Below are 60,948 nucleotides of genomic sequence, written 5' to 3'. Positions count from 1 at the left end.
TAAAATAGTTTAAATGTGCCTTATCCATCACATTCCGTGGCTGTTATTGGTTCATCGTTACCATCATCAGTAGGGGGGTAGTCTATCCACGGAGCGCTCTAAAGTCGGACAGAAGCTGGTCACTTGTCCGGAGCAGGGCGTGAGCTCAGGGCCTTGCTGAGCTTGGTTCATCTGCGCGTGCGTAAAAACATCGGTTCTGAGAAGTGCCAGCCGTGCGCGTCATGTGCATTCCGTAACAGTTCCAGCAAACTCTGTCCCTCAAAAAGGAAAGACGCCGTCGCCCTGGTCACATTACGCTGGTTACTCTTCGAGTTTGATCAAATGATAATAGTTTTCCGAAACGGCCCAACTCCCTGTGCAACACGGCGAAATGTGCGCTCTTTGGTCCATCAGTGCTTAATTGAGTCACTGATCACATTAAAATAAAATATCTCATAATAAAATACAAAATTGACTGATTTATGAATATACACTCACCTAAAGGATTATTAGGAACACCATACTACATCGCCTTCAGAACTGCCTTAATTCTACGTGGCATTGATTCAACAAGGTGCTGAAAGCATTCTTTAGAAATGTTGGCCCGTATTGATAGGATAGCATCTTGCAGTTGATGGAGATTTGTGGGATGCACATCCAGGGCACGAAGCTCCCGTTCCACCACATCCCAAAGATGCTCAATGGGCTTTATGCACAGCTGCACTACTTCCTGAACTTCAGGCAGGTCCTTTGTTTCCTGTCTGCCATTATTGGACAAACTGATTAATTCAGGTGGTCAGGCACACCTGGATTAATCAGTTTGTCCAATCATGGCAGACAGGAAACAAAGGACCTGCCTGAAGTTCAGGAAGTAGTGCAGCTGTGCATAAAGCCCATTGGGTTGAGATCTGGTGACTGTGGGGGCCATTTTAGTACAGTGAACTCATTGTCATGTTCAAGAAACCAATCTGAAATGATTCGAGCTTTGTGACATGGTGCATTATCCTGCTGGAAGTAGCCATCAGAGGATGGGTACATGGTGGTCAGGACATGGTCAGAAACAATGCTAAGGTAGGCCGTGGCATTTAAACGATGCCCAATTGGCACTAAGGGGCCTAAAGTGTGCCAAGAAAACATCCCCCACACCATTACACCACCACCACCAGCCTGCACAGTGGTAACAAGGCATGATGGATCCATGTTCTCATTCTGTTTATGCCAAATTCTGACTCTACCATCTGAATGTCTCAACAGAAATCGAGACTCATCAGACCAGGCAACATTTTTCCAGTCTTCAACTGTCCAATTTTGGTGAGCTCGTGCAAATTGTAGCCTCTTTTTCCTATTCGTAGTGGAGATGAGTGGTACCCAGTGGGGTCTTCTGCTGTTGTAGCCCATCCGCCTCAAGGTTGTGCGTGTTATGGCTTCACAAATGCTTTGCTGCATACCTCGGTTGTAACGAGTGGTTATTTCAGTCAAAGTTGCTCTTCTATCAGCTTGAATCAGTCGGCCCATTCTCCTCTGACCTCTAGCATCAACAAGGCATTTTCGCCCACAGGACTGCCGCATACTGGATGTTTTTCCCTTTTCACACCATTCTTTGTAAACCCTAGAAATGGTTGTGCGTGAAAATCCCAGTAATTGAGCAGATTGTGAAATACTCAGACCGGCCCGTCTGGCACCAACAACCATGCCACGCTCAAAATTGCTTAAATCACCTTTCTTTCCCATTCTGACATTTAGTTTGGAGTTCAGGAGATTGTCTTGACCAGGACCACACCCCTAAATGCATTGAAGCAACTGCCATGTGATTGGTTGATTAGATAATTGCATTAATGAGAAATTGAACAGGTGTTCCTAATAATCCTTTAGGTGAGTGTATATGCATAGTTCTAATCAGTCGGAAATACAGATAAACGGTTTCATTTGTTGTATTTTTGATCCTGAAAGAAAACAGAACAACAAAAGAGCGAATCATAGGCCTACACGGAGTCTGTACGTGTTATGCTTTATGCTTAAATTATGTCTCCGCTGCGGCCGTGCATACAACATATATTAAAAACAATACATTTTATGACACAAAATTTTGAAATGTAGGCTTAAATCAAACACATTTTAATTAGGATTCTGTATTTATATATAAAAAAAACAACGGAGAAAAAAAACAACGAAAAAACAAACAGGTGGCTGACCCCTAGAGGGATGGGGATAACGTCTATGCCTCACAAGTAATGCATTTCAAAAGGTTGCATATGACAACATCATAATAATAAATAAAATATATTTATTTTCTCAAATAGAGTTTCAGTATTTGGCACAAACGACAGTGTTTGGCATTGATACAGTGTTACAGTCACTACAGTAAAATAAAGCACTTGGGAAATGATTCTGTAAACTGAACCAAAATGTTCACAGAAGGTTAAAAACAAATTCAATGAATTCTTTTGTTTTAATTTTTCTGAAATTGAGGGGCTGAGATGAGATTAGCAGAATCTACTAGCACTTTGCAACCCCTTTTTGAGAAATAAAGTATGAAGTTTAACCATACTTTACAGTATAGATGTGGATATTTGATCTAAATAACATTCCAAATCAAATCCCATGATTTAATTAAGTGGCAGTAAAGCTACACGAACCAGTCCAGAAATAATAATAATAATAAAAAAAAACCAACACCTGGAGAATGTCTAAACAAATATACAACATAAATCAACCACTAATCTAAATATGAATACGATAACATCTAAATAGTTATTCTGTTTGTCTGACACATCTACAAGACTAGAGATAACATAGTAACACATTTAAAAGTGTTCTACAAATTTGAAGGACGTGCGATTCATCATCCGTCCACTAGAGGGGGACAACCAGCACGAGTTATTAAAGGAACAGTTCACCAATAAATGACAATTCTGTCACAATTAATTCACCCTCATCGTTTCAAGTTCATATCATGTTTTCCGTATTTCTCTTGTTGTTGTTGTTGTTGTTGTTGTTGTTGTTGTTGTTTTTAAGTCAAATGGGTTTCAAATGACGGGGTGAAATAATAATGACAATAATTGTGTAAAGTATATATTTTTGAATGTATTTATATAATTTTGTGTGATGAGGTTTGTTGAAAGTTGAAAAGTTGAAAAGCATTTGGTTTTAGATAGTAAAACATATCCACAACCTTTATCAAGTTCATGGATTATAGTGCTTGCACGTGGTTTGATACTATATTCATCCCATAATAACTGATCATATCCAATTCCCCCCAGGTCATGTGTATTGCTACTGTTTTGTATATTGCTTGTTGTGTTATAGGCTATACTGTTTTATGCATGCTTTATGATAGAAATACTAATGTAACCCCCATCCTCCTTTTTCCTACACCCAATGGCGCTTTGTACGAATTATGAGTGTAACTTCCGTTAAACTGTAAACAATCAGTGAAATGTTCACTCTATGAACACAATAATAATAAAAAATAATAATAATAAAAAAGTCACAATGAGATGACAGTATTCTACTCACCATTCTACCATCAATCATTAAAAGGAAATTTAAAAGTGTAAAAGCATTTTAAAAAAAGTATAGCTACATTCAACAGACCACAAATAACCCCAAAAGTGTGATTCTTTCCGCAGCAATATTACAGACAGGTTTAATATACAGCACACTGTGGTAATATCTGTATTATGTAACATACATTGCCTTAATCAAAACAATATTAGTTTGTTGCAGTCTAGGTCAGAAGATACATTAAAGGGGTCATGAACTGCATTGTTTTATTGTTTTATAATATTTCTCTTGGTACACTTATAATGTAGGCTAAGTATGATTTTTACATCAAAAATGGTCATAATTTAGAAATAAAAGGCATTTGATTGATCTGATTTCAGCCCTCTGATTTGAATTCTCTGTTTGAAGGCGCGTGTCTGCTGTGAGACTTCAGTGTAAACGCCCACTGCTGTGACTGGCTAACATTTTTGCATATAAAATAGTAGGTTATTACAGTGAAACTCTCTCACTTTTAGCACATTTTTACTATTACAGCTCTCAAGGTTAACTAATCGTGAAAAGTGTTGATTATAGCTTTATATTATTATATTTAGATATTGGCATGAAAGGTTGCACTTGCAGTGATGAGCATTGTAGCCGATCACAGACATATGTTGAGTGAATTTAGTGCTCAATGCTCGACTCAGAGATTCACATTGTTGAAAATAAATAACCACATTCGGAGCATCAGGATCCTTTGGAAGTATAATGTCAAAAAAAAAGTGTCCAGTGATCCTGTATAGCTGTCCTCCCCTCGTCATCTCACTAACACACGCCAGTGGGCAGGGCCAAAGTTGCAGTGATAAAGTGGGCGTTGATCTTTCACCTTGTTTTTGGTCTAACATGGAAGTTTTCAGTTCTGAAACTAAGAGGATATAATGACCTCTTTTTCATGGAAGTATTCAGTTCTGAAACTTAAGAATATTTAATGAATAATAAAAGTCATGAAGACAATAACTTGTATATGGTTTAATATTTAATAATCTTTCAATATGGTTTGATAAAATATAACCTAAAACCTTTTATTTGTATGTGCATGTCTAAGTTATGTGTTATTAATTCAATCTTGGTCTGTAATGAAATTTCATGGATATGCTTGCCATATCTCACTGGTTAGAAGAACACGAACACTCTGCAGCGTGTTGAAAAACGTGTCATGTGACTTTTTGCACCAATCACGACCATTGTAGGAAGTATGACCCTGACTTTCTGGTTTCTGTTCCTTACACGAATTTTATGGATTAATAAATTGCATGGCTTCAATTTACAGGAATCTGTCGAAAACATAATTAGGCCTACCTTTTAACTTAAAGTTACTGCAATATTGCGCCACAATGACAAACATTTGTCCTATAAAAAATGTCGCAGATTTAGTTTCTGAGGCTTGTCGTGCGTACCGGGAAACATTTGACGGGGAAAATGCCAATGTTGCAGTTTGCGCCCCAGGACGTGTGAATTTAATCGGAGAACACACAGATTACAATGAAGGATTTGTCCTCCCAATGGTAATCACTTTCATGATTAAATCCTATTTAACAGCAAGTGTTGGTAAAAAAAGTTGTTGTTTAAAAAAATAATAATTAATATGTTGCAAAGTAATTGTGTGTTAATATTTATGACATTCTTTTGACGCAAAGTGATGTGAAACGAATATTGTGAATGATTCAGTTCAAACGATTCACAGAACCGGTCTGGGCTGCGTTTCCCTAAAACAATCCTAGATCCATTAAGTAGATCCATCGCTACGATCAGTCAATTCGTTCAGTCAAAGAGTTTTATGCTTTTGGGAAATGCAATCGGACTAAATTGTTTAATTCACTGACACATTATTGAAGCAAAGGCTATGTATTTGACCGATGAGCCAACAAGAATGATGTTATAACTAAAATGTACAGAAAAAATATGTTTAGACTACGACTTGGTCGTGCAGTAATTCTATTATTCATTTATAACACATTCAAAAAGGAGCTGGTTAACTCTTTTCAGTCAAGACAGTAGCCTAAATTGAGTAAATACACTTTAGTGTTGTATAGCCTAGTGTAGAGAAAAATTATAACTATGTTATACATTTATTTTATGAGCTTAATCATGGAAACAACATTCTGAAGTGGGGCTCATGAAATTGCAACATCCTTATTAATAAAAAAGTAAAGGAGAAATTAAGCTTGATGGAGCTTGTGATGACGTTATTATTATACTGTCTTGATTTGATCTGAACATTTGAATCAAATTATTTGAAAGAACCGATTCCCCGGAATGAATCAGACTTCCCAGCTCTAATGCAAAGAGACTTATGTAAAATTTATGACGTGCATAAATTGCAGGGATACAGGGTACCTTATCCTGCAGAACTGATATCTGAACAATGGAAATTATGGATTGTCCTTTCACATCATTGAAGATAGGCCTACTTCTATTGTAGATAACAGATTGACAAGTGTGATCAATTTACACACTTCCAACTCTCCTCATTAATAGGAACTAGTTATAAGAACAAACATATGTTCTTCTCAGATCAAACCCAGCAATTACGCACTGACAATCTGAGTTATAAAGTTTGTTTGAATGGTTGCAGGCCTTGCCGATGGTGACCGTTATGGTGGGCAGCAAAACTTCAGGCCAGAAGTGCTGTGTTGTAACTCTGACTGAAGCTGCTGATGAGCCAAAGATGGTGGACTTTGATCTCCCTAATGAACTGACCCCACTTTTAAGAGGGCAGCCAAACTGGGCCAATTATGTAAAGGGGGTTGTACAGCACTACAGAGGTAATCTTTTGCGATTATTTTTTTTGTCTATCTGGCAAAAAGGGAAGTAATGAGGATGTGTACATTTAGTCTGTCTCCAGGATGAAATGTGACCCTAGGGGCCCATGCTGAGAACTCGTCTTTCGACTAACTTTTTTTAATGCAGTGTTTCCAATACTTGCAACACTTGCAGAATAGTTGCTAAGCACACTGTTGTCTTACTTGAAAGTAACAATAGATTGAACATATGCTTATTGCAGAATAGAGTGCATATTTATCTCATGCATGTATTTCTTAACTGAACCTGATCAAGCCTAATAGTATTGCTTTCATCATGTCCTCTCTTTACACAGCAAGGCCCATCCCTGGCTTTAGAGCTGTAATAGCCAGTAGTGTGCCACTAGGAGGCGGACTCTCCAGCTCAGCCTCACTTGAAGTGGCTGTGTACACCTTCCTGCAGCAGTTATGTCCAGGTAATCACTTCAGAGTCACACACTTTTTATTTGGCCTGATAAGATACAAAGCATTTAAGACAGACCTGTTCTGAGGTTGTAATTGATAGTTTATGATTATGTTTCCACAAGCTTTGCACCTTCCAAAAATAATGGGAAAAGTCATTTCAGAACTCATTTTGATCAAATAAATTCAGCCTTGGTGAACATAATTTCTGCCCCTCCACAGATGATGGGAATCAGGTAGCAAAGGCAGTGGCCTGTCAGCAGGCTGAACACACTCATGCTGCTGTGCCCTGCGGCATCATGGACCAGTTTGTGTCTGTTCTGGGTAAAGAGGGCCATGCATTGCTCATTGACTGCAGGTAAGTAGATTTGCCGATCAATATTCTTCTGTCAGATTAGAATGGATCAGTTCAATTTAGTTGCTCATTTACACACACAAAAAAAATTAAATGCAATCTTTTCAGATCTTTGGAAGCCACCGCTGTCCCTTTAGCTGACCCTGGACTTGTAATCCTGATCACTAATTCCAACATTAGACATTCGCTCACAGGGAGCGAGTATCCCACCAGACGAAAACAATGTGAGAACGCAGCAGTCGTTTTGGGCAAGAAAAGTCTAAGAGAGGCTACTTTGCAAGATTTGGAGGGTAAGATAAAGAAAGATTTTGGCACCATAATGTATGTCTTTAATCTAGGTCATTTCATAATAAAATATACGTATTTCGTGAAAATCTGAATTTATTCATAGCTGCCAAGGATCGACTTGACAGTGTGACATACCGACGGGCACGTCATGTGATTGAGGAGATCGAACGCACAGCGCAAGCTGCCGAGGCGCTCAAGAGAGGCGATTACAAAGAGTTTGGGAGGCTGATGGTGGAGAGCCACAATTCTCTTAGGTAAACATCTACAATCGAAGCTAGATTATCATGTTGGAAGACTAACAGAAGTCAAATCCTTGAAAACATCCCAAGATTAGAAGTACTTTTCAGTGACTGAAATGTTGTTTGCTTTACCCATTTGTTCGATAGGTGGGGGTAACTGCCAGTTAAATGGCTTTTAATGATGCATTCTTTGATTGGGGTTGATATTGTTTGTTTCAGGGATAATTACGAGGTCAGTTGTCCAGAATTGGACGAGCTGGTGTCGGCGGCACTGGAGGTGGATGGGGTGTTCGGGAGCCGGATGACAGGGGGAGGGTTCGGTGGATGCACAGTTACATTGCTTCAGGCTTATGCCAAGGAGAGAGCAGTGAAACACATTCAGGTTTTTACAAGTTTAAGATCATCTGTGAATCTTTCTATGACAATTTCATCCCAAGAAATGGCTGAACTGCGTATTCTGAATATTTTAGGAAATATGATTATTTGTATGATAACTTAGCACTATACGTTTTTCTGTGTATTTACAGGAGAAATATCATGGATCTCCAACTTTCTTCATCACTACCCCATCAGAAGGAGCTCATGTTTTCAGTCTATGATTTTTAACCAGTGCTAAGCCAGTCATTGGATTTCCATGTAATTTTTTTTAATCATTAATAAGCTCATACTTATTTAGAATCAGATAAAGGGCATTTATGTAATAAAGCAATTATGTAATAAAAGGAATTGTGTTTGCCTTTATTTAACCAAATTTTTTTTTTTTTTTTTTTTGAGATTCAATTAAACAATATATTAAATAATTTGTTAAAATGAATTTTATTATACTTAAAAAGTATAGCATATATAGCAAGTACATACTTATGTCATATGTATGATTTGTACTATTATACTTTTCAGTAGCATTGCGGTAATGAGAATGGAGTGGGGGTGTGGGCTGGAAATGGGGGGAAATGGGAGTGGATTCCGAGGAGGGACGGCGTTCCAGTTCATATTATTTAAAAAATATTTTAGGGAAATTAAGGGATTTCTGTGATGAAACGAGGGGAAAACTTCCTACTGCAAGCTTTTTAAACTTCTCATGACCACCTTTACTATAATTTATCAAGTTCTATTGTATTTATTGTGGTAGGCTAAATTTTAACTAACTCGTTGTAGAATTTATAATAAATAATCTGTTAAGGGAATAGACTTTTAAAAAAAGAAAGAAAAGTTCAAATGTGAGCCATGGTCTACCTGTAATTATATCCTTATTGTATAACACATGCTCTGTTAAACAATTACAAGAACTACTTCATAAGGCCAAGTACAAGTTAGAATCAAGAGCTTTAAAGTATGGACCTTCTTGAATTATTGACTAAACAACTGGTTTTCCTTGTGTGTAAAATGTGTTCTGCATGACAGATATGCCTATTGGGAAAATAAAAGATAATCCAAGTAATGACTGGAAACTAACATGTTCAGTATAAGAACATTTTAAGCAATGATAGTTTGACTTCCCATGGCACTTTGTAAACAAGTGATTATTATCAACCAACTTTGCATGTGTGGGCCATTTCCCATTTTGCAAAAATAAAGCAAAAAACACAAATAAACCTCACAAGGGGGCATTTCCTGGGACCCCGTTAAACGGTTCACACTTTAACCCCCCAATGTATAAACCCTAACTACAGGCTTGCAACCAAGGGAGACAACCAGTTCCCCCATCTCAAATAGAAGTGAACAAAATAGAGTAAATCACCTTTTGAAAGTAACTTGATGCTTCAAATAAAGATTGTATCGATTACAATGTGACACCAGTAGGTGGAGACAAGTGACTGTTAAAAAATGTACTTGTCATTGAATCATTCATTCAAAAGATTTGTTCTAAAACGCTGATTCATCTAGTAATGAAACAAGTGACATCTTTATAATTGATTCAAACTGATATATATATATATATATATAAAAATCATTCAAATCAATTAAAAATGGTTTTGTAAATAGCTTGCAGCAACTAACATTATGCCAGATCCTCTAGTAGGCTAAATTTTTTGTGTTTTTTTGTCTATTCAGAATTGTGGGAGAATTGTAATCACTATTTTTTTCATTTTTTTTATTGTGATTTTACAGTTTCCAGAATTCCAATGTCATTTTATTAATTTAGGAAAGAAAAAGAAGGCTAGCTGAAACTGATCTTTGATTCTCATACTAATTGCTCCTATGCCTCTGGACACAGAAGGATTGCATTGGCATTTGATTGAAATGTAACATCTATGCAAAATAATCCTTGAATTATTTTACCTAAGGCCATTTCCGTGTTGAATATGTGATTGTGTATTGTCAAGAATAAGCATAAAAATATTCTGCATTTCCATTTTGTAGTGTGGATCATTCATTGCGACATTTAAACTGATTCTCATGTTTAAGAATCTGTTATCTGCTTGACAAAATCATTTATGCTACTCCCCACTGACATGCTTTTAAAGCTACTTTTTTGGGCCTTCAAACACCTTAAAATGCACATGTCGAGATCATGAAAATCCAAAAAAATATTCGGGGGAGCATGCCACCGAACCCCCCTAGCAAGATCACTTTTGGGACCTTGGTATTTAGAAAACCCTGCGTACGGCCCTGATGGTAACATCCTCAAAATATCCTCACGTTTCAACCATTGTTTAAGAAAAACTATGTTTTATCAAAAAAGGTTTATCCAAATGATTTTGCATTTTAGAATGCACATCGGCTTTCATTCCCTTAAAACTGGTTTCATCTTTAAATGTTTAATAATTATTTATTTTAAGTACTAAACTGAGAGGCTGCCATCCAAAATATTCCTCAGTTTTCTTTAACCCGAGGACAAATGTATTTAAAAGGTTTGTGTGACCAGTTCAATTCTCACAATTAATAAATGTTGGTCATTTCACCTTTCATGTCTTGATAATTAACAAAATATTGTTTGGAGGAAACATGGAATTGGCGTGTTTAATGCTATTATAGATTATATAATATTTAAGAGTACATACTTTTATGGCGTAGTATAAGTAGGCGAATTGAGACGCAGCATTGGTTTGAAATCGCTGGTGTTTCTAACGTCAAAAACTACCATGTAACCAGAGCCATATGTAACCAATCATGTCAAAGTGTGGTCGTCAAGGAGTATGGCAAGCCGTTTTAACTTTTATTCATTTCCAGGATATGAATTCTTGATATCAACAATTAAATTTTCACTAGTTAAAATGATAATTATTGATATCTGGAATTGGATTTCTACTAGTAACAATGGCAATTTTTTATATCAGGAATTACATCACAGACGGTGGTGTCCGTGCCGGAGACGTTGGTGTCCGTTCCGGAGACATTGGTGTCCGTTCCGGAGACGGCGGTGTCCGTGCACTTGTCCGTGCCAGAGACGGTGGTATCCGTGCTGGAGTCGTTGGTCTCCTTGCCGGAGACGGTGGTGTCCGTGTCGGAGACATTGGTGTTTGTGCCTGAGACATTGATGTTTGTGCCTGAGACGTTGGTGTCCGTGCTGGAGACAGTGGTGTCCATGCCGGTGTCCTTACCGGAGACGGTGGTGTCCATGCCGGAGACTTTGGTGTCCGTGCCGGAGACTTTGGTGTCCGTGCCGGAGATGATGGTGTCCGTTCCGGAGATGGTGGTGTCCGTTCAGGTGATGCTGGTGTCCATTCCGGAGACGTCGGTGTCCGTGCCAGAGACGGTGGTGTCCTTCCTGGAGACGGTGGTGTCCGTGCCGGAGACGTTGGTGTCCGTGCCGAAAACGTTGGTGTCTGTGCCAGAGACGTTGGTGTCCGTGTCGGAGACGTTGGTGTCCGTGTTGGAGACGTTGGTGTCCTTACCGAAGACGGTGGTGTCAGTGTAGGAGACATTGGTGTTTGTGCCTGAGACATTGGTGTTTGTGCCGGAGACGTTGGTGTCCGTGCCAGACATTGGTGTCCGTGTCGGAGACGGTGGTGTCCATTCCGTAGGCGGTGGTGTCTGTGCCGAAGACGGTGGTGTCTGTGCGGGAGACGGTGGTGTCCGTTCCGGAGACGTTGGTGTCCGTTCCAGAGACGGTGGTGTCCGTGTCGGTGTCCGTAACAGAGACGGTGGAGTTTGTGCCGCAGACATTGGTGTTTGTGCCGGAGACGGTGGTGTCCGTGCCGGAGTCATTTTTTACCATCATTGCATATTTCTCTATTGAACTTTTTTTCTTTCTTTTTTTTACGCATTATTTATTTATTTATTTATAAAGGAATTTGTAAAGGTAAAAAATGCACTGGAAAAATCGATTTAAGGGGGCAAATATGCCCCCTTACTGAAAGAGGTGTGACTGCAGAGAGGGGGTACACAGAAGGATGTTAAAAGCCTTAGGGGGTACGATACTCTAAAAAGTTTGAGAACTTAACTGTACAAATGGTAGCTAATTCAGATATTTATTTATTTATTGACTAATTATGTGCACCCCATTTAATTATCTTTTTTTATCTCCTGCTAATCAATTCTAATTTAAATTCTTTTATTTCTGGTTCTTACTTTTTTAATACCTTGTATTTTCTTTCTCGTTTTTATGTAAAGCACTTAATTACCATTGTGTTTATTGTGTATTTACTTAATAAAAAAGTAAATAAGCTCAAGTGTTTAAAATAAACAGAAACAGCATTTTATATGATATATTGTTTTTGTTATCAATTTTAGTGGGTCATTAGAGAGTGTGCTCTGAGTTTTATAGTGTGTGCGCCCCCTGCTGGCCGCATACTGAGCTGTCCCGGAAAGCGTTTTGTTCAGGGAGGAGCCAGAGCGCAAATCAGCAGTAAGAGCAGCAGGAAACACTTCTGATAATCCTCCGCCACTGTGTCCATACACAGACCTCGAAGCCGAGGTAAACATAAATCGAGCCTGCTCTCCTTCACCGCCCGGCGTAGTTTTCCTCTTCACCTCAGGATAATCGAGTTAACCCGCTTGAATCGTGGACAGTGCCGGGACATCAGGCCGCGGTGAATCAGGTGAGTCCTGCCCGGGCCCGTCGACTGCTGTTCGGCCACAGGTGTTTCCACTAACCCGACTGTATGGATGTTTCTCTCAAAACGTAGCCTACTGGGCTGGCTAGATTGCGAACGTACAAATGTTCATATGAGACCCATAAATGCTGTCTAGATAAGAATCTCACTAGGTTTTTTAAGACACAAGCAGTGAATTCTAACTTCCAGCTCTGCATGAACTTAACATATGTTATTATAATAATGGAATACTTGCACACTGTCTGTTTACAGACTTATCTTTAATATGTAGTTGACTCTCTTCTTTTGCATTTCGAGTGTTATTAACCTAACTAATGAATAACCTTCAGTCTAAAACGAAACCAACACCACCTAGCCCTGACCGTGTTCTGTGCTGTTGCCCTTATTATCACGAAACTGCATCCTTCTGAAAGACAGAACAGAATGCATTGTTAGGTCTCTGGTTACTATCTGTCCCGTACTGTTACTGTATTTTCAATGGGTTACAAGTGTTTCAATGGCACTGACCATTTATTTTGTTAGTGAGAACTGTTTTTCTTTGTTTTATATATACACAGATTTCTCACTTTTTATAAAAAAAAAAGTTAAGTAACAGTGCATTAAGTTACTTGACCTGCAAACACAGATTGAGAGACCCACTAAATGGTGCTATTATTGGGTAGGCTGGATAATAAAGAACACATTAAAGTAAAAGGTGTGGATGTGGCCAGCATGATTATTTTCTATTGCAGTTTGAGTGTAAGGTTAAAGTTCTTTGGAAAGGACTGGGGAATTGGTTGTCCTTGACATAGATTACTGGATGGCTGTCCCACCGGTCTGACAGGTTGAGAATCGAGAGTGATTAAGCCTCCGCCTCTCATGTTGCTTCACACACAGCCATGTTCCTGATGTCATGTTTCATTTGCAGAGCGTCATTTACCTTAATGGTTAATTTATGGATTAAACATATTGATGCAAACCACAACTAACTATTGTGCCATAGTGTGATTAGGACTGTTGGCATCACATGCAATTAATCTTGGGCCATTTCTTTCAAAAGCCGCTTGTAACGTATGGCTTAGGAGAGCCAATGCAAAGTGCTTGTTCAGTGTGACCTCAGATAACACATACAAAATTTTGTTAATGTACCTGGAAAAACTAGACTTCGTTTCAAACCCGCCATGCTTGTGTTGACACAAGGATTGATCTGAAATGCGCGCGTCAGAGACGGATACTGTGCGAATGAAGCACAAAGCACATTCAGAGAAAAGTATCAATCGCACTACCATCCAAAAGTATGATTTTTTTTTTTTTTTTATGAAAAATGTAAAGTTCTATAAAGCAAGGATGCATTAAATTGATCAAAAGTGACAGAAAAGTATTTCTATTTCAAATAAATGCTGTTCTTCTGAACTTTATATTCAAGAATCCAAACAAAATGAATAAGAAATGTTTCTTGAGCACCAAATCCGCATATTGGAATGATTTCTGAAGGATCATGTGACAGTGAAGATGCTGAAAATTCAGCTTTGCCATCACAGAAATGACATTTTACAATATCTTAAAAGAAAAAGTCTTAAAAAATCTTAAAAGTCATTATAAATTAAAATTACGTTTTACAATGCTACTGTTTTTACTGTATTTTTGATCAAATAAATGGTGAGCATAAGAGACATCCTCAACATTATTTTGGAATAATACCAAGTTACCAGCCCCAAACTTTTTAATGGAAATTGACTTAATTGACACCTGTTTGTTTTGAAGCTGATGCCCTAATGAGGCCACAATTTTATAAGAGCGCTCATGTTCTTGCTCATTCGCATGTCCATAAATTCATATTTTAAGTATTTGTGCTCCCGAGAACTTGAACTTGTTGCAGTTGGTCAATTGAAGAGCTACACATATGTTGTAGATGTGGTGGCACTACATCTCTGTATTTACCTTTTACTTGCTTTATCAGTCTGATGTCAGTTGGAGACGTTTGGGTGTAAATGTGTGTTTTACGTTTCTCAGAGAAGACAGGAAAGGCTTGAGTCTGGGGACTGACATCCTGTGTTGGGACACACCCTGTAGCCATAGACAAGATCTTTTTTTTGCATTTATACCAAGAGGAAGAGAAGGTAAACAAAGGCTTCTCACTTCCACTGCAACGGACGGTTGGCGTGGGTGATAGCATGCAGGGAGAGATCAGCTTTACAATGACCAGTAAGAAAGAGAGGAAGTTCATCCAACACTTCCTCATCCTCTTCAGCTGTTCTTCTTTTAAGCACTATGAACTTTTGTCTCCTGGATGTCTGACTAGGATGGACATTTTTGACCAGATAAAAATGCACTGTCTATGATCTAACCGCTGGTCATAAGTTACTTATTATGGACTTTGCTATATTGGGTAGCTGCGATATTTTTTTTTTTATGACAGTATGGACTGCCTCAGAATACACACAGGCCCAGGGCCTGTACTGTTGTCACTATGCATGACATTTGTAGATAGGGTTGTCATGGTACCAACCTTTTTAGTAGTCGGTACTAATACCATTAAAATAATTTGGTTCTCTGTACTAATTTTGGTACCAGAGCGAAAACTGTCGAATTAAGTTCTTTAAAAAATGTTGTTTCGTCTCGTCTATGGGTTATCACTGTCCATCATTGCATCACTGAGGCTGTCAGTCTCTAAAGGCCTCATTATACTTCTGCGTCGGACCTACGCCGGAGCCTCTACACTGTAGGCAACGCGTTGGTTTTCATTTATACTTCTGCGTCGTTGTCCGCGTTGACGCGCAATTACACGTGCAGAGGGAGCACGTGAAACCCAAGGGAGCGGTCCTAGCAGACCAATCACAGTGCTTGCGTCTGCGTAGAGTTGACGCGTTGTTACATTTTTGGAGAGTCAGGGTACGCGTGCTACATACAGCCTACGGCGTGAGTTCGACGCAGAAGTATAAATAGGCCTTAAAGGAGAACTCCGGTCAATTTTAACATTGAGCTAATTTTTTTGTACATTTGGAGTGCTGTCAATACAGAGAAGAACGACAAAAATCGGTGTTGCCTACACCGTGTTATCCTCTTTTTAAAATTTGCACCCTGTTGACTTCAATGGGGCAATGTGTAAACCTGCTTTAGCCTCTTAATATCCTTGATGTGTCATTACAAGTGCACAGCCAATGTGAGTGATTCCTTCGGAGTGAACACGAGTGAATCTGACTGCAGTAGATGTGAAAGATAAGAATAAAAATGATGTTATTTAAGCCAGCGCAAATACCTGTATTTACATCCTGTTTTCGGTCGAAGTCCAAAGAAGTCGATTGCCGAGTTCACGCCCATAGGTTTAGTTACCTATGATTACGCGCGTGAACTTGACAATCGACTACTTTGGACTTCGACCGAAAACAGGATGTAAATACAGGTATTTTTGTCATTGTTCTCTGTATTGACAGCACTCCAAATGTACAAAAAAATGAGCTCAATGTTAAAATTGGCCGGAGTTCTCCTTTAAGCGCAAGCTCACTGAAGTCTGCACTCCCGCGAAAACCCCTGTTAAAAAGCTTTCTATTTTGGTCAATGAATCTCGTTATTTACATCGTTTACACTTTGTTGGTTATAATGAAAGGATTCGAGAGTGTGTGGTTGAACAAAACAAAGCCTCGTGCGTTTTCAGCGGTGTTCAGCCAATTCTGATTAATACTGACTAGCAACTCTGATAGGCCATTGCGTTCACACGCTCAAAAGGTATGATTGTGATTGGCTACAATACCCAATGCTTGTAAATAGAAAGCTTTGATGTTCAGAGAGCGCTCAAAACAAACATGAACGAGAGCGTTTGAAAGCAGCGTCTATCAGTGGGTACTGATTATACCAAGTATTCGGTACTGCAGAACAATTTTTTAATTATTTAATTATTTATTTTAAGTACCGGTAGTACCAGTATGTTTGACAACCCTCTTTTTTTGTCTGTCATGTATTGGGTTTTATTGTTGTGATTTTAGTACAGGTATACCGCTGCATAATTTCCTATAATTCCATAATAAAATACTTTGTTTTGATATGTATGTATGTATATAAATAAAACTTAAATGTTAATAATAAAATGTTTTGTAAAGAACTGTTAAAGGGGTCATATAATGGTACATGCACTTTTACAAGTTGATTGTACTGAAATGTGTGTTGGCAGTGCCGGTACACAACCATCATAAAATGATAAAAATCCATCCAGTGTTTTTTTTTTATCTTCTTATATGTTTTCCCCCGTCTCAAATCATGCCGTTCGATTTTGTGACGTCACAAAATCGACGCCACTCCCACGATTGTTGATTGACAGCAGCGTTTCAACACAGACCCGAACTGTCAATCATAGTCCGCGCAGACCGGCTCAGTCATTGTTGATACGCTGGAGCACTGTCTATGAACAGAATGGCGTCTAAGCGATTGTGGGGTTCTGTTCTTGGGTGTAATAAGGAACACGGCAGTCATTTTGATGTTCCTAAATCCGAACCGCTGAAGACGCAGTGGCTGAGTTTGTTTTCGAAGAGTATATATTCCCCACGATCAACGTCAATGCTTTCATGTTTGCGCGAATCATTTCACAGACCAGACTGCTTTATAAACGAGGTCAATATAAAGCTGGTTTTGCTAAGAAGCTGCTCCTGAAAAAAGGATCGGTACCAACTATTCGTGTTCCTGCTGCACCTCCAGAAGAAGAAGTGAGTGTAACGTTTTATTAACCTTTATATTAATCTTTGCAAATCGCTTGCTGCACGCTTCACGATGAATGCGGCTGTTTACACTCAGGGTACATTACGGCATGTTTTCTATGTACGACGTTCTCAATATAATTCATAATCCCACGTTTATAATGAACAACGCATTATGGTTATTGTGTTACGGTGTACGCACAGAACAGAGGGGCGGGGTGAGCAAAGCTCATTATCATTTAAAGACACATGCACTTAAACGGCGTGCTGAAAACACAGCTGTTTTTGACCAGGTAAAATGAGTTTTCTTACAATACTAATGAGAATTTTAATTAAAGTATATTACAAACTTTTAATTTAGACCCTAAAGAATCATATCAGCTTGTACAAAAATGGCATTATATGACCCCTTTAACATTTAATTAAAACATAAATGTTTTTTTTATTTTATTTTTTATAAGTAAAAACGACTTTCCAAGGACCATTCAAAGGTTCTATTAATCAAAGGATCCTGAATTTTTTATCACAGTTTTCAAAAATATTAAGCAGCACAACTGTTTTATTGCGAAATGATGCTGAAAATTCAGCTCTGCATCACAGGAATAAATGATTAGGCCAGCGAAAATATGTGCATGTCTAAACTACTGCAGAAAAACAATTCTGATTGTTGCGCCCTGAATCATTAGTGTCAGTGTTTATTTAAAAACGAAGACGCTGACTCGTAGTGTCCTAAAACAAAGATTTTTTTTCCCAATAGTATATTATTTCCATCCATATCATGTGGCAGTTGAACTGGTTTTCATTGTGTTTGCATACTGTTTTCACCCTCAATCAGGGTGCAGCTGATGCTTATTGCAGAGCTTGACCTATTTGTACTTGACTGACTTTCTCTTGACCTCAAATATCCTTTAGTTAGTTCGTTATTGCCCTTTTCCCCATATTGAGTCTAAAAATGGGATATGCAATTCCTCGATTTCCCAAAATGACAGGCATGACATATTTAACGTGCTGTGTGGAACCAGGTTATGCAGCAGAGGGAGAACGTCTATGGTGAGAGTTCACTGACAGTTCCACGCTCGAGTCAGGACAGGTTTCTCCTATCTGGCCTTCTCCTCTGATCTTTGTTTCCTGTGGGATGCTATGCGGAGAATGTAGTGATGTCACTATAGTAATGTTTGGCTGAAACTCCTTATCTGATGCAATGAGAAGTATTTCAGGTAGATAAAGTAGGTTTAAATCTAACTTGCTTTATTCATTAGTCGTACTTGCTGAGGCTGCACTATGATTGCTCATTGGGTACTTTTTTTTTTTCCTTTTTTTTTTTTTTTTTTTTAAGCAGTCAGACTTAATTTTTACCTGGAAGATGATAATATGGGCGATTCAAAAATACCATAGATTTAATTTAATTATTATTTAGTTCTATTTTATTTGTATTATTTATGTGTATACTGTATGTACCATTCAAAAAGTTATAGGGTTGGTAAGATTTTTTTTTAGTTTTTAATGAAAAATTTATTTGATTAAAAAATACAGTAATAGTATTGGGAAATATTATTACAATTTCTTTGTGAAATATTATTACAATTTCTTTATATCTCTTTTCTCTTTTTAATCCATTTTAAAATAGCATAGCTGAATTTTCAGCATCATTACTCCAGTCTCCAGTGTCACATGATCCTTCAGAAATCGTTCTAATAACGAACATTTCTTCTTATTATTATCAGGATTCTTTGAATAGTATTTAAAAAGAACAGCATTTATTCAAACAAGAACAATGTTAAAGTCTTTACTGTCAGTTTTGATCAATTCAATGCATCCATGCTGATTAAAAGTATTCTTTCAAAAAGAAATGCAACCTTACTGACCCCAAATTTTTTAATGGTTGTATAAGTGAATGAGTTAATAAGTAGTGCTTTTTTGTCCTCTCACACATTCATATTTTTCATTTTAATTTCAATGTCTTTGTTTTGCTGAAGCCTGATTTGATTTTAGGTGCAGGTCTGTTGTTGTGAGCTCTTGTCTTCTGAGACTATTGTTCTTTAACACCTCTGTAACTTCATGAAGTCATGAGGAAGTGGAACCTTGCTCTACTGAAACTGGCCATCAGAATCTGAAGCTTCAACATCTGAATTGTTGCTTGTCTTTTTAACGATTGTTTTGTGCAACTAGTAATAGAAGTCATTTATAGGAGTAGTATACGTAGCCTACTGTAATAACAACCGTAAAGAAGGGCGGGACGTTTTGGATCTGGCAGCTCGGCTCAGTTTGTGTTGTGCTGTGTCATGAAATGAGTGTTGTCGGTCTCGAATTTACTGTGGGCGTGCGCAGGCTGTTTTTAAACTAAAAAGCAGTCGACCTCTTCTGACCATAGGGTGCTGTTTTATGGCTGCTATCCTGAGGCTGTGAGTCCTAGGCTAGTAACTCTTCAACGAGGTAGTCGTCAAACATGATGACGTGCTTGTGTAATATCACGTCTCCCCTCACCATGACCTTTAACAGAGGAATCTCTAAGCGTATCGATTCTTCAATAGTATCACTGTTTACCGCAGGGCTTTCAAAATGGGCTCTCTAAAAAAGGCATTGAGGGTTTATACCTACTTTAGTAATTCAGCTTCCCAACCAGACTTAAGTTTAGTTTAAAATGCTTTTTTTGTTTTCTCTTAGTGGATATTTAAACAAGCCCCGTAACTCTGGGCATAACTTTGTTCCACACTTTTTGTGATACTGACATGAATGATGCCTCAAATCATGTGACTTGTTAAGGAGATGTGTGCTTTCACTTTTCTAAGCAATTCGAATTATTTTATTTTCAACTCACAGTTGATAAAGCAGTTCCTTAAAATCCTCATTACACTGTCATTGTAGAAGGGACCAGGGTATAGGGTTGCACCAGCCATTGGTGAGATCTGTTTTAAATTTGGGATGTTAGTTTATACTTATTAAGGGGCTTATTTCATTTATTTAACATGGTTAAAGTTAGTTTGTAACTAACTTTCTGTGGCGTGAAGTAATGTTATACTTAAAGTTTTATTCTTTTTATATATATATGTATATTTATATATATATATTTATATATATATATATATATATATATATATATGATTTTAAATGGATTTCTCCAAATAGCATGCCAAACTTTACCTGTCGAGTAGAAACTTGCCCAACCTGTGTTTTGAGCGCACGCCATCGTGTAAATCGTGAGCACGAGCACGTACGACGGCCTTACGTAAACATATCACCAGAATGATTGACACTTAGGAGGACCAATAGTCTTGATGATCCACCCGGAAAAAGAAAATCCTCCGCTATACCTTTAATCAAGCTCCGAAAATGGCTCGTTCTGATATTGGGTTACCTGTGACGTTACACAGGCACACATACATTTGCATGTCGCTTAACGGCTGACATTTGCCTTCGCTGGATGTGAGTCAAAAGCAAATCGAACCCATTATAATCACTGACGCTGATGTGTCTACACTGGATACAGTGTACAACAAGTGCGTTCAGTTTCTGACATACTCCACGCACTTGAATCTGTGGAAGAGTGAAAGAACGTTTGCTTTGAGTCCAGTTTAAACCGCTCTTTGCGTCTCTGTACAAACTTCAGAAGGATCCCAGCGTCGGAAACAAGTGGATGGTTTATTTGAATGGTGTCCCGGATCACGTCAGAGAATTATGTTTGTTCTGAGCATTTTTGTTTTGTAAATGAGGCACAGTGTAATGGAGAGTTTGCAAAGAAACTTTTGTTAAAAGATGAAGCAGCCAACTGTATCTGACAGTGACAGCAGCTGCATCACAAAACCGCAAGTGAATGATTTAATAATGCTTTGTCTGTAAATGACGGTTTTATGTGGATAATGTTTTCAAAACACTTACTCGCGTGCACTAGTGAGTGGGCGTGTTTGCTATGCAGTGACGATAGCCAATCATAACAGTGGCCGCTTACTGACAAGACTTCAACTGACAAAACGGGTCATTTCAGAGGGTCAGAATGAAGGTACTAGAAAATTGTGTGTGTGCAAAAAACATTTTACCATTTTAAGTGAACCTCAAAAAAACATATTAAAATGATAAAAAAAATTCATAATATGACACCTTTAAGTTGATTCTTTCTATGTATTAAATGAATGCCTCAGTTTTAGAGCTAATCAATACTAACTTCCTTTGTTAATGTCTCACGCCATTTTATATTCCTGTATGTTTGAGCTGATTACAGTGAGTTTCTTTGTTTGCTCGGCTGCTTAGTTCCACATACCAATTCTCCTTAGTCTATGAACTCTCCACACATGCCTCCTACCTCTAATTTAGACGAGCTAGAGCCACTACTCCCACATCAGTGCTCTCACATGCACCTCCGCCATAATTCCTCCCAGCAGGATTCAAAACAAACCGTTGTTAACTTTTTTTCTACCTCTAATTAACTCAGGATTAAATGGATGGAGGTGTAAAATTGATCTCGGAGAGCAAAATTCACTGAAGCTGCTTCATGAAGGAGTCCCATTGATCAATATGTTGCTCAGAGATTGTTCTGGCCTCTTTATTTCTTCTGAATGAATCGCTGCTTTTCTCCCTCCTTAACTCCATTCCAGCTCTCCCGCTGAGAGTTTTCCCTCATAAAGCCTAGCTTACTCTTAAGTAGAAGACCTCCCACTTTACCATTGTCCCTTAAGCTAAGCTTTACAGACTGTCTCTTTTTTTTGTTGTTTAGTTTCTTGGCTGGTTCCTTCATGGTCCTGTTACCCTTGGATTTCTGGTCCTAAAAATAAGGAAATCAGAGCTCTTTCCCTTCTCTGGAAGCATTTGTAGCCACATGCTTGATGACTAAACGTTCTTGGCTAATAGTGGTGATAATCACAGAAATATGTGTCTGAGCCGAGCAGGGCAACTGACTCACTGAGAAGGTTATGTTTGGAAAGGATTTATGGAGGGGAAAGGGTCCCTCTTCCTGTTGATATGCTGATGTGATCACCTCCAGAAAGTGTGATAAATTATTCTTGTCTAGACACGTTCTCAGGGGAGTTCTAGTGTGATGTGAAGTAAACATTACCTGAATATGTCACTCTGATGCTGTTTTTACTGTCAATAATCAATATCGTAGACTCTGACTCAGTGTTTGTTTTCTTCTTGTTTTCTCTCGCTGTGTCCCGGTAGCCTCACCTTTTTCCTTCAGAATTGCTGGTGTGTTTGTGTGTGTACACACATTTGTTAGCACTGCTTTCCCTTATTAAAATGTACAACGGTAACCATAAAAGTTGATTGATTTTTGTGATGGCAAAGCTGATTTTTCAGCATCATTACTCCAGTCTTTAGTGTCACATGATCCTTCAGAAATCACTCTTATATGCTGATGTGGTGCTCAAGAAATATTTCTTATCAATGCTGGAAAAATGATTTTTATTTTATTTGTGGAAACAGTGATACTTTGATACGTAGAAAGTTCAGAAAAACAGCATTTATTCGCAATATTATAAATGCCTTTACTGTCACATTTGATCAATTTAATACATCATTGCTGAGTAAAAGTTTTTTTTTTTTTTTAAATGTACTGACCCCAGACTTTTGAATGGTGGTGTATTATGCCCAAAAATTTAGCTAACTTGATATTAGCCCCTAATTTAATTTAAAAAAATCCAACCTGAAGAAAGTGTGTGATGTATTTACCTGTGCAAACAATGCCAAGGCATTGTGGAAAGTTATCATAGTAATAAGGATGCTTGCATTGGTTATGGTAGATGTTTGTAATGGTCTGTAAAAGAAGCAAAATAGCCAAAGGCATCTTTCTGTTTTCACCCACAACAAATACAAACTGTTTCAAGCTCTGGCCGGGTGAGAGAAACCGCCGTCCATTCACAGGTTATTGTGTATTGTTATAGTCTGAGTGGTCTCTTTAATGGAAAGCAGGTAGCACCCCTCCTTTCTCTGTCCATTTAAAAGAGTCTCATTCTGATTCGGCTTCCCCAGAGCAACAGGTGTTTTCATCAGGTGCTGTTTGCTCAGATGAGGGGAGGGATTGTTATAGCGTTCAGCTCAGAACAAAAGCTGCTTCAGTCAGGACCGCAGAGGTCCGCGATCTCCCTGCGGGGGCTGGGCAGAGAGAGCGAAAGACAGAAATATGGGGTGAGGGGGGTGAAGTTTCAGTTAAACAGCCCACAAGCCTTCCCTTGAAATTCCTGATCCTATCAGATCCATTGTTTTTTCAGTGGAATACACACATAACCCTTTAGAAAGTCTGTTTGAGTTGTCCACCCTTTGTTAATGCTTCAATTTGTGTGTGTTTTAAAGGGATAGTTTACCCAAAAATAAAAGTGGCCATAATTTACTTATCCTCATGTCATTCCTAACCTGTATGGCTGAATTTGTTGCCCCAAACACAAAAGATGATGTTCAGCAAAAATGCTCCTTTGCAGCATACAATGAAACTGAATGGTGACCACGGTTGTAAAGAGCAGTAAAGGCTGACAGAATTTTTTCTTTTTTGGGTGGACCACTGCTTTAAGTCTTGATTATTCCTTTTTGTTGTCGTCATCGCTATTCATAAGCATATTGTTTGGTTTTATTTTCGTCTGATCAGCCCTGTATCCCTCCTTTCTTGTCAGGTGGCTGAGGAGAAACCGTGAGAGAGGGCAGCGTGAGGTCCCTGCTCGTCCAGGGACGATGAAGAGGTTCAGGCGTCATGGGCATGAGTCTCAGAGGGACAAGCACAAACAGGATCTCTATCAGTTCAACAAGGTGATCAAGCACACATCTTCTGTAGAAAGTTTGTTTTGCTGTCACACACACACACACACACACACACACACACACACACACACACACACACACACACACACACACACACACACACACACACACACACACACACATGTTTTTTTAATTTTCAGCAGTTTAGTGCCATTTTATTTATTCCTTGCTTTCTGTTGTTTCCTAAGTGACGAAAAGTCTTCTGTCTAGATAGCGGGAAACTCTGTATGTCATAGAAATAGCATTCATCACACAAAGCATGTTTTGTCACAGAGCAAAGACTTTTTATTATAATTAACAAACAAATTTAAAATACCTTATTTATTATTATTTGTAAAGCTCCAGGTTTGCTGTGCTTGTTTGTAGGGCTGTGAAATTTGGCCCAAATTTTTGTGATTTTTATATATAAATATGACTATGAAATAACAATGATATTAAATGTAATTATTTAATATCATAAATTAATAATTATAAATTAAAATATAATAAAACAAAAGGAATATCGCATTTTCACTGTAAAATAAAAATAATATAATAATAATAATTGTATTTTACAGTACTCTCCTACCCTGAAAAAAAACCCTCACCTGCCTGTAGCCTTAGTGATCCTGAAGACATAGTTTAGCTTGTTCAGGTGTGTTTGATTAGGGTTGGCACTAAACTCTGCAGGACAGTGGCCCTCCAGGGCCGACGTTCCCCATCCCTGCCTTAAAGTTTCTCTTTTCTTAAAAGAGTTTATAAGCGCTTCTCATTACAAGTTTAGGAAGATGGTTGGCACACGTTACGTTCCTAAATGCATATTATAAGTGACCCAAACTCAGAGCAGATGCTGAAATTAATTCATGCGGAGCAGCATTTACTGTGAACCGAGCTGCTCGGAGACACTGAAAACAACGGAGCGTGAGCTGCTCGCGTGTAAACGAACGTAGCGGTGTTTGACTCTTTTATATTTAAGTAAATCGCAGCCTTTGCAATTTGATAATCACACTGAGCCATGTGTTATTCCAATCGATCATGCAACCCTACATTTTGGATGGATTTCCCCACCCTAAGCTTTTTGTGACAATTTGTAAAACTGTGCCTTCTCTGTGGAGGATACATGCGATGCTGCTATATAATTTGCTCAAAATTAGACGTCTTAAAAGGCAGTGCTATTGTGCTCGCTGAATATGTTCCATTTTGGAACAGACTATGTACGACTATGATGTCTTAAAATGTTAGCTGCCCGTGTAGTCCACTTATACCAGAGCCCTTGATTATGTACAATAGAGTCTTGGTGTGATATGTGACATTTCATTCTCATTTCTGTCCTGTCTTTAGACTGTAGAACATGGCTTCCCCCATCAGCCCAGCGCTCTGGGATTCAGCCCCAGCCTGGAGCTCCTGGCCATCGGTACCAGATCAGGAGCAATCAAACTGTATCCTACAACAACCTTAAGACATTACCACTCTTTGGGTTATTTGGTCTGTGCATAACTAAAATTATCCCACTCAGTCACATTCCATTCCCCTGTCTCTGAATCCTCAGGGCAGAGTGACTACAGTGTGACATGATGAGATTTCCTGTAGCTCATAGCGTGGCTGTTCTCATAGTGGCTCAATCGTACACACCCATTATGCAGGTACTTTGAAAGGCGGAACAGTTTATATTAGTGCGTAGAGCTGAGAACGCATGTTCATGAAACATTTTTTCCCATACTATTGCGCAATTTTCTCTGTTAGTCATTACTGAAGAGGAAATAGAAATGAGTAACTTGTATTTGGCCACCATTACATGCCTGTTTTTTTTTTTTTATATACATTTGATTTATTTTGATTATGCATTATTCTATTAATGCACCACCTATGGCCCAATCTTATATAAAAGTTTGCGTGCTTATTTAGAATCATACATCACATGTGCTCACCTAATTTTGTGGAGTTCTTCATAAATCAGAGATGAAAAGACCATTTTCAGGCATATCGTGATTTGCCATCGAAATATAGCATTTTACACTTTTTTAACAGTTATAGCGCTGCCTTTTGGCCAATCTCCATAAAAGTTTGCATGCTTCTTTAGAGTCATATGTCGCACATGCTCACCTAATTTCGCAAAGTTAGTTCTCAGTTTTTGTTTAGGACTGACAGGCTTTTGGGTAGACTTAGCCACGCCTGTTGTAGCTAAATGACCCTGGTATAGCTATCCAAAAAGATACTAATTGACCCTAGAGAGTCCAAAGAGTTGTCCTGTAGTGGTTTTATCGAGGTTGAGCGTAAAACCTAGGACTAGTTCGCAAAAGTAGTTTTTTCAAATAATCTCCAATATTTAGCAAATGATTTGATTGACAGCAGTGGCCCTAGAGGCAAAGTAGTTCAGAACAAGGAGATCTATCTTACAGTATAAGATAGAATATCGCATGCAGGCATGATAAATCGCGTAATATTCAATAATTTAGCATTTATCATCATTGGATCATTTATCAAAAAAGCGTCTTGAGCCAAGGATTCCAATTATATAAGATACTTGAGTCTGCGATGAACGGTTTAGGAGTTATGAGTCAATGTCTTTTGATCAATGTTGCGCCATCATCAGGGCGATTAGGGTCTCTGGTTTGGTTTGCCCGATCACTTTTAGGTTGATCTTTGAAAATCCTAACAATTCAATAGGGTTTCAGCGCTATGCGCTTGTGCACCTAATGATTCGCTTCTGTCTGACTTTTAAACCCCCACAAAACCAAGTTGTTTCACTCTTCTGTGCTGTGTGTTTGCCATGTGTTTCCTTAACCAGTTCTCAGGTACGGAGCTCCAGGTGTGGAGTTCATGGGACTTCACGACGAGAATGCGGCAGTTACACAGGTGCACTTCCTGCCAAACCAGGTACGGCATTGAGCTTTAATCAAAGTTCTTTTTTTTTTTTTTTTTGGTGTATGTTAATTTGGACTTCATTCCAGTCTTTGGGATTTGGTTTCCAATGAGTAATTAGTGGTTTTGGGTGAGGTTGCTGTTTCAAAATATCAGCAAAATATTATACCATGGTATGAGACATTTTATATCAAGAACTGTATATATTATTTTAACACAAAAAATTATAGATACGATAGATATGATAGATGCAATGGATAGATGGATACTATAGATAGATAGACAGACAGGCAGACTATTTTTGGATAATTCACAGTGAATTTAATACCTTATTTCTTTACAAGTTTTGTTCTGCAAATAAAGGCACTTCATTTTACTTCAATTCTGATTTATGCCTGTATTTTATTTTTACTTTTATTTTTGCAGTTGGAGTTTGTCACATTACTGGATGACAACAGTCTGCACATGTGGACGCTTCGTGGACATAACAGCATGTCCGAGCTGCTTGAGATAGGACGTTTCACTCTCTCTGGTCCACCTGGGTGAGTCAAGAACCCACACCTACATACTCACCGCGATCTAATATGATCATGTTTTAAGATTTATTTTTAATGTACTCGGATGGTAATGTGCACACACCCAAAGAATGAGACATGAGCACTGAGTCACACTGATCCAGACGCTACTGATACTCTGCTACTGCTACAGCTACTGCTACTGCTCCGAATACATGCATAGTGCTGTCAGGTGACTTCCATGATTCAAAGTAGCTGTTTTTTGCAATCTGTGATGTCATTTTTTATATATATACATAAACACACACAGTGGTGGCCAAAATTATTAGAACGGTAAGATTTGTTTAATGTTTAAAAAGAAGTCTCTTCTGCTCACCAAGGCTTCATTTATTTGATTCAGAATACAGCAAAAATTGTGAATATTGTGAAAATATTTATTACAATTTAAAATGAACTGTTTTCTATATGAATATATTTTAAAATGTAATTTATTCCTGTGATCAAAGCTGAATTTTCTGCATCATTACTCCAGTCTTCATTGTCACATGATCCTTCTGAAATCATTCTGATATGCCGATTTGCTGCTCAAGAAAGATTTATTATTATTATCAATGTTGAAAGCAGTTGTGTGCAATTTCTTTTCAGGATTCTTTGATGAATAGAAAGTTCAAAAGAACAGCATTTATCTGAAATAGAAAGCTTTTGTGTTTCTGTGTTACCAACAAAGAAATAAATTGCATTTTAAATATATAGTCAAATAGAAAACAGTTATTTTAAATAGTAAAAAATATTTCACAATGTTACTGTTTTTGCTGTATTTTGGATCAAATAAATGAAGCCTTGGTGTGAGCAGAAGACACTTCTTTTAAAACAATAAAAAATCTTACCGTTCTGGCCACCACTGTATATATGTGTGTGTGTGTAGATGATGGATGGATAGATAATGCTCTATTTCATATTTCATGTTTAAAAATTATTGCAACTACTCTTTAAAAACTGGTTGCAACTGGTTACAATTATTTATGAGGAACAACGTCTATAATGCATTGGAACTAAAAAGTGTATATGACCTAAAAATAAGCCAGCAGTCTAGTTTTACTGTCTATCCAGTGTCTAATCTAAGCGTAACTGGGGTAGAAAACAAATCGCTAGCGCTTTCATTTTTGACCCTCTTGTGATGTGACAGCGCCCCTCCCAGCGTGACGCGGGTCACGGCCGTCCTGGCACACTCGTCGGGTGAGCTGCTGCTGCTGGGCACGGAGGGAGGACACGTGTTTGTTGTAGAAGTGCCAGGCTTCAGAGAACTGGAGGAGAACAACATAAGCGTGGAGGATGTACAGAACAGGTCAGACGTCACATTGGTCAGATTTATGAATTCATGTAGAGCCACATACACCCGTGCTTATTATTATAATTTTTTTCAGTAATATGTACTATTGATAAATAACACACTTGCTGCCTTTAAATGTTGAATTTGTCCATACTAAATTGCATATTTATCTTAAAACTGTCTTTAATGATTAATGTAACCATATTTAATGTTTCTTTCTTTTATCTTTCCCAAAATAGTGTTAAATAAATGTTTGGTCACTTTGCAAATGAGCACTGTATTTAAAGACAAGAACTAAAATGAGCATATTTAATATACTTTTCTTTGTTCCGTGACTTGCAGTTCTTTATATAATCTTTGACTATATACACACGCTGCAACATTCTTCAAATAGTTTCTCTGGAATGGTATAATGCAACACTTTTGCATGCCTGAGATGACTATTATAGTTACACTTTGTGATCGCTGATCTGTCCACCGCTACTTTCCCAGAGTTCCAGAGGATTATGCTGGCCGCAGGAATCTGGAGTGTGTTGAAGCTCTGCATGAGAACCCGCTCAACCCACGGCAGGTGCTGATCGGCTACAGCCGAGGCCTGATGGTTCTGTGGGATCTGGATCGGCAGCGTCCCATCCAACACTTTCTCAGCACACAGGTACCGTATAATGCAACGTTGTCATCTAAGCTCTGAAACTCAAAATTCTTACCAAGCGTTCTAAGAAGAGGCCTGTAATTTTCCCTTTTTTGTGTCCTCTGCAGCAACTAGAGAGTGTTTGGTGGATGGAGGATGGTGCGAACATTCTCAGTTCCCATAGTGATGGGAGCTACTGCCAGTGGACGGTCACTGGTGAGGATCCGCAAACGGAGCCTGAGAAACAGGAGATTCCATATGGTAAGATTGCTTTACCGGAGTGACTTCGGTGTGATGGCAAAGCTTAATTTTTAGAGCCATTACTCCAGTCTTCAGTGTCACATGATCCTTATACTGTAATATATTTGTGGAAACTGTGATCCTTTTTCAGGATTCTTTGAAGAATATAAATAATAAAAGAATACAATTATATTTAATTAAGTTTAATTAGAATTTGACCTAAACAAGGCATCTTTAAAGGTGGCATAATTTTGTTGCCTAAAATGCTGTCATATTAGGTAGCTCATTAGGTTTTGGAACAAAGCCTGTATCTTTGACTGGTCAAATGTATTCATATTGAGCTATCTGTCCTTAAATGAGCTACGTCTCCACACAGGTGCCTTCCCCTGCAAGGCCATATCCAAAATTATACAGCTGCCATCAAAACAAGGGTGAGTCTTGCATATTCTTTATTGGGCAGTACTGTGAGTGTTCACTAACCGACGGTGAGACAGGTGTGTTTGCTTGTGGTGTCATTACCACAGAATGCTTCTCCATGACTCACACGGTTGGGTTAATATTTAACTTCCGCTCCACATTAAGATCCTCTATCTGATTTTTCTTTAACCACTAATCTCTAGCCCATTTTATTATGCCGTCCTTTCATTTCATGTTGTTTTATTGTTCTCCTTTTTCATAAAATGATTTTGAAAGTTTTGGAAGATCCAAAGGGGATTTGTCATTTAGTAAACTCTTATCCAAAATAATGTGTCTTCTGTCCTCTCCTCCCAGTCCCCCATTCCTCATCTTCAGCGGAGGGATGCCGAGGGCCAGTTACGGGGACAGACACTGCATCTCCGTCATCCACAGCAAAACCCACGAGGCGCTGGACTTCACCTCACGTATTATCGACTTCTTCGTCATTCGCGAGGGAGAGAACCACAGAGGTAGAGAGACATGCTGAGAGACTCATTGTTCTTTTCCCCTTTAAAATATGTCAAACACACTGTTTTGGTTCCTTTACATGCTTTTTTCTACATCTACTTGAACATATTAGCTGAGCTGCAGTCAGCACACTTCCTTTAAGTGGTCTAAATGTGTCTTTGTTGCAGGTGAGCCAAGCGCTCTTGTGGTTTTGGTGGAGGAGGAACTTGTGGTGGTGGATCTGCAGACTGAGGGGTGGCCCGTCATCCAGACGCCTTACCTGGTGCCATTACACTGTTCAGCCATTACGTGCTCGCACCACGTCTCCTCCATCCCACTCAAACTGTGGGAAAGAGTGCACGCTGCGGGAGCCCAGCAGAACACACACTACTCTAAGAAGGTAAGCAAGAATATGCTTGCACAAATACAGAAACATTAAGCTCATTGCATGATACTGAGTAAAACAGCTCACCAGGAAGAGAATACTCACATGAAATGCTTTGAACTGTCATTTTCTGGGTTAAAGGGATAGTTCACCCAAAAATGAAAATTATCCCATGATTTTCTCACCCTCAAGCCATCCTAGGTGTATATGACTTTCTTTTTTCTTTTCCTAACCCTAGTTATATTTAAAAAATAGCATTGCTCTTTCAAGCTTTATAATGATAGTGAATTCTGATTTTGAAGTCCAAAAAAGTGCATCCATCCATCTTAAAAGTAATCCATATTTAAAACTTTAAAAACTAAAATAACTCACACACACACCCCTACACACACACACACTTTTTTGGTCTTTTTTCAAAATCTCGTCCTCCATTCACTGCCATTATAAAGTTTTGCTGTGATGGTTTACAGCACCATGGACAACTATTCAGTTTTCAAATCTGTCTTTTTGTAGCCTTGGCCTATAAATGGAGGTCAGAATCTTGCCCCAGACCCTCCCCAGAGAGACCTGCTCCTCACGGGGTGAGTAGATGTGTGTGATGTAACGCTGTCGGTCTTGGTGTGATCTTAGTCTTGAATTCACTGATTCACCTCGTAAAGTTTCGTCCTGTAAAATATGCAGAATTGTTCTCTTCATAATTATAAACCGTGTCAAAATGAAGAATGTTTTAGAATGATCCTTCAAAAATTATGTATTATTTTATTGTCAATGTTGAAAATGGTTGTGCTGCTTAATATTTTTGTGAAAATAATTTTTATCAGGATTCTTTGACGAATCGAACGTTCAAAAGAACGGCATTTATTTGAAATTGAAATATCTTTAACAACTTTTATCAATTTAATGTATCCTTGCTGAATAAGTGTTCATTTCTTTCAACAACAAAAAAACTAACTTACCCAAACCTTCAGTAATAAACACTTCAGTGAAACCAAAACTGTAAAAAAAAAAAAAACTTGTTGCACTGTTTATGTCTGTTTTGTTTCGCTCGCATAACTTTCATCAGATAACAAAAACAGGGAAGATCAGATTCTTGTTCTTACTTTGCAAATTAAATCATGTGTTATTTCACAGTTCCTAAAAATTGAGTATTATTACAGTAAATCTGTTTCAAAGCTAATTGTTACTCTCATTTGGTACTTGGACCCTGTTTAAACATTTGCTTAATATAGTTGGGTTTTTCCCTTCTCATGGCAACGAGGAATAACAAGGAAAAATGTTCTGTTAAGATGCTGCAATGGTTTCACCTGGAGGGAATGAGGAACTGATTATTAAAAACGAATCTTACCTTTCATGTTAAATGTATCCCTTTTCATCTTGAAAGGCACGAAGATGGCACGGTACGTTTCTGGGACGCCTCAGGGGTCTGTCTTTACCCCATGTACAAGCTCAGCACGGCGGGAGTCTTCCACACAGATGCCGACCCAAATGACAACATGAACCAGGGTAGTGAGGGAGAGTGGCCTCCGTTTCGCAAGGTCTGTCTCACCTAAAACAAGCATTTACCACTCACAATCAACATCCTATTATTAGCACAGCTGTTTACAGTTTTCATCAAACATTTGATTCAGTGTTTATTATTTTTCAATGTATCAGGTGGGCTGCTTTGACCCATATAGCGACGACCCTCGGCTTGGCATTCAGAAGATCCATCTGTGTAAATACAGCGGATATCTGACAGTGGCTGGAACTGCAGGACAAGTGAGTTCGCATATGGGAGTTTAAGAGATGACCGACTCGGTTCGCACACAGCATTAAAACAAACAATGCCAAAATGGTTACTTTTGTTCAGTTATTACTTTACTGTTCAAAAATGTTGGGTTGGTAAGATATTTTTTGAAACAAGTCTCTTATTCCGCATATATTTTATGAAAATAGAGTAAAAACATTAATATAGTGAAATATTATTACCAATTAATTCTAGATTTAAATATATTTTAAAATGTAATTTATTCCTGTGAAGTTAAAGCTGAATTTTCAGCATCATTACTCCAGTCTTCAGTGTCACATGATCCTACAGAAATCATTCCAATATGCTGATTTGGTGCTCAAGAAACATTTTTTATTATTATCATCAATGTTGAAAACAGTTAAAAAATAATATTTTTGTGGAAACTTTGATTCCACAAAGAGGATTTAAGTTTAAAGAACATTGATTTAAAATGTAAATCTTTTGTAACATAACAAATGTTTTTACTGTCATTTTTGATCAATTTAATGAATCCTTGCTGAATAAAAGTATTAATTTCTTCTTTTTTTTTAAATACTGACCTTAAACTTTAACCTCTGACCATTTGATTTCTCATACATTTTGGTCACTGCTGATAATTAATTACTCGACTAAAACGCTTTGATTTAGCAGCTTATTAACAGTCTACTACACATCATGTCTGCCATTAGGAAATGAGATGAGCTCGGTTAAAAACCACTCTCCAGGATCAATAGCTCTGCCCTTTCACTGAACTACTGAGAGGTTTCAGTACAGTTTTGCTGATGTCCTGGCAGAACGCTACCCAAAGCTCTTATCACGCTATATGAATTGTGTGTAAGGACGAATAAAGTGTGAACTCTGCTTTGAGGAAATGTGTTTGCAGAAGTTGAGATATTAAGTTTCCATCTGCTTCTATCAGAAAGTTGAGTAAATGTAATTTTTCATTCCTCCCACTCAGATTCTGGTTATGGAGCTGAACGATGAGGCTGCCGAGCAGATGGTTGAGGCTACAGTGGTGGACCTGCTGCAGGGTCAGGAGGGCTTCCGCTGGAAGGGCCAAGCGCGTCTAGACGTGCGGGAGGAGCCGGTGCTGTTCCCTCCAGGCTTCCAGCCCTTCGCCCTGGTGCAGTGCCAGCCGCCCGCTGTGGTCACGGCAATCGCTCTGCACTCAGAGTGGAAACTGGTCGCATTCGGTACCAGCCATGGCTTTGGCCTATATGACTACCATCAGAGGAATAACGTCTTTGTCAAGTGAGAAGAAAACCATTTTAAATGGCATTCCAGGTTTATTAGTACAAAAGGTTGATCTGTCACTGTTAATACAAGTGACTGTTGGGGGGATACAAATGAACATTAAGGAATATCCTTAAAAATAACCTGAAATATAAAGCACATTAGACTGATGTGATCACCACAATTGTCTGAAGATGTTCCCTTCAAAAAGGGAAGTCTTTATTATAGCTATAGTGTTTGTCACCATTTTTATCATGCTAAATGCGTCAGTGGAAAACTTGCTCATAGTCTGATTCACGAATCATATGATAGTTTGTCTTTTCATTATTTATAATATTTTTTTAATGTAGTTTATTCCTGTGATGGCAAAGCTGCATTTTCAGCATCATTACTCCAGTACAGACACTCTTCAATGTTGCATGATCCTTTTGAAATCACTCTAATATGAATGTTGAAAACAGTTGTGCTGCTTAATTTTTTTTTTAACAGCCATTATTTTAAATTGAACTCTTTTGTAAAATTATAAATGTATTTACTGTTACTTTTGATCAATTTAATGTGTCCTTGCTAAGTATGAATGTATGAAAAAAAGAAAATCTGTCATATTTATGTTTTTTCAAAATTGCCACCTTTTTGATTTGATATGTGGCACAAAAAAGTTACATTTGTTAGTTTTAAATTTTTTAAAAATCTGTATGTAGCTAAACATTTTAATTGTCAGTAAAAGTTATATAAAGCCTTTTATTTATGAAGTCTTTAGATTAAACTGTTCAGATCAAGATTATTAAGACCATAAGACCTATTTAAGGTCATTACAATTATAAATTCCATCAGTTGTGTTTATTTTTTTCTCTTGTGAAGAATGCTAATAGTTGTTTGCTGTCTGTTTGCAGGTGCACCCTAAACCCCAGTGATCAGATGGCCTTGGAGGGGCCGCTGTCACGTGTCAAGTCCATCAAAAAGTCCCTGCGACAGTCTTTCCGTAGGATTCGCCGCAGCCGGGTCTCCATGCGAAAACACCACACTAACAACGCAGCCAAGGTGTGTATCAGCTCTCTTCTTCTCTAGTGCTTCAGTTATTCAGCAGTCAAACGAACAAGTGACTAGGAATCATGCATGCAGTTATTTTGGTAGCGATTAGCGTTGCATACTTTGGAGTTGTTGAAACGGTGGTTCTGGCTCGATAGCGAATATTAATAATGTTTCTATAGCTGCAGGAGATCAATGCCAGGCTGGAGGCTGAAGCTCTGCAGGAGATGGAGTTGGCTCCTGTACAGAGAAAGATCGAAGCCCGTTCTTCTGACGACTCCTTTACGGGCCTCGTCAGAACACTCTACTTCGCAGATACGTTTGTCAGTGATAGTGAGTACCACAGTGTTTTTTTTTAATCGTTGATAATTAAATTTAGGGTTAGTATTCCCAATGTATCCTCTTAGACTAGCAGAAGACCTTCATCAGCTGCCTCTCTCTTTTCCTCAGGTTCTCACAGTACACCCTCACTGTGGGCAGGAACCAATGGCGGAGCTGTCTTTGCGTATGTCCTCCGTGTGCCATCACTGGAACGAAGGGCAGAGGATCCAGTAGTGGCTCATGCAGGTAAAAAGAACATGGTATATAAATGACAACTTTGAAGTAGATGAACAGACATATTAATCATTTAATAAATGCATTTAACGAACATAGATGTCTTTTAGAGTAATATTGTTGCTGATGTTTTATAAAAGTAATAAACTCTAAGGTTTTGTGCTAGTTATTTCACCACAGTTAAAGGGATAGTTCACCAAAAAAATTTAAATTCTGTCATTAATTACTCACCCTCATGTCGTTCCAAACCCATAAGACGTTTGTTCATCTACGGGACACAAATGACAATCTTTTTGATGAAATCTGAGACTCCATTGACACATTGACGCTTCAAAAAGTTCAATCAATGTCTCAGAGATCAATGTTTATATGTGAATAAAATCCTAAATTAAATCTGTTTATCATATCAAGCGATCGAGTCTCTTCAGAAAATTTTGACTACAACCGCTCAATTCATATGGATTAGTTTTATGATCTCTTTATGAACTTTGTAAAGCGGCAAAGTGACAGTTGTGTAGCTGTCAATGGAGGGACAGAAAGCTCTCAGATTTCATTAAAAGATCTTCATTCGTGTCCCGAAGATGAACAAAAGTCTTACGGGTTTGGAGCAACATGAGGGTGAGTAATTAATGACAGAATTTTCATTTATCCCTTCAAGGGCGTTTTGGCACTCTACTTCACTTAACAATACATTTAAACTTGGTAAAATCACTGTAAAGGGTGAGTTTTTATTATTTAATCAAAGAAATTAATACTTTTATTTGGCAAGAACTACGGATGTCCCGAGCCAATCTCAAAGATCGATATCAGGGCTGATTAAGCATTTTGTAACTGATCGGTATGGGCTATCCTAAGCCCGATCAGTTATTTTACGTCTGCTGTCACGTAGGTGTCGGTATGCACCTTCAAGTGGGTTGGTTCAGCCATATCGAATCACTCGAAAGTCATTTATTTACTGTTTATTTTTTATCTGTCGTCAGACTGTCTGAGAGACGTCGTTGCCATAAAGCATTGCTATGGGTTGCGTCTTGCTTTGGACTTGACTGACAGACTGGCATTCTGACGCCGTGAGCTTCATGCTTTCTAACCTTAAATCCACTTTTTTTATTTTTGTTGCAATTATTCTGCTTATTGTACATATAAAATATAAGAAGTTTATATCAGTGGTCCCATATTCATAATTGTGACCACCCAGTCTGTTTGCAATGTCCACCATTATAACAGATGTTATAACAGATACTAGTGTATAGTGTGTGTCTGTGTATATATTCAAAAAATACTCTGTAGTGATAGATATAATTTTTTTACATTTGAGCCTCTGAGAAACTCTATATGTCCATGTATACATTGGATACAAGTGTATACATGGATCGGATCGGGGGCATAAAAATCCTGATCGGGACATCCCTAACAAGAACTCATTTAATTGACCAAATGTGACAGTAAAAGACATTTACTATGTTACAAAAGATTTCCATAAAAAAATAAATAAATTGCTGCTCTTTTGAACTTTCTCTCCATCAGGATTTTTTCAATCCTGAAAAAATTATCACCGTTTCCACACAAGACTGATGATAATACGAAATGTTTCTTTAACCCAAAATCAGCATATTAGAATGATTTCTGAAGGATCATGTGACGCTGAAGGCTAATGGCTTCTGAAAGTTACATTTTGTATCCCAGGAATAAAGTACATTTTAAAATATATTAAAATAGAAAACAGTATATAATTGTAAAAATATTTCTTAATATTACTGTGTTTTTGATAGCATAAATTATAAAATCTCACTGACCCCAAAATTTTGGACAGTAGTGTGCACAAAACCCTGCTTACATAAACAGATCTTCTATAAAAAAAAGTGCTTCTTCATCCCCAGCTAAAGAGATTCAGTTGATGCATCGTGCTCCAGTGGTTGGTTTGGTGGTCTTGGACGGCAAGGGCTCCCCTCTGCCCGAGCCCCTGGAGGTGGCCCATGATCTGGCACGCAGTCCTGAAATGCATGGTTCGCACAATCTATTGGTTGTGTCAGAGGAGCAATTTAAGGTGAGAATTTGCACGACACAATTTATTTTTCGCCCATTGCCAACAGAGATTGTGTGTCTTACCGCATTTGTGTGTGCACAGCTGTTTACCCTGCCAAAAGTGAGCAGTAAGTCAAAGCTGAAGCTGACAGCAGTTGACGGCTCTCGTGTGCGCCGTGTGGGCGTGGCTTGGTTTGGCTCTCGGACCGATGAACAGTTGGAGAGCAGCCTGGTGGTGCTGACCAATCAGGGTGAGCTACATGTCATCTCTCTGCCCTCCATCAAAATGCTGGTCCACTATCCTTGCATACGAAGAGAAGACGTCAGTGGAATCGCATCTTGTGTTTTCACCAAATATGGCCAAGGTAGGAAATGCTAACTCTTACATGCACACAGTGCATTTACTCACTTATGTAAAAGCATGAATCTACTCTGAAACTGTCTGTTTGGTCATGTTTTAGGTTTCTACCTGATCTCCCCATCTGAGTTTGAGCGGTTTTCTCTCTCCACCCGCTTGGTGGTGGAACCACGCTGTCTGGTTGAGGCTCCCCTACAAATGAGGCCCAAGACGCCATCAAGTCCCGTCCACAAGGACCAGCCAGATGGAGTGCCTACTGAACACAGGTGTGTGTGTGTAGTTGTGTGATAGTTCAGAATTCATTATTCCTTTCCCGTTGTCAAAGATTAATAAGCGTTTTTATATTGATGTTTGTTTGTTCGGTGTTTCCAGAAATTTCAAAACGGAGAGTGATCGATATGGTGAGATTCAGTTTGCTTTTTCTTTTTCTTAGATCTGTGTGAATTGTGCAAACTAAGCATCCAACCAACCCTAAAACACGCATGTTCTTAGTGCTTTGTTGAATGCTTCCCATTTTATTCCCATAAGTCACTCATACAAAAGACTTCTGTCCATGCTTAGACAATCCATAATTGATGAAACGGTGCCACTTTAATTCTTGGAATTTTGCTAAAAGCTCATAAACTCATAAAAGCACCAAGCATATACTGGTATATATACATACATACTGGTTTCATAAAGTATAATACAGCCTGCACTCAGAAATATCATAATTTTGAGTTTTGTGCATGTTATTAGACAAACTGCTACTGACCAATGACGATCAAGTATTCCATCGAAAAGTAGTTGTAGTATCTTGTGCATTGGAAAGCATTGGGTCTCATTCACTAATTATTGTGTTGATTATTCGTTTTTACATGCACAGGAGAACTTTTCACAAAAAATATTCTACCTCATTCACAACACGTGCATATGCACATGAATTTGTTCTTAACCTCGTTCTAATATTAATTCATTTTGAATATTCTAAATGAGCGACCGTATGCTCGAGGTTAGTAATTTGCATAAAACTGCCAAACCATATAAGGGCTTTCTGCACACCCTTTCCTTTCGTCATTCTCAGCATACATGACGCCATTTCCTTTCCTTTCCTTTCCTTTCCTTTCCTTTCCTTTCCTTTCCTTTCCTTTCCTTTCCTTTCCTTTCCTTTCCTTTCCTTTCCTTTCCTTTCCTTTCCTTTCCTTTCCTTTCCTTTCCTTTCCTTTCCTTTCCTCTCCTCTCTCTCTCTCTCTCTCTCTCTCTCTCTCTCTCTCTCTCTCTCTCTCTCGTAAGTTTAGAATAGAATTTAGAACGAAAGTTCTATACACACGGTTAGTGAATGAGAGTATGAGACCCATTGTTTAACTATAATTCTATTAGATAATTTGCCTGTCATTAAAGGGATACTCCACTTTTTTTGGAAATAGGCTCATTTTACAACTCCCCCAGAGTTAAACAGTTGAGTTTTACCGTTCTCTGGCGGTACCACTTTTAGCATAGCTTAGCATAGATCATTGAATCGGACAAGACCATTAGCATCTCTCTCAAAAAAATTACCAAAGAGTTTCGATATTTTTCCTATTTAAAACTTGACTCTTCTGTAGTTACATCGTGTACTAAGACCGACAGAAAATGTAAAGTTGCGATTTTCTAGGCTGATATGGCTAGGAACTATACTCTCATTCCTGCGTAATAATCAAGAAACTTTGCTGCCGTACCATGAGTCCAGCAGGCGTAATGATATGACTCAGCGCCTGAAAATAGTCCCCACCTCGGTAACTCCCACCTATTTTCAGGCGCTGCGTCATATCATTACGCCTGCTGGCTATAGTTCCTAGCCATATCAGCCTAGAAAATCGCAACTTTTTATTTTCCGTCGGTCTTAGTACACGATGTAACTACAGAAGAGTCAAGTTTTAAATAGGAAAAATATCGAAACTCTTTGGTCATTTTTTTTGAGAGAGATGCTAATGGTCCTGTCCGATTCAATGATCTATGCTAAGCTATGCTAAAAGTGGTACCGCCAGACCAGGAGATCGGCTGAATGGATTCGAAAACGGTAAAACTCAACTGTTTAACTCTGGGGGAGTTGTAAAATGAGCCTATTTCCAAACAAAGTGGAGTATCCCTTTAAGAGTTGTTATTGGTAACTAAAACTATTAAAAAATGTTGTTCATTGAAATAAAATGTAAACATTAAATGAAAATTAGAAATGATGCCTTGGTTATTGGATATTAAAATAAAAGCTAATTCAAAATATATAAAACATTCAAATATACATAATACTAAACCAACACTGTTGCAACAATTATGGATTGTATTTATAACTCCTCTTTAAAGCATTTGCAAGCTTTAGCCCAACTAATCAGTGTGCTTGTGTGTTCCAGAGAATTCTGCTAGACAAGTAATGGAGCATGCTTTGCTCAACGATGAGAGTGAGTACATGAGGAATCAGCAGTTAGACAGGATATTCTGAAGTAGTTTAGATGTGTAACACCTCAGAGCATTGCTGTGTATGTTTTGTGACATGCAATTGGCCTAAAACAATAATCTAAACATGCTGTATGATTAATCGTGGCCTGGTCTGTGCAGACGTGTGTGCATGATCTGTAACACTTCCATCTGCCTGTCATATTAATACCTGTGCAAAAGATATTATGATGAGAAGAGCTCATTTCTGAGTACTTTACAAGCAATTCCAGTGAGGATTGCGTTTGCTGGACTCTTAGTGATTTGCGGAAAAAACTTTGAGTACTTGTTTGAATCACATCTTGCTCTAACACAGGTGTGCTTCAGGAGATCCAGAAGTCCCTAGAAGGAGATCAAACGTAAGAATATTTAATTTAATGTAGATTCTATTACTTTATTAATATTCATTAATGCCGGTAAGGTTTGAATAATCTGCCAATTGCTTGTTTAAAGGACGTTCCTAGAGAACAATCTGAAGACTAAGCCAAAAGCAGGCAATATCCTGAGCAATGGAGGTAATTATTTTCTATTCCCAATTAGCATATATTGTTATTCCAATAGTCATATTGTAACTATAGCCCTATTGCAAGAATTTGAGAAAACATTGATCATTGCTTTCCAAAGTAGGATATTATTCTCAGTATTTGAAATGCAGATCTTCATGTGTGTGTTCGGTGCAGTAGTGTGTTTGGAGGTGCTCTGTGAGCTGTTCATTTAAAAATGGATCAGGTTTTCATATTGTGCATAATAATCACGATGTGCTTTGGGTTCACTTTTTCATATTTTGAGTAATTCCAAATTTCTTTGGTTTGCACAGGTCATTATAATACAATGTTAATGACATGCATAGAAATTGGAGATAAGAGAACATATGTAGATTTCTCTAGAATTTCATTTGGAGACAACGTTAATACTACTACTAATAATAATAACATTATTATTATTATTATTATTATTATTATGTTATGTACTGGAAGGCCGGCTTATACAAACTACAGTGTGAATGCAAAATGGTCTAAGACCGAATAAATATTTTGTAAAGACAGAGGAGACTGCTTCAATAATAATAATAATTGTAGTAATAATAACATTATTATTATTATTAAATATGGATAATTTTTTTCATCTCCTCTTGTCTTTAAAAATTTGTATTTTGGTCTCCATCCATTTTATTATTATTTATTTATTTATTGTTACTTATTTATTTATTAATTAATTTATCATTACTAAACTATAGTGTGAAAGTAAAATGAGCTAAGACCAAAATTTTAAATTATAATTGTTTTATTGATGACATTCTACAACGTACTGTACATAAATGTGTGGGGAAATCATAGTTTTTATTTGTTTATTTAAATTTAAAGTGAATAAATCTTTCTAAGATTCAGTTTGTCAGATAAAATGTCCTTATGACAGGTGTAATTGATCCTTGATCTGTGCTGAGAAACCAATATTATTATATAATTTTTGAGCTTTACGTTCATTGCACTTCTTTGCTCTCCACAGACTGAGCCTTTTAATTCCCCGTGCCTGAACGATTCTGGATCCGCTCTTCACTCCAGACTTGCTTACGATCTGAACACTACTGCTAGTACCACTACTGAACCACGAGAAAGCCTTGCCCTGGAGAGAGGAACCTCCCACTCAAGAGCTTCTACACCCAGGGAGACGACAGAGAGAAGAGAGCGAGGGACCACCACCTGTGCCTGCTAAGACCAATCACTGTATCTCCACTGAATCCATTACATGCTGACTGACCACCTTCACACCACCAGCGTCTCTACCTGTGCAGCAACCTGAGCAAATGCAATGGCATTTGAAAGACTGACAATTTTGTTTTTTAACTTAATTTTAAATGCATGACTTTTCTTTTATACCAAATTAAGGACCTCAGAATTTGCATAGATGGTGTATAATACCTGGGTGAAGATGCCATTAGCTGTTGCTGACGAATTAGGGTAGGACGACAAGGCAATGTTAGCACTAGATGCTATAACACCATTGCAATTACACCCCATACACATTTAAAACCCTACTGTATTCCAAAAGTAGTGTTGCCTTTCCCCCGTCCACACCAATGAGAACAGTGGGTAGATAAAAGTTCTTATAGGTACTTGTACACTACTGTGTAGTACATATGCTGTAGTTTCTAGGGTGTACAGCTTTCTGAGGGGCTAGGTTTTTAATTTCTTTTTTTTTTTTATGTAAAACTTTTTTGTTATGCCAATAATGAATGATGTAATTTAGGAATGTAATTTTAAAATATTGTAGTCAAATGTTTTAATATATGTGTATATGAAAATCCGTACCTGTTTTGACGGTGGGTTCCTTTTACGGAGGGCTGTATTTTCTGATCTGAGGAAATATTTTGGTACTGTCTCCTGAAATGCGATTAGCGTTTTCTTTGGGGGGGGGGTCCTAGAATATATTTTTGTAGAAACATGATTATGTATGAGAACACTAATTATTATTCTTTGTAACTTCACACTACAGTCTTCTCAGTAAAGATTTTTCACACAAACCACTGTCTTTTTCATCATTTTTGATGAGTTTTCTCATTCTGTCTGAGTTTGTTTAATTCAGGGAAGTCCAATAAGAGGTTATTAAATATATAAATGCTGTAGAGATTCAGGCAGAACATTTTGCTCTATCTTTTTAAAATATAAAGAATCTAAAACATGAATTTTGTTCAAGTTCGCTAGTCTAATTTTGAATACTAAAATTAGACTCAGAAAGCTAGAGCAAAATTGGTTCATTAACTCCATATCCCTCTTTTCTAAGTGAACTCTAACTTTGCATCGGTGTAGTCATCTATGGCTCTTAAGGTGGTTGTAGCTTTTGAAAACATTTGAAAAGAAATGTCTCTTTGGTCTGATCAGTTGTCATATACACTCGGCCAAGAGTTTTGATCATTTATTATTGAGAGATGCTTTGTTCCCTAATCGCAGTAGCTCAAATGTTTACCTGATATTGGACACCGTCTCTTAAAGAATCCTGGAGAATAGCTGTTTACGATGTTGTGCACAAGCAAGTTATATAAAGTAGAAGTTAATATATTATATTAGTATGGGCAAGTAGTAGCTTCTGAATATAAATGAGAAGGGAATATAAATTCCCTATTATGGCAATGAAATTATTAACAAAGAACAAATTTGATTTACGGACAAAAAAAAAGAAAAAAGACTAATTTATTAATGATAATGTACTTAATCTACACAGATGCACTTTAATATTTACTCTCTTTGATGTACATTTTTTTTTCAATATTTATTTTTTATCCTGATACATAGGTTGTTGTTTGTGTACCTAGTATTCGCTACATTATTCATTTGTTGCCAAATGTCCCCTCAAGGATAGTTATATCAGTAAATTATAAAAAAAAAAAAAAAAAATGTGGAAGTGCAGAAAGTTTTCTGTAATGGACAGGTTTAGATGTAAGGTTAGTGTAGGATATAGTTTGTACAGTATAAAAATCATTACGTCTATGGTTGTGTGTGTTTGTGTTTTGTCACTTATCTAGATCTTGATGGAGAAAGAAACCTTAACAGACTTATCTGAAAAGTTTGTGACGGAATGTCTTCTGGAATTTCTTTGTAAATGTGTGAGCATCTGTTAGTATCTTTCTCTTGCTCTCTAATGTATCAACACCTTTTGTCACCCTTGCAGTGAAGCCTCTCACCTTTCCACCGTCTGTTCAGCAGCTGCCGATATGAATGGGCATAACTGTATGGTGTGCCTTCAAATATAAATTATTCACTACAGCCCTTGAAAGTTTGTGCGTACCTGTGTGTGTGTGTGTGTGTGTGTGTGTGTGTGTTTGTCCGAGAGACTGTGTTGGTGTTTGAGTCTAGTACCAGAATCAATCCATGGAGTGTTTGGGACTAGCAGAAATACTCACCAGACCCCCTCAGTGCCACATATTTACCTAAGAAGACAGGTAAGTCATTCGGTAGTACAGAGATGAATGCCTGTAGTAAGTTTTTTGTTTGTTCTGGTTGTTAATGGTCATTTGATTTAAGAATCAATGGCCATTTCTAATTTTATGTTGTAATTTCTTCTAAAAAAGAAATTGTAATTGAGTGCTTGGAAGTATCTTGTTAAACTGTCTTTATCTGTCTATATCTAATCCAATTGGCATTATTGAGAGTGAAGAGCTAAATGTCTGAAACCTAGTCCTAATGGTGACCATTAGGTCAGGTACACCTTGCACTTTAGTTGAAAGACATGACACATGATCTCCACCCATGGTAGTTAAGGTTGCTGATATGCATCAGTTTCACTAGACCTGCACAAAAGTAAAAAAAAAAAAAAAGTAACAAAAAGCATTAGCACAATGATATTACGGTTTTGGAGTACCTTCCTGACACAGATCTTCTAATCTTTGAAAATATTTTAGTATTCTTAGGTCATTGAAGAAATGTCTTGACATTGAGGGGGAAAGTCAGAAAGAGGACCAGTGAGGTTACTTTGACCCAGAATCATGCCTCCAGCCAAATCCCCTGCCAGGGCTAGAGGGAAGCAAAAAGCAGTGGCAGGAAAGACAGACAAAAAAGAATCAATTCCCCTGAAAAAAGGAGGAAAGACTGGATCTCAAATTCTCTCAAATAATAATGAAATTGGGAAAGGAAAAGGTGATAAATCTGTAAAGGAAGAGATAGCTGGGAAAGGGAAGAACAAAAAAGATAAAGAGAAGAAAACTGGAAAGAGTAACCAAACCGAGGCACCACCAGAGGAAGAGATAGAGACCTCTAGGCAAATAGCCAAAGCTAAAAAGCAAAATGGCAAAATCTTACCTGCTAAGGTTACCAATGGCAATATGGTAAGAGGGAGAGCTGGGAAAGCTGTCAAATCAAAACCTGACCAGAAAAAAAGTCTAGCCAAAACTCCTGCAAAAGGTACAAGGGGAGGTGCTAAAGTAGTAGATACCGAAGAGGATGAATCAGAGAGCGAGAAAGCAGAGACCTCAGAGCAAGAGAGTGATGAAGAAGGTAAGGATGACAAGAAGGAGGGGTCAGATTGCATCGAGGACACTGATGAGACAGACGCAAGTGTATTAAGTGGTGAAGAAGAGCTGTCAGATGTAGACAAAAAAACAGAAAAGGAGGAAGAAGAAGAGGAGAATAAAAGTGTGAGCGAGGACAACTCTGACGTGCCTACTGAAAGTAAAATAGTAGAACCCGAGAAGGAACTAGAAGAAATAGACTCTGAAGAGGTACTGAGTGATACAGGGCAAGAGAGCACACAGGGAGAGACGGCACGTTCATCAACAAAACCAGGACCACTAAACCTGACAGTCCACCTCCAGGGGCAGAAAAAGATGTTAAAATCCAAGATACTACAAAAGAAGGGGCCTTCTAGAGGAGAAGACCCTAAAGAAGGTTCTGTGTCTTCAAAAGGAGTCAAAATTAAAGGAATGGCTCTCTCTAAAGTTGGCACCACTAAAGGTAAGTCTCAAATTCTACAGTTGGCAAGTAAAACAAAGGCAATTGCCAAGACAGAGGAAGCAGATCAACAGGAAGAAAGCCCAACAAAAGGCCCAAAAGGATTGTTGAACAGTCAATCTCGTGGGCTATTTTCAATGAAAGGCAAAGGGAAAGATGATAAAAGCAAGAACGCCAAAGAGGAAACTTCAAAAGACACTGTAGACGTTGTTGAAGAACCAAAACAAGATGCATGTGAGAAAATAGTGCCAGATGCAGCTGAGCCTGAAGAAGAAATGTCCTCAAAGTCAACAGAGCGTTTATTGGCCCGGAAAAGAGGCATGACGACATTGCGGCGTGTCTCAGGATGGATTCAAAAGAAGATGCCAAAGAGCATTCACGTTCGAAGAAAGATATCGGCAGTCACCCAAGCGATTGGGGTCTCAAAATGGCTCTCTGCTTTGGTATTAAAGAAGAGGAGTAGTAGTACCAAGTCAAAGAAGAGTCTTATCCGACACAAGATGGTTATGAAAATGGCAGGTGGTGGAAAATCAAAGAAGGAAGTATCATCCTCAAAGGATTCCAAGACAGATGAGGGTGCTACAGCTGATCCTCAGTGTGATTCTTTTGATGAGCCTTGTTCATCTCCACAAGACGTAGAGGAAAAGGCCAACTCAGGAGATGCCAAATATGCAATTGTGTTCCCAAGGATGAACAAAATTGACAAGGCAAAGGAAGCCACCAGTCCATCCACTAGCACCAGCACAGGCGATGGAGGCATCACAGAGCATAAACCACCAAAGCCTGGTGCCCGACTGGTTCTTCCAGTCAAGCCAGACCTTAGCCTACTAAGGTCCATCAAGAAAAACACTCAAGATGGTGAAAGTGATAAGAATAGCAGTCCAAACTCTCGAGTGACTGAGGGACAGCCAGAGGTCAAAGCAGACAACAAAGAGCCAATATTAGGGATCAAAGGTGGTACAAGTATATTACAAGCCGCCAAGGGAAAACTTGGGGGATCGCAAGTAAACATCACCAAGTTGTCTATGTCAAAACCTTTGATTAAAGGTGTAAGTACGGGACAGAGCAAAGAAGTGGAGAGGAATATAAGGAAGGCAGATATATCAGCAGAATCCGAGACAAGGAGGAATGGAGTGACGCAACCTTCTTATGAGGAAGATGCAGATCGAGAGGTGGCGGAGCTGATGGGTGAGGGTCTTTTGCCCTCCGCTATGGAGCTACACTGGGCTCAGACTCAACAGATGTGTGGTGATCCTCAAGACTGGCTGCGTTCAGAGAACCTCCTGCCCCATCAAACGGTGGAGAAGCTCACTAAATGGACAGTGTATCAAGATGATGAACATGCTCCCGTCATTCCAGTCCATAATGACAAAGGCCCATGGGAATCCGAAGATCCGACCCAAAAAATGCTAGAGGAGAGACTTAACAGCACACAGGTACGATATTTTGCAAAATAATTTACATAATTCTTGATGTTGAACTCATTTGTAATTGCAAATAACCTGTGTGTATATTTGGGATGTTATAAGGGATGCAGTGATATCTACAAGTTTATTGTTTGAATCAAAGAAGATGTCAGCTGGGAAAGAGTGTGGGTGTTATCCACATGTCTGCCCACTGGGGGCTCTCAGTGACAGATCTGCACTGCTTCCTTTACTTTGTGCCTCAGGTAATGATGCCAGGAAGCAGCCAAGCTGTGGAGGTGGATGAGGTGGAAGATTTGGCACAGCTGGAGTGAGTCAATCATCTGATGCACATTTCCTCATGTAAACTGTCTAGGAAACAAAAGGCACAGCAGTAAAGAGTGAATTATATGAACAAAACATTAATTTGCATATCAAATGACATGTTGAGTTTGTTTGAATTGTTTTAAAACATGAAAACTTTTTCCAGAGAGGTGTGTGAGAGTTCTGTTCTGCTGAATCTGAAGAAGCGATTTCATCGGGATTCCATTTATGTATGCATTACCTACGCATCTATACGATTGAATATGCTCTTCTTTCTCAAATTCAACTTTATTAAAACATTTTATGAAACCAACAGACGTATATTGGCAATATGCTTCTGTCCATCAACCCCTTCAAGCTTCTCAGCATCTACACTGAGGATCTGAGACAGCAGTACCAGGGTAAAGAGAAGCACAATAATGCTCCGTGAGTGCTTTCACTATGAGGACTCAAGAATTGCTTGGCTATAGATATCTTTTTTTGCCATATGAGCAGTAGGCAATTATGTTTTTCTTTTTCTTTTATAAGAGATTAGCAATGAAGTTGAAAGATTGATTTTCACTGTCCCTGCAGTCATATATATGCCATAGCAGATGCTGCCTTTTGCCAATCTCAGAATACCACCCAGGAGCACTGCATCATCATAAGGTGAGGAGGATTATGGGTATGATTCATATGCATATAGATTTACATTTGTACATGCATATACAGTACATACATACGCAAACATATGCATATACATGCACATAGACAGATACATAGCAATTTACATTTATAATGACCAGCTAACTGTACATTATCAATTACACATTTGCATATTCCTATATTGAATGAATGTGAATGTCTCAACAGTGGGCAAAGTGGATCAGGCAAGACAGAGGCTGCCAAGCTCATTGTCCACTACCTGAGTTCCATGTATCAAGGCAGAAATGATAAATTACGCCAGGTAAAGCAATTTATTATTCCATATGAAAAAGTTTAGCAATAATAAGATAGAAAACTCAAAGAACAAAGAAATATCTTCCTCTCATCAGCCAATGGATGTTTTGCCCATTCTTGAGAGCTTTGGTAATGCCAAGACTATACTGAACAACAACTCTAGCCGATTTGGAAAGTACATACACATCCACATATGCCAGTAAGTGTACTGCATGTTGTTGGCCTGATTTAAGTGGCAGTGAGCATTAGATGAGCATGATATGATCTTCATTTCTTTTTTCAGTGGTGTTGTTGTCGGGACATCTTTGTCAAAATATCTCCTTGAAAAATCACGAATTGTCTTCCAGGTTAGATGTTTATTCATTAGCTTGGACTTTAGGACATCTGAAATAATTGAATTGACTGGAACTGTGTTCTTTTAGGCTAAGGAGGAGAGAAACTACCATGTGTTTTATGAGCTGTTGGCTGGGATGAATGAGTGGGACAAGCAGGATCTTTACCTGCAAGGAGCTGAAACATACTTCTACCTCAACCAGGTAAAAGAAAAGCCCATGAATAGCCCATTTTGTTGATATTTTTTCCTAATATTTCTAAATATTCATGTTTTGAATGCTTTTTTAAGGGCAGGGCTTGTGAGCTACAAGGGAAGCATGACAAGCAAGGCTTCCTGCTCTTGGTTCACTGCTTGGAGACAATTGGTTTGCATGCAGATCAACTAGCAACCATTTGGGGCATTCTGTCATCAATCCTGCAGCTGGGCAACATTTGCTTTAGCTCCTATGAGGTGTGGTTGCCCTTTCATGGACAATTTTAGGATGTTGGACCCTTTAAAATATGTATACGATAAGCTGTGTGTGTGTGTGTGTTTGTCTTTTCACAAAATTAGAGTGAATCGTTTGAGGTCGCCCGTATTTTTAGTGAAGCTGAGGCTCGGAGAGTGGGAAACCTCTTGCAGGTGTCCGCAGAGGCCTTACAGACAGTCATCACACACCGGGTGACTGTAAGCAACTCACGCGCATTCTTATCCAAATACACATTTGTTTCTTCTCATGCCCTCAGACTTAAAGGAATATTTTGGGTTTCTAACAAGTTAAGCTCAGTTGACAGCATTTGTGGCATAATGTATAACACCACATCAATTAATTTCCACTCATCCCTTCTATTCTTTAAATAAAAGCAAAAAATAGGTTACAGTGAGGCATCTATAATGGAGGTGAATGGAGCCAATCTGTAAACATTTACTCCGTAATAAAATGCTCCTTGTGTCAATAACATAGTCACACCACATAAACAATACACATGTTAACATGTGAAACAAGCTTAGTGTGAAAAATGAGTGAATGCATTAAAATTATGAAAAAATGTCAGTAAAGAAGACTGTTACATTGTTACATAAAATCTTCTATTTAAAATAAATGCTGTTCTTTTGAAATTTCTTTCCATAAAAGAATCCTGAAAATCAGGTTATCACGGTTTCCACAAAAATATTACATTAGTAATAAGAAATGTTTCCTGAGCACCAAATCAGCATTTTAGAATGATGAAAAAATCTGCTTTGCCATCACAGTAATAAACTACACGTTAAAATATATTAAAATAGACAACAGTTATTAAAATGATAAAAATATTACTGTTTTTACTGCATTTTGATCAAATAAATGCAGCCATTTTTAGCATTTTTTTTTTAGCATAATCTTTCAAAAACGTTAACCTTACCAACCTCAAACTTTTGAAGAGTAGAGTAAGTGCTTTTATAAAATCATAAGCCTCAGATTTCCTTCACAGCATGTTTTCAACCTAGAATATTCCTTCAACACAATAGAAATATGTCCTAATTTGTTTCCGCAGGAAACAACTTATGATAGGATCTACTGCCCTCTATCTGTGGAAAGTGCCATTGAATCCAGGTTAGATGATTAAATGTTATTGAAATTATTAAATTACATCACGTAGTCGAGGAATATTTACAGATTGCTATTGATTCAGAGATGCCATTGGCAAGACGCTGTATTCTGTGCTGTTTGACTGGATTCTTGAACGCATCAATGACTGGTTGATCCCCACAGAGATGGACAGCACCGTCGGCATTGTGGATATATACGGCTTTGAGGTATCCTGTCCCTTGTTATGACCTGGCTTTTTTTTTATTTTTTTTTATTTATAGCTGAAGCATTTGTGCATAGTGGCACTGAATTCCCACCTGTTAAGCCTTTTAAATAAATATAGTAAGCCTATGAAGTCTGTGGGAGAGCACTAAACAAATGTGTATTACAGGACTTGAGTGTGAACAGTTTTGAGCAGCTGTGCATAAACTTTGCCAACGAGCAGCTGCAACAGTTTGTGAACAAAGCCCTGGTGGCCCAAGAGCAGGTCAGTTTGTCCTCAGCAATCATATTGACAATTTTTTTTCCACTCTTTTTTTCTCCAACTTTAGAGACCAAGTATGAAAATATTAATATCCTGAGGAGATTCAATCTGAACCTTGAAGGGAACAAGTTTTAAAGGGATAGTTCACCCAAAAGGGAAAAATCTGTCATCATTAACTCACCCTCAAGTTTTTCCAAACCTGTATACGTTTCTTTCTTCTGTTGAACACAAAAGACGACATTTTAAAGAATGTTGGTAACCAGAGTAGACGTTAGCCACTGACTTCCATAGTATTTTTTTCTTACTATGGAAGTTAATGGCTACCGTCAACTGTTTGATTACAACATTCTTTAAAATATCTTATATTGTGTGCATCAGAAGAAAGAAACTCATACAGTTTTGGAACAACTTGAGGGTGAGTCAATTATTTTTTGGGTCAACTATCCCTTTAATATGTATATAGTAGCCTAATATGTATATTTAAATATACCCTAAATATGGCTTGCCAGATAAGAATGGAAATCATGAATACTTAAAGGGACTGAACAAAATAAAACAAATGGTTTGCTGGGTGTGTTTGTGTTAGGAGGAATACAGTGCAGAACAGATCCAGTGGTATCCAATAGTTCTGGAAGACTCTAATGGCTGTCTGGATCTGATCTCAGCACGGCCATATGGTATTCTTCGCATCCTGGATGACCAGACTTGCCTTCCTCAAGTAACTTCACATTTCAGCTTCAAGCCAGAGACATTTCAGTCAATATACTTTTGAACTCTTATACTACAGCTCAGTGACGGAATTATATACTTATATGTGTCTAATGTGATTTTAAATATCATAAAACTTGAATTGTCACCAAAACGACTCATTGTTGATTCAGATGCAAATGAATTTTATACTACAATGGATTTATGGGCCATCTTTGTCCACTGTTCTCTTTTCTTTGCCGCTCTCTCTTCCTCTTTTTTTTGTCACAGGCTACAGACCACACATTCTTGCAAAAATGTCACTATCACCATGGCAACAGTCCCTACTACACCAAGCCCAAAATTCCTCTGCCAGTGTTCACAATATATCACTATGCCGGAGCTGTCACGTACCAGGCAAGCCTGATCTGAGCATTCACAAAATTTTGTATTCATGCCACGTGATTGTCCTGATTATTCCACGTAAGAGTCGCTCATTTTGTTTTTCCACACCAGGTGCACAACTTTCTAAATAAAAATCATGACCAGTTTCGGCCTGAAGTATTAGAGCTTTTTGCCCGCAGTCGTTCACAGGTAAATTCATCTCATTTGTGCTCATGGAAGCTCACTTCACACCATCCTCAGTGATTTGTGATGTGTCAAGATCGCAAGAAACAGTAATATGTCCACTATTATATATTCATGAGACTGTCAACACATCCAGACAAAACAAAAGAGTTAGCAACAACTGATATCATTTATGCAAACTTTAGGTCTCATTAAGTTTTAAAGGACTAATGTTTGGTAACAAAAACCTGTAACAGGTAATAGGAGTGTGTTTTCTTGTCTGTGTAGATGGTGTCAGGTCTCTTCCGGAAGGTTCAGGAGCGTCATGTCCAACAGAAAGAGCTGGGAAGAACAAGAGGTTACAGAAATCAGATGACAACGGTAGCTGCTCACTTCCAGCAGTCACTTCTAGAGCTCACCACTCGTTTGGAGAGGTCGGCAATTGTCACAATTATTTATTCTGCAATATTTTGTATGAATGGACTGCTGTATTTGTTGTACACAGGACATTTGGTATTGTCATTCAGTTATGTAGTGGTTCATTGTGAGAATACAGTACAGATGATTTGATTCTGTCTGTTTATTCTTTCTGTTTTTTCTTTAAAGGTGTAAAACTACATTCATACGATGCTTTAAGCCCAACTATGTTAAGGTAATTTAAGTTGACAAAATACACATCATTCTGTGTATCAGTTTATCAAGCACAACTGTATTGGTGGACCTCGGTTTGATGTTTTTGTGTGGTTTCAGCTTCCAGGGATATTTGATGTAGACTACATAGCCACACAGCTGAGGCATGGAGGGATACTGGAGACCATTCACATACGAAAAGAAGGATTTCCGATTCGCATCCCCTTTGCTCTGTTCATGGAGAGGTAGCACACTATGATAGAATCTCTATGACATTAAAATATATTATTAGTGGTCTATCAGTCAAACATCACCATCTTTGTTTGCATGAGACATAATGATAACATATTGAGTAGAGGACTGTTATTACTTTTATATATGATTCAACTAGGTATCCCAAACAGCCTAGTGATCAACTAGCAGCCACACAGCAACATAATAAAATCACCCAGAACACCTTAGCAACAGCATATCAATGCCCTAGCAACCACTTAGAACACCCATGCAGCAAGTATTAATATATTTAATAAAAAAAAAACTTTCCAATAATATTAGCTTATTCTGTGAATTACGTATACAAGATTATAGCAGTCATGAAAAACATACAAATATTTTTTACGTTTTTTATGTTTGTTTTTAAATGTGTGTGTATATATATATATATATATATAAAAATAAATATATTGTAATATGTAATTTATTTCTGTGATTTTTTTAGCCGCTACATTTTTTTTTAAGTAATTGGAATTTATAAAATATAAAAAATCATGGAAAATTACTATAGTGAATATATATAAATATTTATAATATATTATACTGTATTATGTAATTGTTTTTAAGTAGTTGTGTTCTGCTTTATAATATTATACACTAACATATAAAGATACAGCTGAAAAAATCATAGAAACATCATAGAAGTTCATATTTTATTGGTCAAAACGTGTGGGAACCCTGAGTGCAGATACATTAGAAAATAGGCAAAACTATACCTTCTCTTCCTCATAATTTCCTCCATTTTTATGGGTCCATTTTCTAGCACTGTCTCTGTGTCTAATTTCAGGTATGGTGTGTTATTAGCCCAGAGACCAGAAAACCAGTCTTGTGAAGAGCAAGTAGTGACTTTACTGGAGACTGTAGGAGCAGAGGAAGGCCAGTACCAGCTTGGACTCACTAAGGTACAGTAACATCACTTTTTCCCTCAGCCTGGATTATTCTGACTCTGACTATCATGACACTAAAGATCCCACCCTCAAATTTTCCCCCTTAATGTGAACACACACAGGTGTTTATGAAGGAGACTCTGTTCCAGCGAGTGGAGGAAAAATGGAGTAGCACCCAAACATGGGCAGCGGTCACCATCCAGAGGAACATTCGTGGCTTCATCTGCCGAAGAAACTTCCGTTTCTTTAAACAAAAGGCTATCGTCCTCCAGTCCCACATCAGGGGCCACCAAGCCCGGTATGTGCAGAGATTTCATATCTGATCAGCTTTAAGAGCATGATAAAATAAAAGTTAATCTGTCACTGAATGTGAAACAATGGCACCCTCTTTCTGTGACAGGAAGTACTACAAGAAACTGAAACAGTCCTTCACTCAGTTCTGGGCAGCTATGATGATCACCAGAGACACCATTAAGAGACGTCATTGGAGAGTGAGAGCTTTTATCTTTCCCTCCATCTATCTGTAGCTCTTTCTATTCTTCGACCTTTGTCTATATGGCTTCTTCTTTGCTTAATTTGCACACATACAAATACAGACGCTTCACTATTTCAGCTGTTTACCTATGTGGCCATAGCTAGGCAATGACCAAAACCACTTTATTAAAATATGACAGCTAATACGATACGGTAAATATCAGCCTTACTGTCCCATACAAAAGAATGAAATGTTATATCAATCAATGAATTAATTAATGCCAACTGGCTTTATATTTTCTCATCTAATGCAATGACAGTCAAATACATTTCTAAGTTAGTCATAAGTGTCTCATTGATTACTGCCTCTGGGCTTATGCCTGTCATACATTACATAAGAGTGTGAACTCATGAGTAATAATTGAGTATTATATATTTTACTCTTTGGAAGGACTTTGAACCCGTTTGTATGCTGAGTGAACTCATGAGATGGTGAAATATAATTTATTGCTTTTGAAATGGCACACATAGTTTTCTATTGCACAACCTCTATAGGAAAATAATTCAAATTTCATTTTAAATTGTTTTATTTATTTACTTATTTGTATTCATGAAACAAAACATATATACATAACATTACAACTGCTTGTAAAAAAAAAAAAAAACTAACCATACGCAATGAAAATAAAAAAAGAATTATCTTTATACTCTGATTCATGTAGCATGTTTGGTCTCTCTAATGCATCATGGGACATTTAAGAGTGTTTACAATCGCAACAAATGTCACAGTTAGATGACGTGAGCTCCACCCGCCTACCTGCCCTTTTATCTTTGATCCCAGATTGTCTCTCTACTTTTCCCTCACTTTCTTTTTCTCATTTCTGCCAAGACCCACCTAAGCGGCACTTCTTTTCTGTTTGGATTTCAAACAATTTCACAAGTGAAAGAGCACTTTACATGGGGACTGCTACGTTTGTTTTAATATCGCCCTAGGTAGGTAGTGTTTAATATTTATCCATATTACAAATGCCAATAGCAAACAGAAAGATTAATGATACAGAGAGAATTCAGGGTGGAAAATAGAGATTACATCAGTAATGTACATGTAAGACTTTAAGATTTGTTTCTAAAAATGTACTTTCAAATCTTTTAAATGTATGTCTGAATATGTTCGATTAGATTTACCTATCCATTCTTTATTATTACACCTCAAACTATTATTTTCTTACTCAACATTTTGTTTTCAAGTACAAATATCTAAACATTCTTAAATCAACATTCATTTACTTGAGAGGCAAAATGACTTATGATATTAAGTCTTGTTTTCTGAAAAAAAGTTTATTCTTAAAAAATAAGAAAAATATCTGCCAGTGGGGTCAGAAAAGTCAGCTTAATATTCAAAGGGAAACCAAGGTTATTTTTCTGATCACATTGGCAGATATTTTGCCTTGTTTTAAACATAAACTCAATTAAGTTTTAATTCATTCTTAATCTCTTAAGTTAATTTGCTTCTCAAGGACGGTGTTAATGTATCTTGACTAAGAATGTTTAGATATTTGTGCTGGAAACCAAGACAAAAATCCTGAGGATGCCGTCTACTATTTTCAATATTGTAGAATAATAGTAAAGTTATTAAAACTATTAAACAACACAAATGGAAGTAATGTCAAAATATTTTGAGGTTTCTCAAATTCTAGATGACAGCCCTCCACACTTTCTCAGTCTTCGTCAAGTACATCATGGGTGCAAAACTGATACATTATTTAATTAAAATATTTATGTTCATCAGAAACACAAATTCAGTCCAAACCTTTGACTGGTAGTGTAATATTTAAATGATCCACTAAGTTATATAACCTGCTACTTTCATTTCTGTTTCCTTGTTACCTACCATTGTTTTATACAGTTTGGACTATGTCCTTCTGAGCTGTCATGTACTCTGCTGTCAAATCACTTTGTAGTAATTATTATGCATTTGGTGAGTGGTTTGACACGTGATCCTCATTCAGCATTGTGTGGTTATATTTTTGCTTATCCGATAAAAGTTTATTTAAGATAAAAAGGTTCACTGGAAAAAGCAAAGCATATCTGGTGTCAACACCCCACAATATTCCCAGATTTATTCCTACAATATGTGCAAATCAGGCCTTTTTTAAAAGGTGTTTGGTTTCTGCACTAATGGCAACAATGATACACAAAACAGAAAAGGCCAATCAAACATAATGATAAAACTTGATGATAAGATAAAAAATGGGTTTGGTGACTCGTATTTCATGTAATTCCATTGTTTGGGGAGGAGCGAGTCAAGGGACGGTCTTCCTGGGATATAAAAGGTGCCCAGCTGCTAAGAATAGTTCTGTTTACCTTTTCATACAATGCCGTGGACAGGTAATAGAATCAATGAGTGGAAAAGCTTTACAAAATTAATGTCCCGTTTTTCGGTCAAGATGGAAGGAAACACTACAATGGGGGAATGGACTGAGGGTAACTTAATGTTAAACCTTTAAAAAAAACTTTTTTTGTATTTTGAATTTATTAGGAACATAGTGATAGAACCAGAGTGAAGGACGCAGCAAAACCTACATATTCCTCTTCAGAGATGGTGAGAAACTCTTTTCACTTTTGTTTTCTTTCGACTTTTGTGCTCAAGATCTCAGCGCCTGGTTATAGAATAAAATACTATATTTTTTCCTAAAGGATGTGGGAATATTGGAGATCCCGGCAGAACTGTCGGCCAGATTACGCAGTGCAGCAGGTGAGGTCCTTGCTACTTGGTAACTTATAAAAAGAGCTGATATTATTGAATATATATATTGCTCAGTTAAAAGTCTAAGTAATTAGTCAAAAAAAAAAACGCTTTAACTGTAAAAAGGTTTCCATATTTATTAAATGTGGCTAAAATTAACTGATGAAAAGCAACCTGTTCACAATTTTCTCAATGGTTTGACCATGTAAAACTCTGTATGTTAAACTGAACGGTGGTTAATTATGAAATTAATCAGCATCTTATGCTCACCAAAGCTGCATTTATTTGATCAAAACGCTGTAAATACGGTAATATTGTGAAAATATTATTGCATTTTAAAATAACTCAGGATTCTTTGATAAATAGAAAGAAAATCAATTATTTGAAACAGAAATCTTTTGTAACATTATAAATGTCTCAACTATCATTTTGATCAATTTAATGCATCCTTGCTAAATAAAAGCATTCATTTCTTTTAAAAAGTCGTACTGACCCACAACGGTTGAACAGTAGCCTGTTTTAGACTGATCATTGACAATGTTCATATCAAGTTCACCTGTCTTAAGTACTGGATGTAATTTCACTGCATTGCCTTTTGTAAAAAACTGTGCTTAAGTGACTGGTGATCAACATAAGTAAAACCATAATGATATATTCGTATTCCATGTTTTGTTTTGTTTTGTTTTTTCACATTTTACAATGATACCTTTTAGGGCGTCCTCAAGGATCAGGGGTGACTGAAGTATCTCTGCCAAAGGTCAAAGCAGAACACAACCTCTCATTGCCCCTAGACATTGACAGACACCCTTTCTCCCAATATGCCAACACAGTCCTGAAGGTAAGCTGTTAATGTGAAGTTTCACCAGTTTAGAACATGACAAACATGCAAAGTTCCTTCTTAGTTTTACGGTCTTCCACTTAATATATAATTGTCATATATGTGAATCTGTTTAATGAATGTGTTACATCAATTATCTGTTTTTATCTCCATTAGGACGGATGGTGCCAGCCGCAGGGTTACCCACTTCAGAAGCCTTTGACATCTCTGGACCCTGATGATGCCCGTACAGCTCTTGAAATCTATAAACTGGTCAGTACAATAAATCTACAACATAAATCTTTAACCGGGTATGAAATGTTCGAATTTAAACTAATCCTTCCTAATCTATGCTCTTCCTTAGATCCTGCGTTTCACAGGCGACTCGGATCTGATTGGCTGGCAAGAGCAGATGTTGGGGAACTACATTGTGGAGAAGAGCCAAACTCGGCCTAGCATGCGAGATGAGATTCTATCCCAACTGGTCTACCTCACTTGGGACGGGGATAAAGAGGAGAGTGCCCTGCGGGGCTGGTTGCTCCTGGCCTGCTGTCTGAGTGCCTTCACACCATCTCCTGCCCTGGAGAAACCCTTGCTCAAGTATGTCTTCAGTCATAGTGTCACAAACCCAAAATAGTGGTCTTTAGAACAGGGCGATTTTTCTATTTTTATTGCTTGGGAAAAAAAAGTCACCTTAGGGATTGGTTCACATTCATCATAATTTAACATTCCACATTATCTACTTGTTGAGAAATTGTACTAACACTTTTAGCCTGTATTAAGCAGAAATTTGCTTGCATTTACAACTACATGTCTACTAAAGTAGAAGGTTATTGACTTAAATCACTGCAGACTGATACAACGTTGCCATTGATTTATTATTCAAATGAACATTTCCTAAATAAACTGGACGGATTGTCCCATTGAAATATGATGGAATTAGAAAGTCAAATTCCATATTGATCAATAGATAAATAGTGGCAGACAGAAGTCATTTCTTCAAAATGAAAAATATTGTGTTTTAATGATTGTCAGGTATGTGTCCGACCGGGGTCCAGGGGAGTACCGCTCTCTGTGCCAGCACAAGCTCCTCACATCCCTCCAGCTCCCCTCTCCTGCCTGCAGGCAGCACCCTCCGAGTCAACTTGAGTGGACAGCCAATCAGAGAAAGGGAAAGATGGTGGTGGAGGTCAACACTTTCATTGGTGAGGATTGCAGTTTTTTTTTTTTTTTACCTGATAACTGGAGTAACTACTGGGTTCCCAGTTGCACTGCTCATTCCAAGAGAGTAAATTATATTAAATATGTTGTAAATGTGTTGTGAGAGTATTGAGTTTATTTGATGATGTTTACTGTTTTTGTTTTTTAGAGGAAAGGTTAACTGTGGAGGTGGAGTCTTGGACCACAGGGGAACAACTGGCTTATTGGCTTCTTAGCTACAGGTAGATAAAAATGTTTTTTTTTTTTTTTTTGTGGATGAATTATTTACTTTTTAAACAACCAAGTCATATTTCTCCCCAAATATTTTTTAACATAAAGAAAATAGGCCTATTTTGTACAACCTTTAAGATATTTTGTATTGTGACAAAACAAGTTTATTTAAATATTATACCATTGTAATACATTCTCAAACGTTTAACCATGTAAAACTCTGTATGTTAAAATGAATTCAAGATACTGTGTTTCCTGACTTTGTTGAAATATTTTTTTTAATGTTTTTGTATAATTAAGTTTATTGAATCAGACTCTGTTCTTTTGATATATTGCATGTTCAGATATTCATACAACAAAATATTAATGTCATATTTCTTTCTGTCAGAGGTCTGACTGAAGCTACACAGGGTTGGTCTGTGTCTCTGTTGGCTGGGGAGGGCTGGACCGACCTGGCAGGCTGTGACTTTGTCATGGATCTCCTGGCTGGAGTGGAGGCTGATGTGCCCCTGGGTCACCCACCTACTCAAACCGATTACCTGTTTAGTGACGCAAGCGACAGGTACGCCTCTGTGGGAATCGAAGCTGACAGTTCAATCAAAAGAGTCTGTGAAATTATAGTTTAATTCCTTCTATTAATCCATTTTCTCTTGTTGTCAGGATGGCAACCACAGACCTGGATGACTTTATACCACCTGCTCCCCCTATGCAGGCCCCTGGTCTCCCCTCCTTTGAAGCATCTCCATGGGACACCTATGAACCCTCTTCCACATCCCAGGGTGAGTGTCCAACCATTACAAGGAAAATGGGAGTGAATTCTGAGTCATTGCTCTGTAACATAGCTTTGCAGAGGGATGATCAAAGAAATCAAAGTGAATGAAAGCTACAGTATGAGGGTTGGAAACTGGCTCACCCTGCAGAGTAAATAAAATGACTGTTTCACTCTGACATTACAAAGGACACTCCTGCAACAATCTCTCTTTTAGGATCTCGTGGTCGGCAGATGGATGCTTATGTTGATGATCTCTTTGATCCTGTGTTTGATCAAGGTCCTCCGGTCAGTATCGTCCAGTTCAAGAACATAAATATTATTGTGCAGTTTTTAGTCATACTGACAGCTACTTTGAATTCACCATTAAAAAAAATAATTATTATTTAATAGTAACTGAACAGGATTTCTATTGATTTATAATTTAAAACCTATTAAACTTCTTTTAGTGAATTATAAATGAAATGTGTGCTTGTGCTGTCTTTCTTTAAAATAAATGCCAATGAAGATTTTTTATATATCTATAAATGGTTTATTTGATTTTTAATGGATTTTTTTACATATTCGTTTTACATTATTTACATATTAGTTTTACATAATTCTAAATGTTGTCCCTCCAATTTATCCTATTTTATATCTATAAATAAATCTTACCACTAGTGTAAGTTACCACTTACCACTTACCAATAGCGTGCTTACCACTAGGCTACATAAATATATTATTCATTAAGCCAGTGAAGATTGCATAACTTTGGCACTTATTAACTCTGAGATCTTCTTGTATTGCCTTATATCTTTGAGGGCTGGCCTGAGGACTTATTATCTGCAATTTTATTGTTTTTTTATTGATAGGACTTTGAACGGATGGCCATGCTGAATCGCAGAATGAGAGGAGGAGGGGGTATGATGCCCAGCATGTACAC

General features: G+C 37.8%; 3 protein-coding genes across 4 annotated transcripts in view; all 3 read left to right on the top strand.

The window, feature by feature from the left end:
- Nucleotides 1-4,695: 4,695 nt before the first annotated feature.
- Nucleotides 4,696-8,329, top strand: galk1 (galactokinase 1). The gene is made up of 8 exons (XM_084433618.1): nt 4,696-5,027; nt 6,098-6,287; nt 6,620-6,739; nt 6,948-7,083; nt 7,189-7,370; nt 7,472-7,622; nt 7,827-7,989; nt 8,135-8,329. The coding sequence occupies exons 1-8, from the start codon at nt 4,857-4,859 to the stop codon at nt 8,204-8,206; spliced, it is 1,185 nt and encodes a 394-aa protein (XP_084289744.1). The 5' UTR covers nt 4,696-4,856; the 3' UTR covers nt 8,207-8,329.
- A 4,051-nt stretch (nt 8,330-12,380) lies between these two features.
- On the top strand, nt 12,381-41,946 carry llgl2 (LLGL scribble cell polarity complex component 2). Of its 2 annotated transcripts, XM_084435214.1 has the most exons (26): nt 12,381-12,589; nt 23,868-24,000; nt 25,333-25,430; nt 26,787-26,868; nt 27,280-27,395; nt 28,555-28,713; nt 29,191-29,353; nt 29,458-29,590; nt 29,946-30,000; nt 30,341-30,495; nt 30,661-30,872; nt 31,371-31,438; nt 32,239-32,392; nt 32,511-32,615; nt 33,584-33,876; nt 34,752-34,899; nt 35,070-35,220; nt 35,338-35,454; nt 37,320-37,486; nt 37,568-37,829; nt 37,926-38,088; nt 38,195-38,223; nt 40,189-40,236; nt 40,587-40,629; nt 40,724-40,785; nt 41,777-41,946. In XM_084435214.1, the coding sequence occupies exons 2-26, from the start codon at nt 23,926-23,928 to the stop codon at nt 41,779-41,781; spliced, it is 3,063 nt and encodes a 1,020-aa protein (XP_084291340.1). In that variant the 5' UTR covers nt 12,381-12,589; nt 23,868-23,925; the 3' UTR covers nt 41,782-41,946. The 2 variants fall into 2 exon arrangements, with proteins under 2 accessions (XP_084291340.1, XP_084291341.1); XM_084435215.1 differs by lacking the exon at nt 40,189-40,236.
- Nucleotides 41,947-44,750: 2,804 nt separating this feature from the next.
- myo15b (myosin XVB) overlaps nt 44,751-60,948 on the top strand; it is a gene marked incomplete at its 5' end in the record, with an annotated part of 33,373 nt that continues 17,175 nt past the window's right edge. The window contains 34 exons of the mRNA XM_084434602.1: nt 44,751-47,147; nt 47,381-47,445; nt 47,605-47,668; nt 47,755-47,864; nt 48,012-48,086; nt 48,291-48,384; nt 48,473-48,576; nt 48,661-48,724; nt 48,800-48,913; nt 49,000-49,161; nt 49,264-49,377; nt 50,226-50,284; nt 50,364-50,487; nt 50,652-50,747; nt 51,331-51,462; nt 51,723-51,848; nt 51,948-52,025; nt 52,287-52,432; nt 52,605-52,650; nt 52,749-52,873; nt 53,689-53,803; nt 53,911-54,086; nt 54,189-54,279; nt 56,802-56,864; nt 56,960-57,017; nt 57,722-57,846; nt 58,003-58,098; nt 58,190-58,425; nt 58,861-59,030; nt 59,195-59,267; nt 59,645-59,818; nt 59,917-60,035; nt 60,243-60,313; nt 60,878-60,948. The exon at nt 60,878-60,948 is cut by the window's right edge and continues 8 nt beyond it. Coding sequence (XP_084290728.1) covers nt 44,751-47,147; nt 47,381-47,445; nt 47,605-47,668; nt 47,755-47,864; nt 48,012-48,086; nt 48,291-48,384; nt 48,473-48,576; nt 48,661-48,724; nt 48,800-48,913; nt 49,000-49,161; nt 49,264-49,377; nt 50,226-50,284; nt 50,364-50,487; nt 50,652-50,747; nt 51,331-51,462; nt 51,723-51,848; nt 51,948-52,025; nt 52,287-52,432; nt 52,605-52,650; nt 52,749-52,873; nt 53,689-53,803; nt 53,911-54,086; nt 54,189-54,279; nt 56,802-56,864; nt 56,960-57,017; nt 57,722-57,846; nt 58,003-58,098; nt 58,190-58,425; nt 58,861-59,030; nt 59,195-59,267; nt 59,645-59,818; nt 59,917-60,035; nt 60,243-60,313; nt 60,878-60,948 — 5,933 coding nt within the window. The remainder of the gene's footprint in view (nt 47,148-47,380; nt 47,446-47,604; nt 47,669-47,754; nt 47,865-48,011; nt 48,087-48,290; nt 48,385-48,472; nt 48,577-48,660; nt 48,725-48,799; nt 48,914-48,999; nt 49,162-49,263; nt 49,378-50,225; nt 50,285-50,363; nt 50,488-50,651; nt 50,748-51,330; nt 51,463-51,722; nt 51,849-51,947; nt 52,026-52,286; nt 52,433-52,604; nt 52,651-52,748; nt 52,874-53,688; nt 53,804-53,910; nt 54,087-54,188; nt 54,280-56,801; nt 56,865-56,959; nt 57,018-57,721; nt 57,847-58,002; nt 58,099-58,189; nt 58,426-58,860; nt 59,031-59,194; nt 59,268-59,644; nt 59,819-59,916; nt 60,036-60,242; nt 60,314-60,877) is intronic.

Source organism: Rutilus rutilus (genome assembly GCF_951802725.1).
Source record: "Rutilus rutilus genome assembly, chromosome: 16".
Lineage (NCBI taxonomy): Eukaryota > Metazoa > Chordata > Actinopteri > Cypriniformes > Leuciscidae > Rutilus > Rutilus rutilus.
This window is presented reverse-complemented; position numbering and strand designations above follow the sequence as displayed.

What these genes read in the sequence shown, in the direction of transcription:
- galk1 (XM_084433618.1), top strand. Translation starts at nt 4,857, where the DNA reads ATGACAAACATTTGTCCTATAAAAAATGTCGCAGATTTAGTTTCTGAG. An exon ending in GCATTGCTCATTGACTGCAG is followed by an intron (nt 7,084 to 7,188) that starts GTAAGTAGATTT and finishes CAATCTTTTCAG; the next exon opens with ATCTTTGGAAGCCACCGCTG. An exon ending in GAGCAGTGAAACACATTCAG is followed by an intron (nt 7,990 to 8,134) that starts GTTTTTACAAGT and finishes GTGTATTTACAG; the next exon opens with GAGAAATATCATGGATCTCC.
- llgl2 (XM_084435214.1), top strand. Translation starts at nt 23,926, where the DNA reads ATGAAGAGGTTCAGGCGTCATGGGCATGAGTCTCAGAGGGACAAGCAC. An exon ending in ACTCTCTCTGGTCCACCTGG is followed by an intron (nt 27,396 to 28,554) that starts GTGAGTCAAGAA and finishes GTGATGTGACAG; the next exon opens with CGCCCCTCCCAGCGTGACGC. An exon ending in CGAGGGAGAGAACCACAGAG is followed by an intron (nt 30,496 to 30,660) that starts GTAGAGAGACAT and finishes TCTTTGTTGCAG; the next exon opens with GTGAGCCAAGCGCTCTTGTG.